Source organism: Plecotus auritus, assembly GCF_963455305.1.
Source record: "Plecotus auritus genome assembly, chromosome: 11".
In the NCBI taxonomy this organism is placed as follows: Eukaryota; Metazoa; Chordata; class Mammalia; order Chiroptera; family Vespertilionidae; genus Plecotus; species Plecotus auritus.
Genome location: NC_137777.1, coordinates 46600886 through 46672974, shown reverse-complemented (window position 1 = coordinate 46672974; position 72089 = coordinate 46600886). Strand labels below are relative to the sequence as shown.

Here is a 72089-nt window from a genome sequence, read left to right as displayed (position 1 = left end):
AACTCCTGTTTTGACAAAATGCTGATAATTGTTGAAGCTCAGTGATAGGCACATGGGACTTAATTATTATACTTTCTATTTTGTGAATGTTTGAAAACGATGATGACTGCCTACTATCATTAGTTAATATCTCAAAGCACAATACACACTTAGGATGAGGTTTGTTACCAACAGTAGTAGATGTTGTTCCACATTCCTTATCATAACTCCATGAGGTAGTTAACTATATTTGCCTCCATTTTACAGATGAAAAAAGACAGAGAGGTCCAATACTTGTGTAAGGTCACATAGCATGACTGATGGAGTGAAGACTATTCAAGATGGCAGGGAATAAAGCACACTACACCATAATCAAGAGACTTGAGTTTCTTGAAGCCCAGCTTTACCAGTCAATATCTACATGGCCTTGGGCAACCTCAGAGCCTCAGTTTCCTCCTCTGTAAGTGAGGAATGAGATGATCTCCAAGGCTCCTTCCAGCTCCAACATCCTATGAATCTACTGAGATATAATCTTCCATACACCTGTCCTCCACTCTAACCACACACTTTCCCTTCAACACAGTTTAACTAGCCAGTCTGTGCTCTAGCTCAAAGAACAGGCACTATTTTCAAAGGACAACCAGGTATTACAATGGTTGTGTTTCTTTAATTCTTAAACTGAAAAGGCTGCTCTGGGTATTCAAAGACTTGGGTGGGAAAGAAATAGCAACCTGCTGAGTGGACAGGGCAATTGGAAGTCACGCTGGTGTGCTTAGCACTGTGTTGCCGTAACCAAGGCTTGAGAGGCTTAGTGCTTCAGCTGTTCTATCAGCTGGGAACTATTCGTGTTTCTCAATTCTCACAGTTACTCTGCTTTAGGCAGAATTATTTTACACACAGACACAGGACAGGTGGCCTGGGGTCCCACATAGCACCCAAGACAGTGGTAATGACCTTTCCAGAAGAGGACATGCCTTCTTCTATAACCTGAAGGATTCTTCCTCTGAAGCCTGCCTCTTCTTGATTCATCTAAAGTCTGCTTTGGTCATCCCATTAATAAACTACACCCAACTCTGGCCATGGGGGTCATAAATCTCTGTTTTGCCACTTATTAAGAACAGCACCTTGGTTAAGCCAACTAACACCTCTAAGCCTCAACCTCCTCACCTGGAAAATTGATATTATAGTGCCTTCCAGGGTCATTGAAAATATTAAACAAGAGATTATTATATGGGAACATGTCTAGCATAGGGTTTGCATTCTTTATGCATTCAATAAACATTTCTTCAATCTGTAAGCTGGGAGGGGAAAGTCAAAGATTTTATGTCACTCAGAGAAAATGATTTTGGAATTTCTGCAACCCTCAAAAGTAACTAGAAATGTAATTCCATTTATTCATGCAAGTCTTTATTGAGTGCCTACTATATAACAGGCATTGTTCTAGGCACTGAGGAGAAAGACATGAATAATACACATAGGAACTTGCTCCCATGGAACTGATTTAGTGTAAGCCATTTGAACTTTTCAAAAGTTTAAAGTCACTAAGTCTGGCCTCAGTGGAGGGCAACCACACACTCTTGCAATACTTTCATTGGTGGCCCTATCAGAGAGCCCTTTCCAGTGCTACAAGGACTATAGCTTTGATTAGTGTGACATTTCTAATGTCCTCAGGTGTCCTTTCTTGCCTGAGTGGACAGGCAGCATAGTATAACACAGCTTCTCTCTCCTCAAGTATTTCCTAAAGACATAATTCAATGATCAATGAGAAAAGAGTTCCTTGTCCACACAAGTTCAAGAAACAATGGATTGATTCAAGTTCAACAGAGTTATTTGCTGCAGGCCTTTTTAGTCTTTAGTAAACTAAGGTACTTGTGAATCTCAGGAAGGATTACAGTGTGAAGCCTTTGATCAAAGTCCTGCTTTGTCCATTTATTAGGGGTATATGGTAAATCTGGCCTTTTGCAGCACACATTTTCAGAAATGCTGGATCCTTGGAAAGAAGTCAGGAGCCCCCAGTTCCGTACCCAGTATGCCATTGCCTCCCTCTATGATCTCAAGCACATCAAGTTACCTCCTTAGGTATTGGTTTCCTCATCTAGAAACTGTATTCATGGTGTTAATGTGGGGTGGGAGAGTGATGAAGAGGAGACAGAAAGCTGGACCACATCACCTCAAAGCTCTCTTTCAGGAGAACCAGTTTCTTATTTGGAAGGTCACCAAACTCCCTGGTGTGCAATCAGGCTTATGTGTTCCAGCGGCCCCTCAACACTCCATACCCCCAGCTTTGAATAGGATGAGTTCTTCGTCTATCCCAAGGATCACTCCCACTTATTCCCTTCAATCCCATTAACAGCCTCTATATTCTATGGTCCACCAGTTCTTGAAAGAATTGCTCCATAGCTAGTCAGTTGGGGCCTTAAAGATGCTACAGTACAAGCAAGAGTCAGCCCAATACCTTCCAAGTCTTGGATGGATATATATCATCCATCAAGAAACAGAGAGAGGGGAGCCTGAAGAAAATACATTACAACATTAGCAGTGGTTTCCTCTATGCCATGGACAATGGGTGACTACCATTTTCTTATTTAAACTTTTCTATATTTTCCAATCATCCGTCAATGAGCATGTATTATTTTTATGATAGAATAACAAAACTCCTCCCCCTTTTTTAAAGGGTCATCTAGTGCAGGTCTGGGCGTGAAAGAAGCCTTCCAGCAGGAGTGTTCACATTGCCCCAGAGAAAGTCCTCTGCGTTCCTGTCTCCCATTACCTTGGCTTGTCTCCCTGATTCCTAATCTTCAACACCAACTCCTAAGCAAAGTTTTTAATAGCTCCCCAACTGAGTTCCTGGCATTTCCATGTGACCTCCCGCTATCAGCTTGGCAGGTCCCAAGGCCTCCGAGTGGCCACATGTATTTGTGCAGATTGTCCACTGCACAGCTCCAGGGGTTACAACGAACATAGATGACACTATGAAGGATACCTCCTGAGCTGTGCAGTGCGCAATCCGCACAGCCATGTGTGGCAGCCCCGCCTGATGCCCGGAGCCATCAGCATGGCCTTCTGAACATTCTGTGTGGTGAAGTGCTGCTCAGAAGATGGCAGAGCTGGGCTTGGGAAGCAGTACACCTAATGCATTGCAGTGTGGGCTCTGAAATTAAATGGCCCAGTTTATACACTGCTTCTTCCACTTAGCAGTTGAGTGACCTCAGACAAATTATTTCACTTCTCTGTTAATACAGCTTCAGTTCCTGTAAAATAAGATAACACTAGTACCTACTCCCCAGTGTTGTTCTGAGGATTAAATGAAGTTAAAATATAGAACATTTAATCAATTTCCTGTCCCAGGGTAAGTGCTCAATAAATGCTAATTATTATAACTGTGATTTCCTCTGAAGTCAACACAGAAATCTAGTGACAGGGTCTTCAATGCTAATTAAATTTTACATTCTTATTTAGCTTTATCTGGGTGGGGTAAGGGGGAGGCCAGGGTGGGGATGAGTTCCATGGGGCCAGACTGGATCATGGGTGTTCACCAAGGTGGCATAGGGTTCAGAGAGTCAGAGCGTCCAGTAATCTTGGTTAGGATTACTGCCTAAGAATAGATACCGACAGCTAAGGCAAGAGACAGGAAGGAGATGAGGGCTGTGAAGCCCAGAGTTAGGATCAGGTAGGAGCTCTGAATCATTGCTGGAACACCCTTGGGACACTCTCATCTTGTGGATACCGGGTCTGGATCTGGGTTAATGCCTTTTCTTTCTACAGTAATTAGGGCCGGCTCCAGCTGTGAGTTTTGAAAACATGTGACAGTGGCTTGAAAAAGGTGTATATTTTGTCAAAGAGCAGAAGTAGAAATCCCAAGGCTGACTTGTGGCTCTGCTCCTTCCAGCTCATGCCTGCACCTCTGTAGGGTCTGGCTTCGTCCCCCTGGTCCAGTTGGCATCCACAGCTAGGTAGCAGGATGGAAGAGAGGTGGAGAAAGGAAGTGGGGGTGGGGCACTAATGCTGTAACAAATTACCACAAACTTAATGATTTAACACAGCACTAATTTATTATCTCTAATTCTGGTTGTCAGAAGTGTAAAATGTGTCTCACTGCGCAAAACCAAGGTGTCAGCAGGACTGGGTTCCCTTCTGCAGGCTCTAGAAGAGAATCCATGTCTTGCCTTTTCCAGCTTCTACAGGCCACCTGTGTTCCTTAGATCACAACTTCCTCCCATCTTCAAAGCCAGCACTGGCCAGGTGAGTCTTTCTCCCAGTGCCATCTCTCTGGTTCTGATTCTTCTGCCACCTTCTTCCCCATCTAATGACTCATGTGATTACATTAGACCTACTTGGATCATTCAGACTAATCTCCTTATTTTAAGGCCATCTGATTAGTATCTTTAATTTAATCTGTAACCTCAATTCCCCCTTGCCATGTAACATAACATATTCATAGGTTCTGGGGATTGGGACATGGGCATCTTTGGGGGGCATTATTCTGTCTACCACAGGCAACCATGGCAAAAGTTCTATCACTATAGAAGAAAGGTACATGCCACACTCCCCAACAAGGCTATGATCTCAGAAAGCGGGTGTCCCGGCCCACCCCCGCCCCCTCAGTGCCACCATAATGATGTGCTCATGGTGGAGGAGGTAAGCCTTCTTGTCTGCCCAGCATCTCTGAAGGATGCTCCTCTCCTACGTGTAGTCCAGCTGGTTCAGGTGGGGCAGGCCCATCCTCTCGGCTGCTGGTGGTGCCAATCTGAATTCTCCTATACACTGCAATTGCTTCAGGAAATGGGCATGTCACCCAAGCCATGTCTATCATGTCATTCCGGGGATGGGATTTTGGAAATGGTCTCCTTTCAAATTTCCTGCCAGTAGCATGCCCAGGTACTGAAAACAGTGGTGTGCATCTGTTCCCAGACTTAAACACCCACCAGCACTCTTTCCATTTTTCCAGGTGGATGGAACCTTCTCTGCTGTGCAGGGCTGGAGAGCCTCTAAGACCTATGTGGATTCTAGGGTCTTTGAAGAAAGCAACACCCTCTTTGGTCATTCATTAAATGAGAAATTCATCCTTGTAATCTTGGAATTTTGAATAAAATCAAATGTGAAATCATAGTAACTATGGCAAGTTACAGAGTGCCTCCCATGTATCAGACACTTTACATCATTATCTCCTCTAAACCTAACTACAACTTATCATCCCCAATTTACAAACCCACAGAGGGTAAGTTAATTGCCAGGGACTTTCTTACAATAAGAAAGTATGTGCTCAGAAAGAACTCAATCCCACTGAACTAATTAATACATAAGTTCTACCTAACAGTTAACTCAAAATGAGTGACTTGTCAACATATGACAAGAGTACCCGTCTGTGCTCCCGATGGGACAGTTCAACCTCTATTTATCTTCCATATGACTCTGTTATGAGAAAAGTCCCATAGTGACACATAGTTGGAAGACCACTGGGATTGTAGAAAGAGTCCAGATCTTGGAGACAAAGGGTCTGGGATTAATTCTGGCTCTGCCGCTAACTAGCTATGTACCTTTGGATAAGTCAAGTAACCAAGCTGAGCTTCAGTTTAATGAAAATTGGAGCTACAAATACCCTATGGAGTGTTGTAGGAATTTTAGAGAATCTTGTTAAAGCACCTAGCAATGAGTTTTTAGTCAATGCTCAATGGATGGTATTGATAGTATTTAGGTACTATAATTGGTTTATCTGAGACAGAAAAAAAGTCTCAATGAGTGGGAGGATGGTAAGAGCAGAAAACCTCTTGAAAGAGACCTGGGAGAGGGAGTTAGGGGACTGTATGAGCAGAGGTCACCAGACAGCAAGGTGGGAGGTACAGGGAGGTTATAGCATGGACCAGGGGCTGAGGAAAGAGTACTGAGAGCCACAAAAGACAAGTGGTTCCATTACCAATGGTGCCAAGGACCCCATGGCCTAGAACCCAAGGGCTGGCTGGAGTAAGAACTGCCTCTAAGACCTTTCTCCCAGAGGGAACATTTGCCCGGATGCTGACCTAAGACCAAGACCCTTGGGTTGACTTCCTATGCAAAAGGGCTGAGGCTCTTAAGCAAGTTCACCTGCTCTGCTCTTCCATCACTAGATAAGCAACCCCTCTGCCTCCCACCCACCGCCTCCCTCATCTCTCTACAGGAGGCCGAGTAGAAACATTCTCTAGAGCTGCCTCTTCTTGTAAAACCATGGAAAGGAGGCTCTTAAAAAGCAAAAATTTGGTCTCATAAACATGTCATAAATCCATAATCAGTTTCTCCACAATCTTTATGTTTTTATTGATGCATCTAATATTGTTCCACCCTTGACTTTGAACCCACATCTTCTGGGTCCAAATTACTAAGAAGTGGCTGTTCACAGGAGATTTTATTACTATTTATTACTCTTTTGTCAACGGGGCGGTTGCTTCTTTTTTATTTACCTCCAATAAAAATATATTCCCTGGTGCACCCAGACAAAATGTGATATTAGATATATTTTTATTTTTCTGCAGAAGTGTGATATTGTCTAAACTAAACCTCCCAAAGGTCAGCTTGCCTTAAGCGATTCAGAATGGTGTCTATTGCGTGGGAACCTATATCAATTTCCTTCCCTTAGAATGAATGTACTCAGGACAAGTGCCATCTGATGTCCAGCACACCCCCCTTGCAAATCTATAATAATAAAAGCATAATATGCTGATTAGACTAGATAGCCGAACGACCTTCCAGATGTTCTTCTTTTTTTTTTTTTTTTCTGCCAGAACAATTTCTAGATTTAAATTGTGCTTTAAGTTCTTTGGTTTACAGTATTTAGTATAAAACTACTTCTACTATTCGATTTAGTTCTAAATAAGAACGTACCCAATCTTGGTGTCCGGTGGTTGCTTCGCCTGTAGTGGAACATCTCCTTCAGTATTTTGTTAGAGTAACCTTCATAGCACATTCAGCATGCCTTCTGCAGCCATGACAAGCAGGACAAGGTCCATGGTGTTTTCTCTCTCACTATTGTGACTTAGACCCATGAACAGAAGTGCTGTTGGTACTGCAGTCTCTCTTGAGCTGTTGAGTAGACCCTGGCACTCTGCCAGCTCACTTAGCCCATCCTGAGTGATGAAGCCACACTTCAATTGCTTGACAAAATCAGGCTAGATATTCTTCTTTTCTGTATGTGTGTACTAATTTTATAAACATTGCAAAAAAATTCATGCCATTTAATGTCACAGTATTAGATGAACAGATGTTCTTCCGGACAACCTTCTGGACGACCTTCTGGACGAAGCTGCAGCTGCGAGGGCCGAGCCCCTTTCACGAATTTCGTGCATTGGGCCTCTAGTTCTATCATAAATATGCATGAACCACAAAAAGAGATGGGAGCCAAGTCTTGATTAACCAGCCTTCAATCAACCAGAACTCTCAGTTAACCAAAACTTGTGTACTTGGCTTCAAAGAAAAAGACTAAGAACATGGAAGAAAGAAGCTAATACTAGGAGGTTAGCTGCAGAAATAAATGTTCCAGTGGCTGTTATTTCAAGCCAATACATCAGTAGGAGCTTACAGGGTGCCAGTCACTGCACTGAGTAGCTTATATATATATATATTATCTAATTTAATCCTTACAACAACTCTTGAAGGAAGTACTGTTATTATCCCCATTCTACAGATCAAAAACTGAGGCTTAAAGTGGTTAAATAACTTGCCCAGTCACAGAAGACTGACCTTGAACCCAACACTCTAACTCTAGAATCCACAGGCTTGACTTATACCACCTTATTATAGGAATCAGTAAATTCAGGTCCAATGACTACATATTTTACAGAGGCATCTAGAACTACAGTTGAGGAAATAAATTCCCAAGGAAAGGAAGGGGTTGGCCTGTGGGCACCCAACCAGCAACTGACAGAGCCAGAATTTGAAACAAGTTCACCTGCAGGACAGTACCCAGAGGTTGCACATTTAGAAAGATGACAGCCAAGTTCCTCAGTTTCCAAGACAGGCCTCTCTACTCTTCCTGGGCTCATTAAAGTAGGACAGTGAGACCTTGGCTTTGGGGCAAATTTCCAAGAAGAAAATTTGGAGGGGAGTAAGTTAGTCACTTAATTAACTTTTTAATTTATCAGCCAAGTAGCAGGACCTAATTGAAGTTTCCCTTGGAAGTTAGATTCCATAACCAACATAATAGCTAGCATTCAATAAGCACACACAATGTGCCAAGTTCTATCCCAAGTAATTTACGTTTTAACTTAGTTAATCCTCATACAACTTGATGACATGGGACTGACAATATTATTTCCATTTCACAGGTGATATATTGAGGCGCAGAGAGATTAAGCACTCTGCTGAATTTACCGAATATTTGTACAACAGTGCTTCCACATATATTTTCTCATTTGATGTCAGAACAAGCTTATAACTCACAGGCAAATTTTATTATTTTTATCACCTCTATTTTAGATATGGAGAACCAAGGGGGTTGTGTGTGTGTGTGCGTGTGTGTGTGTGTGTGTATGTTTAATCGACTTCAGAGAGGAAGGAAGAGGGAGAGAGAGATAGAAACATCAATGATGAGAGTGAATCATTAACTGGCTGTCTCCTGCATGCCCCACACTGGGGACTGAGCCCGAAAACCCGGCCTGTGCCCTGACCCGGAGTTGAACCATGACCTCCTGATTCATAGGTCGACATTCAACCACTGAGCCACACTGGCCAGGCTGGAGAATCAAAGTTTTGCCTGGACCCTGCCACTATTAAGCTTGAACCGTGAGCAGGTTCCTGACCACTCGTGGCCCCAATTTGAGGGCCTATAAAATGGTTTGGGGTGAAACTGGATTCTCTCTAAGAAACCCCCAGCTGGAACACCCAAGATAAAGAGAGATGGCCTTGTTCTCTGGAATGTCCTTCCTCTACAGCTAACAACCCTGAGATCTCTTGGCTTAAGTACAGGGAGCTTGGCATCTCCTTAGCGGTTCTGAATAATTATGCAGCTTAATTATCCATGTGCCCAAGGGCAGAGGAGGGAGGGCGCATTTTTACACAGATCTAATCAATGACTGCTTAATTCGGGATGAAGCCTCTCTGGTGGTGCAATAGCTCTCTTTCCATGAGCACCAGATGGATGGTCTGTGTGGGGCCAACTTCCCTTGAGATTCATGTTGAGGGAGTTCACTCATGAAAAGTGCTGGGAACATCAAGGAAAAAGCCATGCGTTTCTCAATATATTCCCCTTTAGTACAAAAGGGGGAGATAGGTACGGCTACCAGGCCACTCCTCTCAAGGTCTACAGCAACAAGGAGACTCTCCAATCACACATGCACGGCAAGATCAGAGGCTGAAGCCCTCAAGTTTTTCTGAATATCTTTGTGATGTTTAAAATTATTTTGTAAAGCATTCAACTCTGCTTACATTTAAAAAGGCACTGTGTTCTGGCAGTATTTGCTTTTAAAATAAAAGGTGGAAGATAAGTAAGAATTAATAGGCCTCCTGAGTACTTGGTGACCTGTCATGGCTTTGACACCTGACATTTGGAGAGTGGGAAGCAAATGAAAAATAACACAGCAAGGCTTTCACTGGCTCAAAAGGTTCATGGAACTGGGCATTTTTTCAGAAGCTATCCAACAATTAAAAGGTATTCAATTTGGAAACCTGACTTTCTACCTATTATGAGAGTGAAAATTTTTTCCTACCCAATACTAAATCTCCCTGTCTAGAGAACTCCCCACTAAGAGTGCTGGGTAAGGCAGAGCCCACCTCCACTACAGAAGTCTAAAAGGCCAGATACTCACTTTCCCACCTTCCTTTGTAACCAACTCACAGCCAATTAGAGGATCCCCTAGGCTTTCAATCAGAAGCTGGTAATACAAAGAAGGAGGGCCAATGGAAAGGCATTCTGGTGAGGCCACAGCAGTAGCGGTAATGTCTGATGTCCAGGGACATGATGGCAGCAGTGGCAATGTCCTCTGGTCAGGAGAGACGTCAGCAGTGTCCTCACTAGTCTGCTTTTAGACACGATTCTGGCCTCCATCCTGCCAGCCACCTTGCCTCCTTGTTCCAGCTCATTTTCTAAGCCTGGGTCTCCCTGGTGATTCTGTGAATTCCCCAAAAAGCCTTTCCTTAAATTACTTTTCTTCTTAAATCAGCCAAAGTTGGTTTCCATTGTTTATAATTAGGAAGTCTGGTAGATAAACTAGTTATATGATTTGGGCAAGTTGCTTAATCTCCCTGGCCCTTAGCTTCCTTGTGTGTAAAATGGGGGTCATACTCCCAGATCTTTCATTTATTTACTCAGTAAACGTGTAATCGTTGAACATCTACTAGCTGTTAGGCAATGTCTAAACCAGCCGTGGGCAAACTACGGCCCGCGGGCCGGATCCGGCCCGTTCGGCTATTCTATCGGACCCGCGGAGCCGAAAGAGCGGAGGGTTCTCCTGCTCTCCCCTCCGCTCCTTTACTTTGAATTTATATTAGTTCACACAAACACTCCATCCATGCTTTTGTTCCGGCCCTCCGGTCTAGTTTAAGAACCCATTGTGGCCCTCGAGTCAAAAAGTTTGCCCACCCCTGGTCTAAACTCTCCTGGGAAAGACAGACACTAAGAAATTATTATAGAAATAACTTATTATAATTGTGTAAGATTCTATGAAAAATTCATAGCAGCATTCTATCTAATAAAAGAGTAATATGCAAATTGACCATCACTCCAACACACAAGATGGCTGCCCCCATGTGGACACATGATGGCTGCCACAAGAAGACCAGCAGGAGAGAGCAGTTGGGAGGGACCAGGCCTGCAAGGGAGGGCAGCTGGGGGCAATCAAGCCTGCAGGGGAGGGCAGTTAGGGGTGACCAGGCTGGCAGAGGAGGGAAGTTGGGGGCGACTGGGCCTGCAGGGAAGGGCAGTTGGGGGGGACCCAGGCCTGCAGGGGAGAGCAGTTGGGGGGGACCAGGCCTGCAGGGGAGAGAAGTTGGGGGGTACCAGGCCTGCAGGGGAGGGCAGTTAGGGGTGACCAGGCCTGTAGGGGAGGGCAGTTAGGGGCAAACAGGCTGGCAGGGAAGCAGTTAGGCATCAATCAGGCTGGCAGGGGAGTGGTTAGGGGGTGATCAGGCTGGCAGGCAGAAGTGGTTAGGAGCAATCAGGAAGGCAGGCAGGCGAGCAGTTAGGAGCCAGCAGTTCTGGATTGTGAGAGGGATGTCCGACTGCCCGTTTAGGCCCAATCCCGGATTGGGCCTAAACGGGCAGTCGGACATCCCTTGAGGTGTCCCAGATTGGAGAGGGTGCAGGTTGGGCTGAGGGACACACCCCGCCATGCACGAATTTCATGCACCAGGCCTCTAGTTATTTATAATAGCAAAAAATAAAAAAATAAAAAAATAAACAAGGCAAATGTCTATCAACTGATGATGGAGAAAATGTGGTATATCCATACAATAGAATATTATTGAACCACAAAAAGGACTGAAATACTGTTACATGCTTCAATAATGATGAACCTTGAAAAAATTATACTAGGTGAAAGAAGGCAGGCACAAAAGGCCTTCTATTATGATTCCATTTATATGTAATGTCCAGAATAGACAAATGTGTAGAGACAGAAAGTAAGTTTGTGGTTCCCAAGGGCTGGGAGGAAGGGAGAATTGGGAGTGACTCGTTAAAGGTTACAGCGTTTCTTAACTCTGTGATGAAAATGTTCTGGGATTAGGTAATAGTGATGGTTGTATAAATCTGTTCTGTGAATAAAGTAAGAACCATTGAATTGTACACTTGAAAAGGGTCCATTTATGGTATATGGAGTATATTTCTAAAAAGGGCTCTCATTCTTATTCCATTGGTCATCACTGCTTCCCTTGGTGCTGGGCCTTCTTTCTCTCTTAATGCTGATAGTTCTCCTCAATGCTGCTAAGAAAAATAGCCTCTGGTATCCCGAGATGCACATGCTCCGGCTCAGCGGCCCCCTCAGAAAGACCTTCCCTCTCTCAAGGTCTCTCCAGATGAATTTCAGAGAAGACCGCATGTCTATCTACGGATTAATCACTGGGCCGGGTAGGGACTATGATTGGCTCAGCCCAGTTACCTGGCAACCCCTGTGGGGAAGGAGGCTGGCACTGCGACTAACAACCCACCAGAACCACACAGAAAGGGGGCAATTTCCCCGCAAAGGAGAGGCTGTTATAAAAAGGGGTGAAGGGGGTGAGACGGTATGTTTGACAACCAACATCTGCCCTGCTTCACTGTGATCACTACAGGAACCAAGCTGTCCCGGGTGCCAGAAACCCTCCCTAAAGAACATCCAAGATAAGACCTGCAGGCGTCCTCAAACTACGGCCCCGGGCCACATGCAGCCCGCCGAGGACATTTATCCGGCCCGCCGATGCCGCTGCCTGTCCTGCTTAGCAGCCGACTCATACCGGTCCCGCAGTGCGCATAGGAATTTGTTCATAGTTTTTTTTTTTAAACTATAGTCCGGCCCTCCAACAGTCTGAGGGACAGTGAACTGGCCCCCTGTTTAAAAAGTCTGAGGACCCCTGAAGAGTAAGTGGAGCCCGGCCAGTGCTGCTCAGTGGTCGAGCTTCAACCCATGAACCAGGTCACATGCCCCATTACAGGCTCCGTCCCCAGTGTGGGGCGTGCTGGAGGCAGCCCTGCGATGATTTCTTCTCATCATTTATGTTTCTCTATATATATATCCCTCTCCCTTCCTCTCTCTGAAATCAACAAAAACATGTATTTTTAAAAAATGTAAGTGTAAACTAGTGAAATAAAACCCAGTCCCTGAGGAAGAATACTACAGGCAGAGGGAATAGCTCACAGGGGATAATATATGTTAAAACGCATCAACTCTAAACCACTAAGTAATTGAGTTATTCTTCTAGGGCCCAGGAATCCTGACCCCCAGACTAGGTCCCCTGTGCTTCGGAGAGCTGGGACCGAGAACCCCGACCTCAGCTCGCCTGCGGGAGCGCCCCCCTGCGGGCCATCACTGCGCGAGCACCTCACCCGATTCCTGAAGACTCTCCCGCTGTTTCTATCACGAGCAAAATAGATAGTCTTGCACCAAAAAAAATGATCTTCAGGCCAACGAGGGAGCGCATACATGGGCAAGTTGCTCCCCTAAGATTACAATGCAGCTGAAAAATGCCTACTTCCGGGTCAGGACGTCCAGCCGAGGTGACGTCACAGCCATCCTGACGTCCCACCTGACGTCCCAGAGCAACGCGTTACTCACGTGTTCGTGGTGACGCTGGTGTGAACAAACCTACTGGGCTGCCAGCAGCGTAAACGTACAGCACACACAAGCATATGCAGCACATGATGATAATAAACAATTCTTTCTACTTATAAAAAAAAATTGATGCAAAACGGTATGCCTTCCGCTGGCAGCAGCCTCATCCTTCTTGTGCCTACTGCGTCTCTTAATTGCATTGTCTTGTGCTCGATTGAAGCTCGTGCTGTTCTAGAAGTTTCGTGTAGCCTAAGCATACAGTGTGCATCAAGTTCAGTAGTGCCCAGAGAGGTCCTAGGCCTTCACGTTCACTCATCACTCGCTCACTGACTCACCCACTGCAACTTCTGGTCCTGCAAGCTCCATTCACGGTAAGTGCACTACACAAGCATACCACGTTTTATCTTTTATACTATACTTTTCCTGTGCCTTTTCTATGTTTAGATATGTTTAGGTTCCCAAATACTTACCCTTGTATTACAGTTGCCTACAGTATCCAGTACAGTCCCATGCTGTACAGGTTGTAGCCTAGGAGCAATAGCCAGTGGTCGGCAAACTCTTTAGTCAACAGAGCGGCAAACCGCGGCCCGCTATACCATATGGCCTGGGTGTGTGGTAGGCGCTAGATCTAGACCATCTAGGTTTGTGTAGGTTCACTATGAAGTTCATACAATAAAATCACCTAACGATGAGTTTCTCAGAAGGTATCCCCATCGTTAAGCAGTGCATGATTATACTATTTTAGGCCTAGTGTTCCACCCCTCTTCCCGAGGAAGAAACTTCCCATAAAAGTTGCAAGCAGATATGTTAACAGTCCTCATTTTCATCGAGGTATGGCTGTGCTCAAGGACGATAACATCAGCTCAAGCACATCGCTTGCATTTGGGAGCACCTTGCAAAGCAGGTTTGTTTTATTTTCATTTGAAAAGCGGAGAGGAGGAGTTTGCAAGACTGGACTGATACAGATGCATAGTTTTTACAGGACTGAAAGAGAGCATAAAAGTCATCTACCCACTCATCTCAAATATGGGGAAATCAAGGAATACTGGAAGACGTTAGTGCCTCGGTCAAAGCCACACAGATCTCCTGTTCCCTAAGCTGCCCATGTCTGGCTTAGTCAGGACCCATTTGGCTGCAAAGGAGAGAAGCCAGTGAAAAATCCACAGGCGGGGCTGGATCAACTAAAAACTTGGAGAGGAATAAATAAATGTTCGGTGAGTGCATATCCTAAAGGATTATAACTTGATGACAGCCAATTGGAAAAGTAGAGTAACAGCAAAATTCTACTACATACCTGTAGAAATCAACTTTCTCATATATGACACAGAAATGATGTATCTTGCCATAATAATGCTAGAAGGAAAGTATATTTGCCTAAGTTTCTTAGGTAAAAAAAGACTTTTAAAATAGCCCCCTCCTCTTAGTTTGTATTATTCCTGGCATGACTTCTCCCTGGAAGGCTGCATGTGAATCAAACATTTGTACATGAAATTGATTTAAATATTACAGGAACCCTTGCTTTTTCAAGAAACACCACTGCCTATCCTTTGGGAAAATTAAGGCTGCTTCAGTAGAGTAAGTAAAATGGTCATTTATGCGTCAATAAAATGAAATCAGCTCCTAATTTGTTTCCCACAGGGGCCCAATAGGTTATAAAATTCTGCTCAAATAGTTTAACTTAAGAAGTTTAAAGAAGGGATCAGTTACAGAGGTGTGGACAGAGTTAAGGGAGCCTGCAAGAGGTGAGGGCAGCAGGAAGCGGCTGCCACCTCTGTGTCTTAGGGGCAAGAGGAGGAAAGGGGTTTTGCAGAGTCCAATGAGAGCTGAAATCAGGGCTGAGGAGCTGCTGGCAGGAACCAGAGTCGTGGGAGGGCTAAGCCTCGTGCTGACACAAGGAGAAAGAGAGGAAGCGATACTCTGACTTGTCTCCTCCCACCGTTTAATCTGCTGCAGGTAACTTTCACTGACCAAACCCCACAGGAAACCAGAGGACAAGGAGCCTGGGGGAGGTGGTGTGAGGGGCTCTGCCTACCTGGAGGACGCTGAGGGGAACCTGCAGGATCCACCACTTCCGCATCCACTCAACATCTATTGTGTCCCTCATTCAGATGAAGAGACTCTCATCCCCAACGTTACTGAGACACGAAGTCCCGTAAACTGCCATGTCATGGTAAGGAGATGTCAATACAGTCGCACTCTCACTCACAACCTAAACTGTAACATACCCTTCACACCAGGTAGCAGAGAGGCAAGCAGAAAAAGAAAAGTATAATCAATTAGAGAAGACATGCTACAGTCCACACCTCAGCCGCTGGTCATGCAGCAACAATCAAAAGTCTTTCTTCACCACCATTCCACCTTCTCCCTACCCTCGGCACCTCAAATGCCTAGAATTTTGTTATCTGATAGGATAAACTCAACCTTTCATTTCCATAGGATCAGAGCTCTTAGTGACCCTGTAAAGGCTGAGTTGTCACACTTTTCCACTAACCATTATTATTGTATACTAGAGGCCCAGTGCATGAAATTCGTGCACGGAGGGGGGGGTGTCCCTCAGGCCAGCCTGCACCCTCTCCAATCTGGGACCCCTTGAGGGATGTCCGACTGCCCGTTTAGGCCCGATCCTACCGGGATCAGGCCTAAATGGGCAGTCGGATATCCCTCTCACAATCCAAGACTGCTGGCTCCCAACTGCTCGTCTGCCTGCCTTCCTGATTGCCCTTAACCTCTTCTGCCTGCCAGCCTGATCACCCCCTAACCACTTCCCTGCCAGCCTGATTGATGCCAAACTGCTCCCCTGCCAGCCTGTTTGCCCATAACTGCCCTCCCCTGCAGGCCTGAGTCCCCCCCAACTACCCTTCCCTGCAGGCCCGGTTGCCCCCAACTTCCCTCCTCTGCCAGCCTGGTCACCCCAACTGCCCTCCCTTGCAGGCCTGATCCCTCCCAACTGCCCTCCCCTGCTGGCCATCTTGTGTCCACATGGGGGCAGCCATCTTTGACCACTTGGGGGCAGCCATCTTGTGTGTTGGAGTGATGGTCAATTTGCACATTACTCTTTTATTCCATAGGATAGAGGCCTGCTGCATAGGTGGGGGCCGGCTGGTTTACCCTGAAGGGTGTCCCAGATCAGGGTGGGGGTTCCCTTGGGGCATGGGGTGGCCTGAGTGAGGGGCTTGTGGTGGTTTGCAGGCTGGCCACGCCCCCCAGCGACCCAAGTAGAGGCCCTGGTATCTGGGATTTATTTATCTTCTATAATTGAAACTTTGTAACCTTGAGTGGAGGCCTGGGCCTTCCAGGGTGTGTGGAAAGCTTGGCTTCTTCCATTGCCAGGGAAACCCAAGCCTCCTGCTTGCTCCATGGCTGCAGCCATCTTGGTTGGGTTAATTGGTATACTAGCTCCTGATTGGCTGGTGGGCGTGGCTTGTAAGTGGAGTGCAGTGATGGTTAATTTGCATATTACTCTTTTATTAGATAGGATGAGAGTAGTAAGAAGTGACCCAGTGAGTCTTCTGGGCTCTGGATATGGTTCTTCTTGCCTTCATTGGGTAGCAGTAACCTAATTTCCCCTATTAATGAGGATCAGTTGCTCTACTTAATACAGTAACCTTCTGTCTGCCTGTTGTTTCAGTGACATGAATAGTCTAAATAATCAAGGACAATTTCAACTTTAATGAAACCATGCCATGATTTCAGGGATGGGAAGCCAAAATGCTCTAAGTGAATTTTTAGGTGTAATAGTCTAATGTGAGGTGGGGCTACTCCCATCTCCTTCCTTGCTTCTAAGACAGCCTTGGGCAAACTACGGCCCACGGGCCGGATCTGGCTGTTCTATCTGGTTCTCTTGCTCTCCCCTCCGCTCCTTTACTTTGAATTTATATTAGTTCACACAAACACTCCATCCATGCTTTTGTTCTGGCCCTCCGGTCCAGTTTAAGAACCCATTGTGGCCCTCGAGTCAAAAAGTTTGCCCACCCCTGTTCTAAGACCATGCATTCTGGAAATGGGAGAGACACTCTGTTTACTGAATTCTAGGACAGGAGCCCCAAACTTGGACGATGTTACTTCCCAGCAGTCTTTATTTAGATGGTCATTCCAGGTTCTGTCAAGCTTCTGAGTGATGGGTTACACAGTAAAATCAGCTAGCCCTTGCTGGTTTGGGCTCAGTGGATAGAGCGTCAGCCTGCCGACTAAAGGGTCCCGGGTTCGATTCTGGTCAAGGGGGGCACATGCTCGGGTTGCAGGCTCCATCCCCAGTCGGGGGGATGCAGGAGGCAGCCAATCAATGATTCTCTCTTATCATTGATGTTTCTATCTCTCTCTCCTTCTCCCTTCCTCTCTGAAATCAATAAATATATATTTTTTTAATCAACTAATGTCAGCACGAACCCAGCACTAAACTTCTTTTGCCATCAATGAGTTCCTTGGTTACTTAGAGGTTATATTATGTAAGACAGCAAGACAATCAAGGTCCCTTCACACTGCACAATGGCAGCTATGTTAATAACTATCAGCTATATCTCTGGTCCTGAGTCACCTATATGGAAGATAATTTTCTTCCTAACAGCTCGCTTCTCTGCCCTTACTCTCCTTGTTGCCCTCATGTAACTTTCAGGAGGCAGAATGGTGTCATAGGAAGAGCCTGCCCAGGTTTTGAGTCAAAAGTCCTGGATTCAGATTCCAGCTCTGCCTCTTGGGAGCTGTGTGATTCTAACTTTGCAGTTGCCTTGTGAATAAAATGGAGATATATACCATGTAGGGTTTGGGAGTGAATTAAATAAACCAATAGGCACTCAATAAATATGACTGCCTTCCAGTTAAGTTCCACATCTGAAACATCAATTTCAGAAACAGTTTATAAGAAAAGGGGTACCGTAGGGAAATTTATAAGATATCACCAGTTGAACTTTCTCTGGGCTTAGCCTCGCTGCCCTGATGATGCTCATTCCATGGTTTTATAAGCAAAATCTACAGCTCGAAGCTTTTCAATTCCTCATCTTTTGCTTTCGCATATGGACAGCTCAACATTCTTTTCTGTCTCAATATTTCTAAATCTGCCAATTTTGTGTAAGCTAAAATCCCCTGTCTGGGCTCGAGTCCAGCCTTCTCAGCAGATGATTTCTTTGGTAAGTCCTAATACTTACAAATCATCCTCTCTGTTCTAATTCAACTCTTGGCCCAAGTGCACACATAAGCACATGAGACTCAGGGGCTTAGAGGAGTGATGGGTGGAGGAGACATTATGTCTTTTGTGTGTAACCCAGTCTCTGACTACTTCTCCTACATCGAAGTTCCATACTGTCAGGATTAGTGTTTACAAGCAACAGAAATCGACCCTGACTCTCCTAAGCACAAATATTTTATTGGAAGACTATCAGGGTCCATAGCATCATCACGAGGTTAAAGAAATAGGCATGGAAAACCGAGGTCGGAGCTAAGAGAGCCTAAGAAGACCAGACAGCGAGGACCAGGGCAAATCTGCTGCAGCAGAGACCACCTGGCGTCAAACCCCTCCATCCCATGCTCGCCACAAATGCCCTCCAACAAGGAGCCACCAACCTCCTGTCACTCTCCTCGTCCCGCCCCGAGAGTGTGTGATCCCTTAAGCTTGTCACATGCCTGCCTCTGGCTAGACCACAGCAGGGAGCGAGAAGATCTGGTCCCTTTAGGTCCTATATTTGAAAGTAAGCACAACCTTCAACCACCACACAGGAATGCATCCCTCTGAACCAGGAGGCTAACAGGAGGTTCTAATTGAATGGCCTAAGCCAGGAGTCAGACATCCTTAATGTTGCCTCAGAGCTGGGAGAGACTCCCGCCACCACCACTGCACTCCAGCCGTGAGCCTGGCTTCTGGCTGAGCGACGCTCCCCATGTAGGAGCACACTGACCACCAGGGGGCGGCTCCTGCATTGAGTGTCTGTCCCCTGGTGGTCAGTGCACATCATAGTGACTGGCTGTTCTGCCATTCAGTCATTTTGCATATTAGCCTTTTATTATATAGGACTAGAGTCCTGGTGCACAAAATTCGTGCACGGGGGCGGGGGGTGTCCCTCAGCCTGGCCTGCGCCCTCTCGCAATCCAGGACCCCTCAGGTAGGATCTAGGCCTGGGTGGTGATCAGGGCCTATTAGGACTTTCCTTCCCCCTGCTGCCGGCAGCTGGCCATGCCCCACCGCTGCCACTGCTTGCCATCTGTGTGGCCCTCCCCCTTTCCCCCCCCCCCCACCAGTTGCCTCCCTCTGCGGGCAACAGGCGTGGGGTGCGATCACTGGACTGGCTTGGGCCTCCCTCTGCAGGGCAATCGCTGGCCAGCCCCACACACCTGCCGCAGCGTCACTGGCCGGTAGCCTGGGCCTCCCTCTTTGGGGCAGCTGATTGCGGGGCTCTGTGATCAATCGCCCAGCAGAGGAAGACCCCGCACACCTGACTGGGGCTCTGCATTTGTGGAGGGTCCCCACCCCCATAGATCACCCCGTTGGCTGGTGGCCTGGGCCTCCTTCTTTGGGGCAATCGATTGTGGAGCCCCCCCATCGATCGCCCCACAGAGGGTGGCCTGGGCAAGGCCCCCCCACCACCAATCGCATCAAACTGGCCTTGGCTGGCCTGGCACCAGTGCATGTCATAGCGTGGTCGTCCAGAAGGTCATCCGGACGATCGTTCTGCTCTTCGGTCATTCAGTAGATTTGCATATTATTCTTTTATTATTATAGATACACACACATATTTTTAGCACTCACCCATTCATTTGTTACTTTTAGGCAATTTCATCTTTTGCTTATTTGTTTAAAAGTGTTTCATAACTGATTTGTAGTGAGAAATAGCACTATATATATTTATAACATGTTTTCAGGATGTGAAAATGGAACATTTCATTTCCTGGTACAGGACCGTGTGCTGTGACCACTGGCAGAGGAAAACCATCTCTTTCAAGATGGGTCAGATCAGTGAGCGCAAAAGAGAAGATCCTTCTAAACATTGTTCAAATGGAGTTCCTGCCTCCTCATCCTTTAAGAACCAGTTGAAGACCAACTCCAGGAAGCCTGGCCTAACGACTCCAGCCAGGTGTGGGCGAGGTGCCTTATCCTCATGGGTGTCCCAACAACCCATGTGCAAATCTCTATCGCTGCACTTGTCACAAATTTGGAAATCCACACTTATGTCCCTCAGTCTCCCTGTGGCCTATATGCTCTGAGAGTAAATGTTCGTGTTTGTGTTTCCTGAGATGCTTTAGAAGAGTACCAGAAACATAGCAAAGGTCTGATGTATCCCTGTTGAGACAATGAATAAATGATATTCTATAATAAATTTTACAGCCTGGCCCTGGCCAGTGTGGCTTAGTTGGTTGGACATTGTCCTGTGCACTAAAAGGTTGCTGGTTCAATGCCTGGTCAGGGTACATGCCCAGGCTGTGGGCTGGATCCCCGATGTGGGGTGTGCAGGAGGCAGCTGATCAGTATTTCTCTCTCTCCTCTCTCTCTCTCCCTCTCCATTCCTCTCTCTCTCTAAAAAAAAAAAAAAAAAAAAACAATAAAAGATCTTTGAAGAAAAATAAATTTTACAGCCTTTAAGATGCTTTTTTTAAAAAAAACAAACAGACCTAAAGACCACCACTCCTTTTGTTTAGTTGACAGAGGGGAAAAATCTAATTTATGTACCAGCTCTTCAACACATACATAATTTGAAGACCTTGAGCAAAGACTTTTATGGAATACCATTTTTAGCCAAGCAGATATTTTAAAGACTAAATTATTTCTTAAACTACTATCAACAGTAAACCCTGATTGAAAATATTACGTCCCTTAGGGACTGAATTTCTCAGGCAGTAGTCAGGATGGGAAAGAAGATGAACATTCTGTACTTCTTGTTAAATTACTTTCTTCTTCCTGAAATGAATAAACTGTTGTCTAAAAGAAATCATGGGCTCTTTTTTATTTTTATTGCTATGGAATCAGCTGAGACAAACAGTAAAATGGTTTTCAGCCCATGGTCCACAACTTAGACATTCACTTCCACACGCACTGACACCTCATATGTGCCAGGCATCAGGCATACATACAGCAGTGAACACAGCGCATCTGCAGACTTTTGCTTTCTGGGGGGAAATGATGGGTTTAAGGCAGGCAGAGATATACAAAGCACCCAAGAAAAAAAAAGGACAGAAGATTGTATTTTTCTATTTCCCAGTGAAAATTTGTAATTATTGTTAATGATTGCCCTTCAACCAATGATGTCACAGAAGCATACAACCATCTCTATAACACATGTGTGTAAATACATGTAAAAACTGAACAGGTTAAGTGACTTCTCCAGAATTTGACAAATCAGTAGCTGACTCATATGAGGAAACACATTTAACATGACTCAGAAACCTCTTCTCCAATCACTAGGCTTGACAAGTCCAAACATGCAGTGACTACAGTTTGTCGAAATATAACAAGCTGCGGATCTGCATCGTGTCTGATGGCCAGGTAAGGACATACAAAGCACCTGATTGTTCGATTCTGCTCTTTCTCTGGGATCCTGGTTGACACTGAATAGTAGCCTCTTTAAGAGCACAAAAATCTTTATTGCTTTTCTTGTACCCTTTGGACCAAACTCACTGATGAGAAGTCCTGATAATATCCAATCACTGGAATGTGTAAATCATAGGATTTGAATTTTACTTTGAAATTTACTTTTCTCAGGGGCATTGGCCAGTCCAGCAAGATTCACAGAATATTCTAACCTTTGGGTTTGATCTCATGGTGCCCACTAACCAGGACTGCTACTAACTAGCTCTGTATTTGAGTGAGTTTCTCTTCTTTGGGCCTTAGCCTCCACATGGGAAAAAGGAGGGAATTGAACTAGGTAACCTTTAAAAGTTTGGTTTGATTTCAAGCAGACTTTTGAGTAAGTGGTTGAACACAGCTGAGCTTCAGTCTCCTCATCTGTAAAATGGGGATAAAAATGCCTACGTTGCAAAGTTCTGTGAACATTAGTGATGAAAGTAAATAAACTACCAGATACAATGCCTGGATGAATTTTAGTCCGAGCTTTTGTTGCATGTGAGAAATCTCAGCACTAAAATTTGCTACTAAACCACCATTCAAGATACCATTTGAAGGGTTGTAGATACCATTTGAAGGCTTGTTTTAATAAATTTCAGGCACTAACACAGTATTTAAAGCTTTACACCCATAATAAATTTAACAAACTTATCATGACAAATTTAACATCCTCATTTTTAAAATTGTGCTTTTTAAAATGGCACTGAAAGTCTGGGTTACTGGTGTAAATGCTGTGGTTGCAATCCTTTCCCTATAGTATACAAAAGTTAGCAGTCTTGGCTCTAAATGAAAAAAGAACTTTCATTCAAATTGAACAATTGGGCTATGAAAGAAGGAGGATTATAGCAAAATGTCCTTAACCTCTCGAAAACAGAACCAGGACATTTGAGGAATACCAAATGATTCTCATTAAAGGAATAAGAATTGTTTAGGTGACATGTGTCTGACAGATTCGTGGCAGCCAGAGACCCAAAAATAACACACAGCTGGCAGTTCCTGCTCAAACACACCTAACAGACGCATTTCACACTGTTTCAAGGATGCTCCACCCTAGACAGACTGGGTGGGAGGTCACATGCAAATTGTTGTGGCATTAAACATGCATTCCTTGTGACAATACTGACAAGTTGGGTTTAATATACTGAGTTCCTCCAGCTCTTCCTTCAAAAAAGTCGCTCTAACTTGGATAGGGGGAGCCAACAAATTTGGTTGTTTCCTGCCCCTACCCCACCCAACAGCTAAAGTTATTTTTAACTTACAGCTACTGTTGGTAAGTATTTTTCATACACACACACACCCTTTCAGAAAGAGAAACTCCGAAAAAACAAACATCATTACATTTCAGTGGCAAGTGGTCAGTCCCTGGGTCAAAGCTATAAACGAATGTCATTTTGGTTAGGAACAACAGAGCATTTCGTATGTATCCAAGTTTTTCAGTCCTTTTTACAATTTCTCTAAACTGCTTTAATGAGGCAGTGAGTGAGCTAAAATTGTACCAGGTCTACCTTTGAATAATCTAGAATTCTGAACCAAATAAGACCCGTTTCCATAGTTCAAGTGCAATAAATGAAAACTATCATTTCATTGTACAATTTGCTCCAATCAACACATTTTCCTATATCTGGAAATTAGCTGAGTGAGCTACACTCCATGACCTCAAAAGTTAAAATATGGTGGGGAAGATAGGGCCTTAAGGAAGTCAAGGATGGAGGTGCCAACTTTGCATAAAAATAATAATAATGACTACCATTGGTGTCAACACCATCATGGGTACTTTATACATATTATCTCAATAAATCTTCACAACACCCTTTAGGTAGCTACTATCACTATTCCCATTTTACGAATGAGAGAAATGTGGCACAGAGAGGTTAAGTAACTTGCCCAGGGTCACACAGCTATTTAAGTGGGGAACTATGATTTGAACCCAGTCATCTGGCTTTAGTTGGAATTGGCAATAGACATGGGTACCAGCTTGGATTCCACCCCAGGCTAGCTGGGGGTTCTTAAACAGGCTATTTAACTTTTCTGAGTCTCAGTTTTCTCATCTGTACAGTGGAGACGACAATACCCAGCTCACAGGATTCTATGAGGAGTGTTAAACAAAATGATCTTTGCAAAGTGCACGGAGTTGGTGGAATGGAAGGTATGGATGGCTGCAGAGGAAGGGATCTGGATGAATCAAGTGGGAAGCTAGCAGAGGGACTTTTCACTCTGCTGTGACTGCTCTGTGCAATTTAATGACCAAACGGCTCAGACTGTGAAGCATCATAACTACAAGTCACAAAGGGCAGGAAGCTACAGCAGCCTCTCACATCCATTCACCTGTTCATACTCTGGGCCTGGCAAGGTGCTGGGATGCATCTTGAACAGGATGGACTAGCTCTCATGGAGTTTACATTCTGCAGAGAGGAATAGATTGCTACCCACCCACCCCAAAAAGTGAAAGCAAACAGTTTAATTTCAGATCCTACTAAGGGCGGTGAAGAAATAGCCTTGTGACCTGGGTAAGTCATTGGCTTAACCTTCTCTGGGGACCTCATCCGGCATTCACAGCGCAGTTCCTTTAGTCCAGATCAGCCCGGGCGCAAAGGCATTCTGGGCCCCTCTCCCTTAACCCTCACCAAGATGAACACACTTGCCTTGTTATTTCCCTGAGAGAACTTAATAGCCCAAAGGATGCGGAACAGTGGGAAGGGGAGGAGGGTACAGCGGTTCTTCAAGACAAAAGCCCAGCCCCAGGGCCCTGAAGGAGGCTGGAACCAAGAGCGGGGCTAGGACATCCCTAACCTGCTCCCTGGCGGCTGTGCGGGGTCAGGCGCTGCGGACGCCCGCGCTGCTCGCTTGGGGTGCTCAGGGTGGGCTCAGGGACTGTCGCTGCTCTTCACGCCCAGCCGACAGGGAGCGGATGCCACTCGGCCTCCTTCCCTCTCCTCGTTCGTTTGACACCCGGGGAACAAGCCTGAAAACCGACCTGGGACCCGTTAACCAGTTCTTGGGGCAGGGTGGGGTGCGGGGCTGTCCCTCTTCGGTCCAAGAGCGGGATCTAGGCTGAAAGGGGTCAGGAGGCTGCGCCCCCCGCCCACCCTGCTCCTAGCGGCGCTGCGCCCGGCCTTGCTCTGACTGCCGGCCTCGACTCTGACAGCTCGGGGTGGGGTGGACGGGGAGCTGTCCCTCCTCCTCATCCCGCCCCACAGTGACCCAGACGCCTCTCTGGCCTCCTTCAAGTTGCACCCCGCCAGCCGGGAGCAGTGGGAGGATGGGATGCTGCCTCCCGAGCGCCCGGCCTTGCTCTCGGGGCGGCGGTAGCTGCGCCCGGGGGGCGGGGAGGGAGCGCAGGGGACAGGAGCGGAGGGGCAGCGGGAGCCCGGGCCTGGCAGCTCGGCTTCAAGTTTCCACCCGCGCGCGGTTGTGCAACAGCTAGAAGAGCTGGAGCCGCGGGCGCCTCGGAAAACAAGCCGAGCTCATAAACAAAGCCACGTGGCCTCCGGGCCGGGGGCCGGGCTAAGAGCAGGCGGCTCTTCCGGCAACAAAGAGCGGCAGCCAGCGGCCCGGGATAAATACCACGGCCGGGACGGCGGCGCCGCATTCCGCGAGCCCCGCGACCCTTCCCAGCGCAGCGCCCAGCGCCCTCTGCCAGCGCCTGCACTCCGCTCCGCACCCCGAAACCCGCAGCCCTCGACACCGGTTCCCTGCAGCCCGTCCCCTCGGCGGCCTCCGCACCCCGAGCGTCCGCCCAGGGCGGCGCGTCCCCGAGGCCGCCCGGCCGGTCCCGTCCACCGGGTTGACGCGCACAGCGGTGCGTCCGCGCGCGGTGCCATGCCGTTCCTCGGGCAGGACTGGAGGTCCCCCGGGCAGAGCTGGGTGAAGACGGCCGATGGCTGGAAGCGCTTCCTGGATGAGAAGAGCGGCAGCTTCGTGAGCGACCTCAGCAGGTGAGCGGATGTGCCGCCAACTCCCAGCCCCGCGAAACAGACCCAGGCTGGTTTCGGGGACGCGGGGGCGGGTGAATGGGGGTCAGGCAAGGTTGGAATAGGGTGAGGAGACCCCGACCCGGGAGATGGGAGGGAGTTGTCTGGTTTCTGCAGAGGTCATGAGAGCACGGGACCCGGGAATTTAATGTTTCTTGTTGTTCAAGGTCAGCGTCTACAAGTGGGCACTACTTACAGAACCCTGGGAATTTGAGGACAAACGCAGATATTGTCCACAAACATTCAAACTTAAGCACACAACTTGAGGGGTCCCCTGCCTTAAGGACAACGGAGTGGCGCAGTTTGCAAGTGTGGGGGCGAGGGCGAGTGGGCCACGCGCTTCCCCCGCTGGGGTGGCGGGGCTCCCCAGAGCCCAAGCGCTGTGGGTACAGTCAGGTGACGACATTGGATGAGGGTTCCGGCCGGAGCGCCGCCAGGCTCTTCCCACGCATAGGCGACCACAGAGTGGGCTGGGAGGATGAGTAACCAGGAAGGGGCGGCCAGAGGGCCCTGGGGCACCGGCTTGCAGGGCGGACTTTCGAAGCGGTGGTCAGGAGTGGGGGCTGCAGAGCTGAGCAGGAGGGGAAGGAGGAGGAAGGTGAAATCCACAAGTCTTCTGCTTCTGAGACGACCAACCATTTGCACCTGTTTCAATGCTTTGGGTTAATTTTCTTTGTACAATGTGTGCACCCCTGTTTCAATGGTGCTTACCAAATGCAGAAAGCCCACCTGGCTCAGCTGAGCTCCTCGAGGTCCCACCAGAGCCCTGTCTGGTGGAAAATCCGAGGCCCGCTGAACCGGGAGTTCTGTGTGGTTAACAACACAGAAGCACTGACTAAGGTCTGGAATCTGTCGGTCTGCTTCTTAGCCGTTGATTCTCAGATCCCTGGCATTTGGCCCAGGTGAGGAGAGCAATGAAAGTGGGTCCAGAGGGGGTCTGTGCAGCCTGGTCACCCTTGGATGCCTTATCTCACCCACTTTGGTTAAAACCCCTGCCCTCCCTCCTTGAATTGACCTCAATGGACAGTTTTGTAAGGGTCAGGTTCCCACTTACAGAAACTGGTGGTTGTTTGGCTGGCCTCTTGACACTTCATTTTTTAAAAACTACCAAGAAAATATGGTGATTTTGACAGCTTGACCCCCAGAGCCCCCCATCTGTTTGTGATTTGTGAAGCATCAAACTCTTCGTCTCCCAATGGGGGAAAACAAAAAACAAACAGAATTTAATATTGAAGGCCTGTCTGGAAGAGACAAGAGCATATTGACCTCTATGTTGAAGATGCCTATGGGCAGATCCTAGGCAGGTTGGGGAGCACTGCAAAGAAATTTTATTTATAGAAAATCAGATATTTACTTACAGAAAAACACTGAGGCCCTAGCTGGTTTGGCTCAGTGGATAGAGCCTGGGCCTGTGGGCTGAAGGGTCCCAGGTTCAATTCCGGTCAAGGGCACATGCCCTGGTTGCCGGCTCCATCCCCAGTAGGGGGCGTGCAGGAGGCAGCTGATCAATGATTCTCTCTCATCATTGATGTTTCTATCTCTTTTTCTCCCTCTCCCTTCCTCTCTGAAGTCAATAAAAATATATTTTTTAAAAAAAGAAAGAAAAACACAAAGATCACCTGCTGTCACCAGACTATGTCTTTTGGGAACTCAAGTTACCAGTTATGCCTAAATTATTCTGTCCTGGAGAGAAGATTCCTTCCTTCTTCCTCATTCCTCAGAATGATGATCTAATTTTTGGTACTTTATTTCTGCAAAACAGTCCAGATTCTTTCTAGAGAGCCATGTCTCAGTGACTCACCCAAATATAATTGCAGGATGCTCCTCAGTGGGAAGCAGACCACTGGGTTCAGCAGGAGAGGGTTCAAAATAGAGCCTCTGGTTCATATAAATACTCCCACTGTACCTGCTCCAAGAGATGAGGTGGCATCACTCTCCTTTCCCAGTAAACAGTGGTGCCTCTCTCTCCATCGTATGGGAGACCTGAAGATGGTTTTAGCTTAGCACAAACGTTAAACCCAGACTGAGAGCCCTTCCGGAGTCTCCTTCCCTTCCTCCCATTTCACACCCTCTGAGCTACAGCTGTGGCACTCGCTGTCATTGCTGTCATTATCACAACCGGTGATCAATATAGCGACTGCCTATGGTTCTTGGATGAGTCAGAGTGTAGGAATCATTTGGTAGCTCCTAGCAAAGCAGCTGGCTGTTTGTTTGTGGAGTCCTGTATTTTTCCCCCCAGCAATTGTAAACAATCCCTTCCTTACTTAGCATGAGAAGTCTGCCAACTTCTTAAAAGAGGTTGGCCTTCTGAGACCTGAGTTTAAAGTCTCAAATATCCTCACTGTTTTCGGTCTTAGTGATGTGTCTCTGTGATGTCAGGTTTGGGCTGAGTGCCTGCCTACACAGGTGAAGCTGAATGCCTCTCCTGTTAGGAGAAAACAAAAGGCAGTCCCTTTCAAAAAGGAAAGGGGAGGTGGGGGAAGCATTGTAAAACAGAGGACTACAGACCTGGTAACTTCTCTAATTCAAGGTCCCACTCAGTGGCCTGCCCCAACAAGATCAGGGATGAAGTGTGCCCTGGGAGTGTTTCTGCCTGGGGCTAGTGTTCAGTGTGGACCACAGCTCCTCTGCCCAGTGCACCTTCTCTGGACTCTGCTGGCCATGCTCTCTGTGATCCGAGGCCCTGGCCTCCTCCAGCCGCTGAATGTTACAAAGCCCACTGCTGCCAAGTGCTCCGAAATGAGATCATGGAGGATTTCAGATAAATCTAAAGCAGGGCCCCTTCTCAAAAAGTTGAAACTATGCAAGACAGAGAAGGAATGACAAGTGTTAAATTTGGTGAGACAGCCCTAGCCGGTTTGATTCAGTGGATAGAGCGTCGGGCCACAGACTGAAGGGTCCCGGGTTCTATTCCAGTCAAGAGCATGTACTTTGGTCGCAGGCTCATCCCTGGCCCTGGTCAGGGCGAGTGCGGAAGGCAACCAATGTGCCTCTGTCACATCGATGTTTCTCTCTGTCTCTCCCCCTCCCTTCCACTCTCTCTAAAAATCAATATAAAAATATCCTCGGGTGAGGATTAACTATAAATAAATAAATAAATAAATAAATAAATAAATCTCAAAACAAAACAAAATTTGGTGGGACACACTTAAAATTCAAGAAAAGAGCTCAGAATGAGTTGGGTGACCCAAGAATGTTTCAAGGAAGTGCTGGTGGAGGCTCCTGAGACAGCCGTTCTCACCAACAACCCCCCTCCCTACCCTCACTCCCCCCAGGTGAGTAATCTCAGCTGAGCCGTAGCCAGGCCTCCAGGCCTGCAGTTGAAAAGTTTAATGTTGCTTTCCAGTGTAGCCAAGGCTGAACCAGGAAGCAGGAAGTTTACCATGAGTAGGGCATAAGAAAAGAAAAATAATATTTAAGATTTTTATGAGTGCTTACTGTGAGCAAGGCTCTGTTCTGAGAGCTTTATACACTAAGCAGGTTTTTTTTACCATGCAGTCCCTGTACTAACCATATACATTTGACAATTTGGGTATGTAATGAGGCAAATGAGCATAGACATCTCATTGGCCTTTATCTACAACTGAGCCCTTCAGAGCAGCCACCACTTAAATGTCCTGTTGTTGCAAATGAGAAATAAGACTTTTACTTTTCTGCCCCTCCCTTTATCTCTGCTGCCAAAACAATCTTACTTTGAAATCTTTCCACCTTTTCTAAAGTTGTCTTCAAGTATCTTGGAATGTGTGATATTATAGGGCTGGGAGAGGCTTCTTTCTTATTCTAGGCCTGTGCCTATACAAATCAGCAATAGTAAGAAGTGACTACAAAATAGCAACTTACTGGCTGTGATTGAAGCAAGCAACCTCCTTCAAGAGTTTTGCTTTTTTTAAAAAAAAAAAATAAATGTAATGGGTTCCAGAATGGTGGTGGCTATTCTTGTTAAAAAAAAATTTTTTTTCTGTTGTAATTTCCCATTGGCTTTGCATATCCTTGAAATGGACATAATTGAACTCTCAAAATAGTCTCTGAGTATATTATTGCTTAAAGAAAACATATAAGCAGGCATCATAAATAAACCCCATAACCATACTTTCTAGACCTTCCCTCGGGAGATCCCAGGACCTAATAACCAAGAGAAAAGTACACAGTTTCCGCTTTGGTTCAAGCTTCTCTACGTTCTACAGTGAGAGAGCATCATCAGTTATGTCAGATTCTTCTGAAATGAGCCTTGGGAATGACTCACTCAGGCTTAGAGCAGGTTATTGTCATTTCCTTGAGGAAAGCAGGGGCTTGAATTTTTTTTTTTTCCAGGAATGTTTTCAACTAGAAAAGAATAAGGTGAAATATAAATATTTAAAATTTCCAAGGAAAGGTCACAGTCTATAGCCCGGGCTCTGAAATTTTTCTCCTCTACCTTCCATGTATGATTCAGAATAAACAGCTTTGTTTTATATGTGGGATTTAAGCTCTAGGATCTTGTTTGTGGTACATGTGTGCTTCCAGCTGTTCTCGGCCTTAGTACATCATGGATCAGTCAAATGACTTTCCATTTTCCCTTCTCCTCAACCTTGATTGGAATTTCTTGAGTTAGCTTTAAGGACTCAGAGTTCTGCCCTCCCTTTGTTCTGCCCCTCTTCTGCTGCAAGTGGACAAACACACACTCATGTGTGACACAAAGCTGGCCCAAAACATTCACCCTCGGCTTGCGGGAGAAAGTACCTCCAAGCGAGGACATTTCTACAGCAATCTCTCTGAAACCTAAAAACACCCTGACTCTCTGAATGAAAAGGAGAAGGCTAAAGATATTAGGAAGCTCAGTAAATGGTATTAAGCAGGGCCTTGCGAGGGAAGATTAACAAACGATTGGCTATCCATCAAGCTTATCCCAATGAGTTAGACACACTGAGTATATTGTTGGTATTGTCACGTGCAAGCATTTTAGCAAGTTACTCATTGTACTCATTGAAGTGCTATTTGAGAGACCATTGTAGCAACAGGGTACTGGAACTTGCTTCAAACCCTCTTTTCTACCATTTACACAATGTCCACAGATTGGAGAAAATACAGATGTGTCTGATTTGACTCAATCGGTGTTTGTCCAAAAAAAGATATAAATCGAATCACATTTTAAATTTAGCAGAGGAACTCAGGGAATTGTAAAGGACTCTAATATACTGGTGGTGTAGTTTTTTTTAAACCTAATTTATGTTTTACTCCTTGGCATTCCAAAACCCACCTTGCATATACCTACATACCCCATGGGAGTTGGAGAGTTGGGAACCTACCTTCCCATTCTACCTCAGTATTTCTCCTGCTTCCCTTCCGTGGAAACTCTGCAGAGATTGACCTTGAAGGGACATTGTATAGTAGGTCAGAACTCGGTCCAGTCCTCCCAAATGATGGCTCAGCCTACGAGGGAACAGTCCACGTGACCCAGGTTGACCCTGTGATTCCTCCAGTGACCTGGGAATTGGCAGTTCTGTCTTTTCAGCCCTTATGAATGTATGAATTGTGAACTCAGCTTGTTTCCTTTAGGATCCAAGATCCTCACCTCGCAACATGACGCCAGGTGTTAGTCCATTACATGAAAACTAAACAACTAGCTCAGTTCACAAATCATCTCCCGGAAATGGAGTTTGCAAGTCGGGTTTTTGTAAATGTGATCACGTTTTAAAGGCTTATAGAGGCATGCTAGTTTAAAGCAGCTTGGGCGCACTTCCAACAGGAGAATTGTGTGGTAGGTGAATGCTGTCTTTTTGAAAAACAGCTTGGGGTGGGTGCTTTTGCAAAATAAGGGCATTGTGCATTACAGGGATTGCCCCTCTCCTATTCCCTCCATTCATCCTTTTTGCTTAAAGTAATATTGTACTCCCTGTGTGGAGAGTGCAGGGCTGTGTGTCAAATACAATGGCAGGCACTGTTGGGAATTCAAAAGCAGCAGAATCCCCCATCCCTGCCTTCCACTGAGATGTGACAATATCTGATCCTAAAAGAGGGATGTCTGGGCCTGGGTAGACCTCTTTGGAGGGATTTTTATTGTTGTGTTTGAGAAGCGTGTTTTATAACCAGTAAGCTACGTAGGGAAACAGCTCGTGTTAAAGTATATCTGTTACAGCACTTCCTCTCATCTTGTTTTTCCTAGCTACTGCAACAAGGAAGTATACAACAAGGAGAATCTTTTCAACAGCCTCAACTATGATGTTGCGGCCAAGAAGAGAAAGAAGGACATGCTGAACTGCAAAACCAAAACTCAGTGTAAGCCCTTTGTTTGAAGTAAGGACACTGTTGGAAGATGTTATGGTTGGTTTGGGGAGGGGGAAGGGAACCATCACAACTCTTGTTAGACATCTGCCTCGGTGCTTACTGTCATTGACGGAGGACGCTGGGATCTTTGCACTCAGAAACCCGGCTGTGCATTTTACGAGCGAGATTAATGTGTTCTTTCTAGTCTTGTTTATAAAGTCAGTTGCTAGCTGGGGTGTTTTTTTCCTGCTTGTCACTTAATATTTGACATAGATTAATTTAGTTATGATACAGCGATATAGTCAGCTGAATCAATTCCAGCGCATACTTTTATTTTGAACTGTTTTGAGGCTTTGAAAATGATTTGTTTCTCCCTCTTTCCTTGTATAAATATTAGTAACACTTCTAGATGCTGTACGTGAGTATCAAAGGAGAGTATAAAGTTCTATTAATAAGCAGGAATTACAGATCTTTAGTTTAATCCACCTGCACTGCATGGTTCCCTTATGTTATCTGTTTTATTTCTACTTTTTATGACCTTGGATAAGTTGTAGCTTGGCATATAAAACGAACTTGTACTTGGATATTAGATTTTTTTTTTAATTTGGAGCTATGAGACATTAGAGTATCAAAGATTTGGAGTGCTTCAGACAAAGTAAATTACAACTCCAGTATCTACACACTGCAGAAATTGGGCATTTGCAGCCTCTTAGATTATCAGTAGAGTTTTTGTATTTTCTTTTTCTTTTTTTTTTTTTTGTCAAAACTTTTTACACTTTGGGATAAATGAAAAAGAAACAAGTTTAAAATCTTGGGCATGTTCAAACTGGGTATGTTTTCTTATTGTCTCTATAGATTTTCACCAAGAAAAATGGATCTATGTTCACAAAGGAAGTACTAAAGAGGTGAGCATCATCTGTTATTGAAGAGTACGCTTAGCTTTACGCCTTTCCCGACAGAGTGGGGGGAAACTGAGCAACAATGTTATTTCAGATCATGACTGTCCTCTGGGGTGTGGGTGATGGTGACCAGCAGCCCACTAACTAGCCAACCATGACAGTCCAGGGCTCCAGAGAGAGAGAAGCAAAAGTCACTAGTTGCCGCCCCCCAATCATTCAGTAAGATAATATATGTAAAAATATGTATAAAGATGCCCACCTCAAATATATTATGAAGCCGAAGACAGTGCCTCCTTTTTGTTCTAAGATCTCTTTAGATTTCAGCTCAGTTAAGTTTTAGCCCTGGGAGAGCTAATCACTAAATAGAGCAGAATGTTTTTGCCTGATCCGTGTGAGGCACCGAGCTAGATGTAGAAGGGAACAAGACTGTAATTACCACACTTGCATGACACTTTATATAACCCTTTGTGCATACTTTCTCTCTGCACAGGCATTATGTGCTCAGACAACTAGGATACAAGGCAGTAGGAGAGGATGATGGACTTTCTGTCATTGGTTCCCTCTGCGATATGAGACCCCGAAGGGTCAGTGATGTACCTAGATACCCAGAGCTGAGCTGGGACTATGAGTCAGGGCTCTCTACTCCCAGTTCCTTATGGGTTTGTAGGTCAAAGATCAAAACTTGTTTTTTTTAAAAAAAAAATAATATGTTTTCATTTATTTTAGAGAGAGGGTAAGGAAGAGGGATAGAGAGATTAAAAACATTGATGAAAGAGAGACATGGACCGGCTGCCTCCTGCACACCCCCTACTGGGGATTGAGCCCGTAGCCTGGCATGCACCCTGACGGGGAATGGAACCATGACCTCCTGGTTCACGGGTCAGTGCTCAACCACTGAGCCACACCTGCTGGGCCAAAACTTTTTGCTTCTTCATGAACCCTTAAAAACCCTTCTGATGATCAGACTGAGAAAAGTACTGGCGATGCGAGGCAAGGTAGCAGGCAGAGTTGGCAGGTAGGTCTGCTGCTCCTCCCAGGAGTATGTTTCCCTGAAGCAACTGCCACCATCTCACACATCACACATCCAGCTCCTAGCCTTTCCTTGATGAGCAGCTACTTATGAATTTCCCTGGATACTCCATGCAGGGAACAAGGGCCCAGATGGTTCAAGTCACGAAGAGGGGTATTAACCTGTGAGTCACTGACCGGAGCAGCTGTCAGCTCCACTACCCCCATATTTGTGGCTCTCGGGGGGTTCCCAGAAAAGGCATGTCATGGCACAAGAAAGGAGGAAATGGTCATGGTTACCTAGGACAAGCACCAAGTGTATTCTGTCCAGTCTGGGTGTATTGTTCCGGAATAACCTCCGCATCCCTCTTCTCACGTTCAGCGCCATGGTTATTGCACGTTGGGGGAAGCTTTCAACAGGCTGGACTTCTCCACCGCCATTCTGGACTCCAGAAGATTTAACTACGTCGTCCGGGTAAGTCCCAGGAACCCGAAGGCTGACCCAGCCTCTCTCTCAAGTTGAATTGTCTCTCCGGGTTGTCTACAAGTAGTTTCCCCAAAGAAGTAACTTGTTAAGACCCTGAGAACATGGAGGAAAGCAGAAATGGACTCCTCAACTTCCCCCTTCCCAACGTACTTCAAGTTCCTATGTGGATTGTTAGGGTGTCCCTGAGATGGGCCCCGATAGAGGACAGGGGACAGATGGAATGCCAGGATACCTAGTGAGCCACTCCCAGCCCCCATGGGTAAAAGGGAGCACATTGCAGCCAGCAACATTAGCGAGAGAGAATTGAGCAGTCAGCAAGCATTGGCTGGTTTTAAAAACCTTCTGCACCTCTGCCTGCTCCCACTGTCCAAGTCCTTGTCCCAGTGCAGCTGCCCCAAGGCTTTCTGGGTTCCAAACACAACACTGGATGAGTTCAAAGCACCTCAGTGCTTCTTTCCCACGACTCCCTCTCACCTCCACCCTCATATGATAACAGTAGTCAGTCCTGTGTTTACCCGAAACTACCTGTCGGGGTCAGTTGCTTTCCCTTTGTTTTTAATGAGATGTCGCGAAATACCAATGATGGTGATAGAAAAGCAAGTACTAGTAAGTCTAACCACGACCTCCAAGTCAGGGCTTCTTCTTAACTGGTTTATTATTGTGCGTTTTTGTCAGTGGTGCCGCCTCGGAGGTAGCAGCCGTTTGGATTTTAGGCTCAGGAGTAGGAGGGAACATGGGCGTCGGTAGGTTTGGTTTTTATTTTCTTCTTCCCGGGTTGTTGTGCTCCTCCGTGCCATGTCATTGAGTCAGATGATTGCAAAGGCTCAGCCAGAGCGATGACATTCAGGCCCCCTTGAGGCCCGGATCGTTCACCTGTCATCTGGGCAGATGCAGGGCTGCCGTCCCAGCTGACCTGATGAAAACCCAGGCCTCCTTAGAGGGAGGAGCTCTGAGCTGAGCCGGGGCCACATGAGCAGATCTGTCCACTCTTCAGCTGAGCCCTTATTCCAATCCAGAGGTGTTGAAAATAGGAGCCCGTCTCGATGAAACGTTCGTGTCATTCGGTGTGACTCTGTCACTTCAGGGAGGTCACTGAGGCCTGCAGCCCAGTGCAGGCTGGCTGGAGACAGGCCAGGAAGATCTGGACACTGTTGCTAAGAATATGAATAGTTTCCATCCCCTCAGTGTTGGAGCCAGACACCCAGATCTGGTGTCTTCATTACAGACTGGTCAGCAACATGACCAGTTTTCAGATGGTTCTCCTTCCCACCTGTTATTCCTTTCACAAGAAACAGAATTACAGAAAGGATCACAACAGAGAAAATCTGTTTCATGCAGTCGTGCATTATCCTCCTTTATCCTTTCAATAACCCTACAAAGTGTAGGTACTTTTATTATCTCTGTTTAAACAAATGGAGGTATAGCCCAGCAGGCGTGGCTCGGTGGTTGAGCATCGACCTATGAACCAGGAGGGCATGGTTCAATTTGTGGTCAGGGCACGTGCCCAGGTTGCGGGCTCGATCCCCAGTGTGGGGCGTGCAGGAGGCAGCCAGTCAATGATTCTCTCTCATCATTGATGTTTTCATCTCTTTCTCTCCTCCTTTCCTCTCTGAAATTAATAAAAATATATTTTAAAAAATAAACAAATGGAGGTGTAGCAAGATAAAGTGAATTTTCCAAGGTCATGAAGTTACATAAGTACAAAATGAGGATCTGAAACCAGCGCAGTCCACAGTAAGTTTTATGTAAGCAGAGGACTGTCAGTAAAATGGCCCGGGGTCAGAGGATTGAAAGCTCCTACCACCTTCACTGTTTCAGCCTCTCCAAGACTCAGTTTCCCCCTTCGTAAGAGGGACTCAGAATAACCTCCGCTGCACAGGGTGGCTGTGAAACCCAGTAATGCATTATATATGGAAATATTCTGCGGACCAGAAACTATTATGCAAAGTCAGCTACTGATATTCATTGTTAAGTTGATAAAAATGTTTTTTCTACCTTAAAAATAATAGTTAACTAGGAGATCTTGCAGTTGATTAGGACTCAGCACGAAGAACTTGTGTCTGATAGTGTGTAATTGCAAACTGTCTCATGAGCACTTTCTCTTAAATAATTTTGACGTTAGAGAAACTGCCCAATGCGTTCAGAGTTGTTAGGTTCCGAAGTAGTGGAAAAATATTACTGTTTTGGAAAGAACAATCTTTTTTTCCCCTTCACTGTCAGAGCCCTCTGTAATTTGAGAAATAGTATGTTATTTTTATGAAGAGCTTAAAACAGTTTAATGACAGGCACTGCATTTTGAGGCTTTCTTCTGAGGAACTCAATACACTTCTCATATATTCTTCTTATCCTTAAACCAACTTTGCGAAGTGGCTTGCCAGTATCTGCTCCCCATTTACTACTTTGACCTAATGGTTTCTTGATGCTGCAGCGATTTCTTAGTTCCAGTAAGAAGCTGAACCAACTTTGAGGGCCTTAAAAAATTGTTTTATTCTCTTTAAAGGCAAAGTCCATTTTTTAAATATGTTGTGTTCATGCTGGCTGCCATCTCCAGAAAAAGAGAGGCAGAGGGAAGCAAAGAGATGGCCAGCGCTGCTATCTCAGAATGATATGATTTTTATGAGTCAGCACAGGAATTTGTGGAAATTTTGGAACCAAACATTTTAAATATAAATTGCAGAGGTTTTATATTTTTTAATATAAATGGCATTTGTACCCGAACTGAATTCAAGCTACACCTGTTGACATTATCCCCTTCCCCACACACACCCAATGGCTTGAATGCTATTTTGACTGTGAGTTTTAAAGATGATTTAAAGTCTTTAGAAGCAGCAACTTACTCGTTTATGAATGGTCACTTTTTAAAAAATTGTTTACACCATGCCTCAAGACAGACACATTTTGGAAATTCCCCTTGTGGGGGCGTGACTAGAGAGGATCCCAGGAGTTGGGCTGGTGGTGGGGCTCACACTGGGGTAACCACAGGAGGGAAGTGCTGACTGACTCACCCAGGGTCCGGAGAAAGTGAGGATCCAGTAAACTGGGAGGGGTTCAGAGACTGCACTCCCGTGGCTCCATGAAGTGAGCCTGCTGTGACTGTGGCCCCAACCCTGGCTGCGTGTTAGAGTCACCTGCGAAGTGGTCTACAGAAGGCCACCTCAGCTGTGGCTGATGGCATTAGCTGATGTGGTGCCCGGCATGGCTATGAAAATGCATCCACCACGTGATCCCAGTGTGTTTTCAAGTTTGCAAACCAGCTCAGGAACTCCTTGGGGGCCCAAATGGTATATTTTGCACACTAGGTTTTTAAATAGACAGTGAGGCAGGCACACGGGATGCTTTAATGTCAGGATGGCCTTTGACCTGGTCCTCCCAGCTCTCTCTATAGAATGAGACTGTGACCACGTCGATGGTCACCACAGATGCCATGTGCAGACCAGGAAGGTCCTGGAGAAACCTGCCTACCAGTTTCCTGACTGGGATGAACTAACCCCCATAGCTAGCGGATCAGGAAGGACAAGCGAAAGCTGTCCCCTCTCTGTCCCTCTGCAGCAGAGAATCACAGCCTAAACCCATGCTTGTTCTTATTCTGTCCCTGTATTACTACCCCAAGTCCATTTGGATATTTCCAGCAACTTATGCATTCCTACCCCCTCCTGAAAGTCTCTTCCAAAAACATGTTTCAGTTTAAGTTGACTGGCGGTTTGGCAAACAAAGGCTGAAATAGGGCACCATGACTCAAATGCAAACCCAATGCCTTTAATTAAGGGCTTGCTGTTGCCAAGCCCCTGGTGGGGCGTGATGTGCATGGGCAGCCAGCCCCTCTGCCACTGTGACCTTGGATTTAGTGCTGCACACACTCGGTGGCTGGCCTCCCTTGGATGGAGAGTGGCCTCTGCCTCTTGGATCTTAAAACTGATGGTATCTTTTTCCATTGCGACTGAGAAGCTGGGATGAAGGGAAGGTGTCCAGCCCTCGATGGCAACAGAGTCAAAATCGAAAAGCCATGAGCCCATTTAAAAATGGCTCACAGAAATGGTAGGGAATCGTGAGAACCCACTGCAGGGCCCCATCAGCGAGGGCACAGGGCTGTCCAGCAGTGAGTGCCCATCAGACTGCTAGTGATTTCCCAGGACCAAGTCTGCGTCTCTTGGAATTCCTGGCCACCTCAGTCGGAATAAGCATTGAGGTAAGCAGAACCTGCTGTGTCTGGGAGCCCACAGAAGTGGGGACACTCACATACATGAGGTATGACCACAGAAGTGAGGAAGCACGTGTAGAAGTGGGGGGCTACCTGAAGAAGTGAGGGTGCCCACATAACCACAGGAGTCATTGCAGAAGTAGGAGGGTTCCCACAGAAGTGGGGGCACCCAAAGAAACAGGGGAAGGCTGACAGATGAGACAGTGGTATCTTTGACCACGGACTCCTAACAGTAAATAAGTACTGAAAACATGTGCTGTCAATGTACGTATACTCATGAATTCAGCTTGCAAATCACATACCTTTAGAAGGTGCTGATAGTGGTGTCTGCCATTGTGTTGCTGTGAGAACTAAACTGAATACAAACAAGTAAAAGGCATTCAAACAGTGCCTGGTACATGGTATCCGTTGTTGCTGTTACTATTATCTTCAGGGTCCTAATTACAGGCATCAGAAAACTCTCAAAAATGGAAATTAAAGATGAAATAAAATATACAGATTGATTTTTAAAAATTCTTTCCCATCCTACTTTGGAGACTGCTGGATCAAAGGTGTGCCCATTTTTTGTATGACGTTTTTCTTGAGGACTCAGAATCTAAACATATCCCACCACAGGTCCAGAAATACATGTTAGACTAAAAGTCTACCTAGGTTTCTAGGCTAATCCAGGTGCGCAATACAGGGGTTATGCTACACCGGACAGGTGAGCGGAGTTTTAAGTGCCTGTTCAGCAGACTTTTCTCCCATTCATGGAGGGAGGCCCCTGAGAGCATTCGTTCTGAGTTGCTGTGATTGAGGGTAGGACAGAGGGTTATTTTACGTATCTGTGACCCAGGACCCGAAGGCCCCTGGAGTCCACTAAAGAAAGAGCTCTGCACTGGCCAGAAGTTAGCATCCTCCTGCTAGGTCCCCCTACCTAGCTAATTGTTTGGGGCGAATGCTTTCGACTCCCTAAACTGTATTAAACCCATAACCATATCCCTAGCGTTGCCATAGCCATTTGAGAATCATGTAAGACCTGGCCCCTGCTTGTCAGGAGCTTCTGGGCTACTCTGGGGAACAGGGTACAGCTACTGAAGTGGCAAGTTGAGTCTGGTCCTGTTTGCAGCATGGAGAGGGGAGCACTGGAGACAGCATCTTGGAAGAGGCAGAACCTGAGTGTCTCCTTCCTTGAAAGATGGCCAGGTGCAGAGGAAGGTGGAAGGCTTTGCAAGGACAAATGTCCTGAGGAGAAGCCTGAGATGGGAAAGAACGGGAGTGGAAGGGAGTGATGGTGGGCGAGGGGCTGAGGGCCATGTGACATCCAACCTCATAGAATCAGAGGGTAGAGGTGAGGGGCGCTGGAGTAGACGGGGAGTCCAACTTAAGCAGGGTCATTGAGTCAAACAGAGCTGCTCAGACTGATGCAACAGAGAGCAGGATGCCATTGCAAGTTCAAAAATATCTGGATGGATGGAAGGCAGAGGCAAGTTTCTCTCGGCTGAGAATACAATTAATCCGTGTAAACTTGGCCCTCCTTCTTAGGATCTTAACGCCCTCAGTTAGAGAGATGTTTCACTTGCAAATAATATTTACCCAGTCTTGACATGCCTGCAGATTATTAATGTAGCTGAAAAGTTTCCCTCTTCCAGCTTGTCAGTGTTCAAGCTCAAAGTCAGGACAAAACTTTCCAGGTTTTTAACTTGTTTTCAATTTTATTTATCCATTAAATAAAGTACAGAGCACTTGGTGCAGGCAGAGGCATTGCCTGACGTAACCAGGAGTTTATTGCAAGAAACATTATCTTCCTGTGGGCAGCCGGCAGGGGTACTGGGCATGTGAGAAATGGCAGGGGCTTTCTTGAAGCTACTTTTCTACCTTTGATAATCCTGTGGCATGTTTTCCAATCAGACTTAGAATTCAAAGCGCGGAGCACACCGTCATGGGAGATGAAGGGATTTGGGGATAAATTATGTTCTTAATTGTCTGTGCAAAATGGACTGTACTTGGGCAATAGCCTGATGGTTAAGCTTGGTGTGGTTTTGTTTCAAACTAATAGGCAGCTGCTATTTTTTGTTGATGCTTCTGAAGCCCCAGTTATTTAGTGTCCCTCTAGATCGCAGCTCCTTCCCCTACTGGAAAGTATCTGTGATATGTTTGCATTGTAAGTAGAGGGGAGAGGTGGGGCATCAGTCTGGGACCAGACCCCATATGGATACCAGCCTGACAATTCAGACCATCTACCGTTGACCTTGATTGTGTCACTTGACCATCGTGAGGAGCCACCTCCTGTAGAGCAGGAGGAATTTGGGTATACTGTTTCCCAGGTCCCTCCCAACTATAACACTCCTTGATTCTAATCTAATGTATTAACAAACAAATATTGGGTGAGCACCTACCATGTGCCAGGTTGGGGTAGAGGGATAAACAGAACAATCCCTGCTGTCTTGAGATTCAGATCCTAACTAAACAATTAGTAAGTAAGTAAACAAGATCATGTCAGAAATGTATAAGATGGAACAATGAAGAACAATGAAACCATAGTAAGACAAAGATGGCTACTGGGAGGTTTCCATTATAGAATGGTGGGGGAAGGCGGCTCTGGGCAGGTGACATTTGAACTGAGACCTGAGAGGTAGGATGAAGCCAGCACGTGAAGACAGGCAAGGGCGAAGGCTGGGAGGTGGGAATGAGCCTGTTTGGGGAACCTATGGCAGGCTGTGTGGCCAGAGCGGAACGAACTGGGGAAGCACTGTGCAAAATGAGGCTGGAGAAGGAGCAAGAACCAGTTCAGGGAGGACCTTGCCATTCATGGGAAGGAGATTGGATTTTTTTTAATGCAAAGGGAAGCCATTTGAGGGTTTCAAGCAGAGAAGTGACATGAGCTGATTTATTGGTTAAAGATAAACTGAAGGGAAGAGAAGAGAGGAAACCTGCTTTTTCTGTGGGTAACGTGAGGTAGGAGGGAAATCTCTTTTCTGCCCATTTATCTTCAAAGTGTGGGTGATACCCACTCCGAGATTCGCTAGATGCTGTTGCTTGCAACTAGAATTTTCTCCTACATGTCCAAACGAGCATGAGCCAAAGCACAGGGGCAGGATGTGGTTTTGTTATGCGGTGACCACCCTCCCTTCCTCCGGTGGCCAGAACCATCCCTGTTACTGCACAGCTAGTCGCTGCAAATCATGCTACATACCCCACAACCCACACGGTGATGACACCATGGAATTCAGGAGGAGCCGAGAACTGTCCTCCTCCTCCCCCTCCGCCCTCCTGCCTCTCCTTAAACACAGCCACAAATACCCGGCACCTGGGCTAAAATCTGCCCAGCAGAAACCAACAGCCACTTCCAAACAAGACATTTTCCTCCACTCTCCTGTTCTCTTGTGGCAAAGAATCCAGTTGGCTAAGCCATCTTGGTAAATCAATGGCTAAATACAATTCTACTCTCCTAGGCACATAGCTCCCTTGACAGAGAAATTAATAAATCCTGTCCTCTTGACCATGAATTTCACACAGTACTACCTACTTGTTGGTTCTGGGCCTATTTTTCATGCTGATATGAAAAATGGGTCTAAAAGGTTTACCCAAGGCTAATAAAGGTGTTATTAACACTTTCTGGGTATTATTTCTCCCTTAATGTTAAAAGCTGATTACCTGTCACAAGGTCATATTGATATAAAATTTCCAGACTCTGTTTCCCAGAACATAACCATACATGGCATTACTACTGATTTTAGAGTAAAGTTTAGATGCAAATTTGATTGGCCTTGAGAAACTGAAGTTTTGAAGCTATCAAAATACATGTCTTCTGTTAGACATATCTGGGCTCAAGTGCTGGCTCCATCACTTACTACTGCTGGTATGTCTTAGGTGAGCTACATAACTTCTCTGAGCTGCAGTAGCCTCTACTGTCAAATGGAGAACCCATCCCCATTGGGTTACCATTGAAGCTTAAAGGAGATCACACATGTAAAGTGCTCAGCACAGTTACTGTCATGTAATAAACATCCTTTATTATTATTAGCTAAATAAGACTTCATGGTAGATGCACCTATGTAAGTCATAAAATGTATCAACATTAACTTTTATTAACAGAGAGGGAGATATTAAATGTATCACAAACAAAATAAAAATGACATAAAGGAATATTAAAATTTTGAAAGCATTTAAGCAGTTGGTTGACAATACGTAAAATTGAAATAGAGTTCTAAAAGTCTTTAAACCAACAATAATTTTACCTAGTAATATTCTCTGTATTATAATAATAATAATTTATTGAGCCCTAACCGGTTTGGCTCAGTGGATAGAGTGTCGGCCTGCGGACTGAAAGGTCCCAGGTTCGATTCTGGTCAAGGGCATGTACCTTGGTTGCAGGCACATCCCCAGTAGGGGGTATGCAGGAGGCAGATGATCGATGTTTCTCTCTCATCGATGTTTCTAACTCTTTCCCTCTCCCTCTCTGTAAAAAAATCAATAAAATATTTTAAAAAATAATAATAATAATAATTTATTGAGTATATTCTTGGTACCAGGCCCTATTATGAGTGCTTTATGAACACATTTTATCTTCACAGCAACTCTGAGATAGGAAATATTATTATGCATGTTTTGTGGATGGGGAAACTGAGGCAGGCAGTTTGGCTCTGCAGCCCTCACTCTTGAACTCTATGATATATACGGCAGAAGTTGGCAAACTAGGATGCAAGGGCCAAATATGGTCCCCCCACCTGTTTTTGTAAATAAAGTTTTATTGGAACACAGCCACACCTGCTCATTTACATATTGTCCACAGCTGCTTTCATGCAACTGCTGAGCTGAGTCGTTGCAATAGAGACCATATGACCCAGAAAGACTATAATATTTACTATCCAGCCCTTTACAGAAAAAGTTTGCTAATCCTGACATCAACTTTAAACTTCACTAAAAGATTGGGGTTTGGAAGGGGAAGAAATAATAACTTATAATACTAATACTGTCTTATATTTCGTTTACAGTGGGTTTTTTACATATTCATCTCATTTAATTCTCATAACAACCCTATGATGTAAGTAGTCCTTCTATTTCCATTTTAGAAATGAAGAAACTGGGGTTCTGAGAGGTTAAATGACTTGAATCATAGACTCGACAGTAAACTCCATGAGTGTAAGGATCATGCGTCTGTATTTCCATGTCCACGTCACCTACCATACCACCAGGATAGAGTTGCCACTCAAAAAGCACTTGCTAAATGAATGACAGATGGAAAGGTCACCCAGCTAGAGAATCTAGGTCTCCTCCTGACCCCAAAGCTGCCCTGGAGGTGAAAAGAAGGACTTTCCATTAAGATAGGATTAAACACAGCGTAGTGAACATGTCATTCTGCTGTCGATGGACAAATTTTGGCTGCTCTATTCCTTCTCTTCCTTAGAGATCATTTCAGTTAGACCAAAGGGTTTTTTCTTTTCCCTCAAATGCACAGTCATAGCTCTGAGATCACTCTTGTCCTTGTGATTGGCACATTTTTAGACAAAACTAAAAGTGATACCCTCATGAGATGGTAGTCACATGGACTCAGTTTGGGATGGATTCCAGACCAAGCTCTGCCCGCCCTCCTCCCACCCCCTTGACCCACCTCCCATCCCCTCACCCCTATGAGTCACACAGCCGACTGCCCTTCCAAGAACGACTCAAGGCTTTGTTTTCTTTCATCATGCTTTGTGTTGGTCATGTGAGCCTCAGGGTATTAATAGACCATCGCTTGGCCTTCTGAATCTTGTTGTTGGTCCGGGAGATAAATGAAGGTTTGGCCAGTCTCTCTGTGCCATTTTTCACTCCTCTTTTGCCTGTCACGTGCTGGTTGGTGACAGAGCTGAGCCAGACAGGCAGAGGGCATCCAGGGTGGCCACTGCCCATGGACGTTTTGAATTCTTGCCTCTCAGTGACCACTTGGTCAGCTCCTGACTTCCGACCTTGGGTCACCAGTACTAATCTTAACAAACCAGCCGCTGCCTTTCCTAGGCGCCTTCTCCCAGTCAGGTGACGGCGTCTGTGCCTGCATGTGTGAGAGAGATAGATGCCAGGCAGGGAAGGAAAGCTTTGGGGGTGGTTCTTTTTGTTTTTTATTTTTGAACTTAAAGTTATGCTCAGGAAATTAAAAGCCTGTATGTGGTTTGACAGGCTCCCAAGGGGCTCCATGGGGACAGAATTTTTAAACAAATGCTTTGGAAGCAGAGGTTCTTTGAATTGCTTTGGGACTTGGATCCAAACGTTTCAGTTCTCCTCTGCGGCCCAATTTTTAGAATGTCACTTAGCTAGTTCCTCAGCCTTGATTCCAGCACCCAGCACAGTGTCATAGCCAGTGTTTACTGATCTGAAGGAAAGTTCGGTTGGGGCCTGGCCAGGAGATGAAACTCCCCTGGAAAGTTTCCGAGGAGCAGTGATTCAAGCTTTCAAATGAAGCCAAGATCTTGGTTCTCTATGTCTAGTTTACTTTTTAAGACTAAGGCTAGTTAGTTTTTCCTGAGGCCTGTTGGATTCTGGTAAATTATTTTCACGTTACATCAACCTCTTTTGTTGATGACTCTGTGAAAGCATGAAGGGTGATGAGGATTCTGCCAAGGCCTCTCACTGCGTGTAGAGTAATTGGTAAGGTTTAGTTTCTCAAGCCTCCCTTTGCCCATCTGTGAAATGGGTCACTCCAGTCTGCAGTTTCACTTTTCAACAATAGAATCTTTGAATTTTTAAAAAAATCTTTCCACATCTGTAAAGAATCTTGCTATGGAAGGGAAGGAAGATTGGGCTGAGGGTGGACCAACTTAAGTTATTATCTCTATTCTTAATTGGTGATCATGGCGGGGGTAGGAATGCGACATACTTCTTTAATGAACAAACTCACCTTTATTTCCCACCTAATTAATGCCAGCCACTCTGCTCAGGGCTCTATATGCATGCCCTTGTGAAAAGCTCTCAACAACCTTGGGGACTCTAAGTATTAGTAGTACAGATGAGGAAACTGAGGCACCAAGAAATTCAGTAATTTTCTCACAATCACAGAGACAATAAGGAGTCAAACCAAGACTTGAACCTAAACCTAGAGCTGCAAAGATCCTAGCCGCTTAGCAATAGATACTCTATATCCCTGAACTTCTCTCTCTTCCAGTGATTGGACTCTTTCTACAAAAAGTTAAGTGCAATGAAAGAGTCTAATTAATAGGCATTTTCATTGAATGCTGCATACGCAGGAGATATCCTGGTAAGAATGGCCACTTCCGTGGAAAGTGCCCGGGAAAGGTGAACATGAGCATTTAGGTGCCTTGCAAGCAGTCAATGCCAGGAGGGAAGAAGTTCACGTGCGGGTAAAGAATTCCTGCTTGGAGTGATTATACGGAACTCAGACATTCGCAGGTCATAGGCGGTTTTGTTCCCTTCAGAGTACATCAGCTCCACTTGCTGAAGTAGGACAAGCAGAATGAATTAGCCCCGGCTGCAGCCAAACTCTTTATATGTAAAAGAAAAAAAAGCAATTAAATATTCAGTCTGATTCTTGGGTTTTGAATTACCCCCATTTGTCTTTCTCTTTGAGCATCTGCTTTTTATTGCATCGTGGCCCTGCCTGCCGTTTATCTCTCCCCGTCAGTCTGTATCTACGTGTCATGTGACTCAAAAGCAAAGATTAGAGGAGAAAAATATCTCTGTATTCTAAGCCTGGCAACTTCTATTTTTACCCACAGCTGTTGGAACTGATAGCAAAGTCACAGCTCACATCCCTGAGTGGCATTGCCCAAAAGAACTTCATGAACATTTTGGAAAAAGTGGTACTGAAAGGTGAGCTCTCTCTCACTCTCTCACCCCTTTTTATAGGCATGGGGATGGACAGATGGATTTTCCAGCAGAGTGGACATGTCATTAGGTTTAGGGGAATGTGAGTGGATGGAAATGAATAACTCCAGATGCATCTCAGATCCCAAATGAGAAAGAGGCACCACTCCTGGCCATGGCAAAGAGTAAGAGCATCCCCCTCCTGTCCTTTCACTGAACTCATCTACCGGGCCATAAGCCTCTTGGTTTTCTCAGGGTCCACACATGTCCCCACCTTGGATACCAAGCCTCTGGAGCCCACATCCCTAGAAAATTGAGCTGTGTACAAGGCAGAAGAGATTCCTGGGCTCTTGGAGCTAAAAGGAATCTTAGGTTTTTTCCCCCCATTGTACATATGGGGAAACTGAGGCCCATGAAAAGAGTGATTTGTCCATATCACACCAAGAGTCATCCATACGGGATTAGAACCCATGCTCCCAACTCCCATATGCTCCTACCAACAACCATCTAAAAGGGATGGCACAGCTAGGCAAAAGCAACTGCTTTCAGGTCAGGTGAACCGCTGGGGTGGGTGGAACAATGAACAAGAAAGAGTCTTTGTAGAAAACTAGGGAGACTAGAACAAAGAGGGACCTAGATAATGGAAACTCTACCCAGTAACCTCGAGTGCAGAAGCTTGGCCAAGCAGAAAGAAAACCATATCCCCAGAGGCCGTACCCTGGTAACACGAGCAGAATACAGAAGAAGAAAGGCCCACTTATACAATGTAGGGTGTTCCAGTAGCCTCACTATTATTTCTTTTTTTTCCTCCCCACCCAAGTCCTTGAAGACCAGCAGAACATTAGACTAATAAGGGAACTACTGCAGACCCTCTACACGTCCTTGTGCACATTGGTGCAAAGAGTCGGCAAGTGCGTGCTGGTCGGGAACATTAACATGTGGGTGTACCGAATGGAGACGATTCTGCACTGGCAGCAACAGCTGAACAACATTCAGATTACCAGGGTAAGCAGGGCCGCCCAGCTCGACCTGGCAGGGAGAGCTGCAGTCAGCTCTTTATCTCCACTCTGGTGATGAAGAGCCTGGACCATTCTATTCTGATGCTTTCTACTGAGTGCTGGAGGGGGACTTCCTGATAAAGGGAGGCTGGGAAGAAGAACTTGGCGAAACAGGATCAGAGTGTGTGAAAGATGAAACACGGTGGGAAACCCGGCAAGTCGGCTTTGGGGAAGATGCTGGCTCTACCACTGAAATCTTTAGTGCAATTTGGAGGTCTCTCCTCTTTGGCCATTTCTTCTTAAAGCCTGTGTTGTTTGCAGCTTTTGGATGCTGCCTTGGATATAATAGAGCTGTGGTGGCTGTGGCTTGGAGAACTGGTCAACCTTTTAAAATTCTAGTTCTGAATCTCAAGGGTTATGACAAAGGAAGCCTTTGGTTAAAGACTATGAACATACATGTGAGAAAACACATGAGCAATTCTAGCTCAAAGCACCCCCCCCCAAAAAAAAAGAAAGGAAAGTCCTATATTACCAGCTTCACTACTATCAGTAGTTTCTTTTAGGTTTTAACTTGGCCTTCGGCTCTCCTCCTCTGACTGGTGAGCAGGAGGACCAAGGCCCACAAACGCTGTGAGAAAGATGCTGGGGTAATCTCCTAAGGCTCACTAATGGACAGGCGCACTCAGGCAGCTCACATGGCACTTGGCTTACTTATCTAACCATTGACCGCGGCTGCTTTAAGTGGTTCCGGGACCCAAGCTGATAAAGTTTGGGTCTGCCCCACCTCTCAAGAAAATAACATGAAAATCCTCTTTGACCTCTTTTAAATTATTCTTTTGCTACATGAAGTTTTCCCAATGCAGTGTCCTTGACATTACTGTTAAAAACCTCTCTGTACCTTAGTTTCTTAAACTCTGAAACACCCTCATAGTATGTGACTTCCTTAGAATCACACACATGCACACACATTCACACATGCACACACATTCACACACACACACACACAATGCAGAGCACAAGCCCAAGTAATCTATCTGAAATGATCTCAATTATTTGACTATTATAAGAGAATACAAGACTTTCTTATGAGTGTTTATCTGATTTATTTTAATAATTTATTCCATTCCCATCTCTCAAGGGTAGGCATAGTTTGACGATGTAAATTTGAGATTCAAGTTTCCAGCTTATCTCTGGAAAACCCACTTACACTTTCTATCTAATCTCTGGCATTCTCCGTAGCCTGGACTTCATACTCCGTGTTTTTTTCTAAGCCCAGAAGAGAATTACCGAGCCAGTGATATAAATGAGCAAGTCCCATTTGTCCCAAAGCCATCTTCCCTCCAGCAACTATGGGACACCCATTGGGTGTCACTCTTGCCCAGAGCTGGCCTCTGTGCCCTCTGTCCACCTCTCAGGAGCCCCTTGGCCACATCCACCCACGTACCTTGCACTTCCATGGGCTGACTTCCCCAGGGCCCCTTTCACTTGACCCACACACTCTCTTGGGAAGTAGCATTGTAGTTGCTACCGGTATTTCTTCATGGAGGGTCGGGGGGACCAGAGAAGTCCAGTGACTTTCCCCAAGTAACTCAGCAATTAGAGACAGAGCTGAGGCCAGAACCCTGGACTCCTTATTCCTAAAATGGCAAAGCTTTCTTAACATCAGTGCTTTCCAAACTTTCTTTCAATCCAGCTTTCTTCCAACTATTTATTCAGTGATTCAGCTTTTTGCAAATCTTTTAAGTCCAAAGAAATCCCACATAGAGCTGATTAAATACTGAAGTTCATCTCATTCTGCTCATGGTGCTCCACTAGGCCAAGCTGTTCTCTGCACACTCTCGGCTTGGTCCTGGCGTGGGCCTTTGAACTTGTCACCTCCCCTGACCACCCAATCTGTTGAAGCCACTATCATCTCACCTCCTTCAGAGCAGTTATTACCATCTGAAATGACCTCATCTGGGGATTCACTCTGTGGTCTCCATCCACTGTCTCATCACCTCCACAAAGAAAGGACATTACCATCTTGTTCCCTGCTCTGCCCCCTCTACCTGGCACAGAGCAGAAGGCAGTCAATAAATTTAGTTGAATGAATGAATGATTGAAGGGAAGTTTCCCCCACTGCCTGGCTGAAGGACTTGTTCAAAGGTCAGAGGATTACAATTGGAAAATAATGCCCTGAATTATGGATGATGATGATTTACCAACTGCAGGATTCGGGGCAAGTTATTCAGCCGCTTCATGTCTCAATTTCCTCATTTGGAAAATAGGGCAATAAAGTGTATCTAATACACTTTAAGAAGTGAGATTTAAGAAGTTAATACATGGAAAGCACTTGGAACTATGCCTGCCGTGCAGTAAGTGTTGTAAATGCATCAGCTGTTATTATTATTAAGGGCTCACTCTGTGGCAGACACTCTTCTAAGTCCTTTACATACAGCAGGATGGGGCAGAAGTATGTTTATAGTTGTATGTGAAAGAGTTTATTCTTGTATTATTCTTAATTGTATTACTTTCTATATGAACAACTGTAAACCCACTTTTGCCCCACCCTGTGTATTAACCCATCTAGTGAATAACTAACTGTAAGGAGGAGTCATCATAATAGCTAATAGTTCCTGGGACTTCTGTGCATCTTCTCATCCATTCCTCCCAGCAACACTCTGAGATGCGCGTTTCCTCGTTTTGTATATGACTGAGTAGTTAGGAATAACCTGGCCAGGGTCTCACCACCTTTAAGACAGAGCATGGGGACTGAACCCAGACCTGTCTGCAGAGGCTGAGCTTTAAGTTCAATGCGCTCTCCGCCCTCAGGCCCTCCTTCATGACCCTCGTGGGAGCAGGAAACCCTCAGAGTCCTGAGGAGCTTTTCATGCAAATGGACAGAGAAAGAGAGGGCGGGAGAGAGAGAGGAGAAAGAGAGAAGGAGTTTAATTACTTCAGTCTGGACTGTATTTATTTATTTTTTTAAGTATTTTATTGATTTTTTACAGAGAGGAAGGGAGAGGGATAGAGAGTTAGAAACATCGATGAGAGAGAAACATCGATCAGCTGCCTCCTGCACACCTCCCACTGGGGATGTGCCTGCAACCAAGGTACATGCCCTTGACCGGAATCGAACCTGGGACCCTTCAGTTCGCAGGCCGACGCTCCATCCACTGAGCCAAACTGGTTAGGGCTGGACTGTATTTAAAAAGCTTACTTTTTAACTGGACAAAAGAAAAGTACTTTATTACACAAAAATATTAACAGGTGACATTTATATGAATTGCTTTCTAGTTGTCAAAGTTCTATCAGTATCTTCTTTTCCATAAAAATTTTATATCTAACTCTATGGAGTCAGTTTTTTAATGACAAACTAATTAGTATAATAAAGGATGGAAAATGAAAAGAACTGGGTTGGGGAAGGGAGGTTCAATAGAATCACAGTGCACTGTGAGCGAGGCATCGTTTTGAAGCCTGTGGGCAGGGTGGACATAAAGGATTTTAGCCAAATGCTTGATCAAAGGAGCAAGAGTAACTTACTTTTCTCTTAAATGTTTATATTCAAAAAGAAAAAGGCACACAAGCAGTTAACCGTGTATCAGGAGTAAGGGCTCAGCATGGGGTCTGGGAAAGAATTTTGGAAAAGTTCAGGTTTGAAAATTTGAGGGTGAACTCTGCCAAGCAGACTTTAATAGGAGTTCATGTAATAATTGGCCTGGGAGTTTTAACCAAAAAAGTAGATGCTTTGAAGTGCTGGGAACAAAAGGAAAACCTCCTGGCAGTTTTATTAGCTCACATGATCAGCAGCAGATGATAAACGACAAATAGGTCTCAGGCCTTCTGCATCCCGGCAAAGCCCTGAATTTTACAAACAATTGAAAGTTCAACCCCACAGCCTGAGCAATAAAAATTGCCAAGTCATAGACACTTCTGATGAGTCAGGAGGCTGAAACAGCTCCAGATCTGAGCTTGTTGGAGCTGGAAGGGATCTTCAGAATCTTCTAAACCAATTCATTGTGGACATGGGCAGACTGAGACCCAGACTTCCCAAGGGTACCTGGGACCCAGATCTGTTGCATGTCCATCCCGTGTCCCTCCCATGTCAGTTCCCATTCTTCTTCATAGGCCAGCCTTGCAGGTCTCTCGCCACTGCCATCTTCCCTCTGCATGCCTGTCCTGCTTTGCAGGGGACACAGGATGGACTTGCTAATCGCATGTCCCCCGGAATCCTGTGTGGTCAGGCTCTGATGTGCTTCCTATGGAGTCTAGTTCCCTAGAAATTTGAGAAGGAAACTCGATACCCATTCCCAGGGTATTTTTCCCTGAGCTAAGGAAGGGTGTCTTCATTTTTCCTGTGACCCACAGAGGTGACAGAATACTGAGCTAAAAATGTCAGTAGTGCACTCTCAAAACGCCCACCCAGAAATCAAGAACCACAGTCTCAGGTGATTTGTGCTGACTTCTTATCCAGATGGCAGCATCCAATTGATGCTCAAGACCTGCCAGCAAATACTGAGGACTGTCTACGTAGAGATTGCTCGCAGAGCACTTTCTGCATGCCTCCTAGGTCGCATTTCACAGATTGTTCTGGAAGTATTTGCTTGTTTCTGGGTCTCTCGCCTGCCTAATGAGCCACTGCAGCACCTCCAGGGCCAGCCCATAGTAAGCCCTCAAACGGTGTTGCTTGGCTGGGCTAGTCTGCAAAGAATACTAAGTTAGACCCTGGCTTCAGGGATGGTGGTCTGGGTGGAATAACACGAGCTCATCCAATTTAAGCAACAAAGGGCTTAAATAAATGTTCAGGAATATAGTTGAGAAGCTCGTGACCAATTACCAAGGCATTATCCACAGACAAACAGTTTTCAAAATGTTCCATGGGGCCCTAGGTTTGAATAGAGATGCCTCCACGGCTGGTGGCATTTAGGCTACCAGGATTCTGGATGCCATTTTCACAGAGCGAGTACATGTGTGCATACATGCAAGCGCGCACGCACACACACACACCAACCAGTGCAGGGTCGTTTTGCTGCTGTTGACCTATTTAATGATTCGGGTGTCATTCATTCCACAAATATTTTCTGAGTGCCTACTATATGCTTGGCGCTCTTCTAGACATTGGGGACACAGCAAAGAAAAAAAGATCAAACTTCCTGCCTCCTTGGAGCTTACATTCTAACAGCAATGTCGTATCCCAGCTTCCTTTTGTAAAAGGTTGCATTATAAAACCAAAGGGGGCTTGCAGCCAAAAGCACCTGAAAGAGATCGTAGGGATTCTGGAGAGATGCAAAGAATAAGGCCTGAGGGAGTCGCAAGAGCCAGAAAGGCCTTTCGGAGGAAGCGTACCATTTGGGTGGGCAGAGAGGGAGGGCAGGGGGAGTGGAGGCCTCGTGGGCAGCGTGTTTGGGTGCTGGTGAGCAAACCTGCTTGGGGGGATCGGTGGTCACCTGGGGCCAGTGAGATAGGAGGCTGAGGCGGCGGGCACGGGGTACTCTGTCCAGGACAGTGAGCTCTTACAGAAGGTAGCGAATCTCATAATTGAGTGTACTGACTAAAGCAGGAGAATCCAACATGTGCTGCTGGGGAAATCTTGAGTCAATGCTTTGTGAAGCAGGAAAATCTCCTGGCACCTTTCAGCTCTAGCCGGTCCAGAGTCTTCTTTGTGGTCTCAGCCATGGGCCCTGTGTCTGTGCTTAGGGCTGGGAGAATTGCTGCTTTGATGTCTGATCAATAAACCAGCTTGAAGATGGAGGGTGAGGGGACAGCTGCATCCTTGGGAGGTGTTGCCTGGTGACCTGCTGCTCTCCGCCCCAAGACTTAACATCACCCTTCTCCCCGCAGCCTGCCTTCAAAGGCCTCACCTTCACCGACCTGCCTTTGTGCCTGCAACTGAACATCATGCAGAGGCTGAGTGATGGGCGTGACCTGGTCAGCCTGGGCCAGGTGGGCCCCAACCTGCATGTGCTCAGCGAGGACCGGCTGCTGTGGAAGAGGCTCTGCCTGTACCACTTCTCCGAGCGGCAGGTCGGTGCAGCCCCGCAGACACTCCTTCCTTCTCCCTCCTCCTTTTTCCCCACCCTCAAGCTTCCTTAGCATCTTCTCAAGCTTAAAGTGTGGGTGCCCACCCTCCAGGGCTTCCTGGTTTGACTGGAAAACAACAGTCTGAGGACTTTCTAAATAGTGTGTGTGAGATTTTGGTATTTTTAGGTGGTTTTGATGGGGGGAAAAAACACACCTTCATAACCATCCACATTTTACAACTTTCTAAAAAAAAAAAAAAAAATTCACAAATTGACCCCAGTCCTTCTTTTCTATAACAAAGTAACTTATACTTTTATGATATACTGTATTGTAGCTTAAGTACTTTTACAGATATCATTTCATTTCATATTAATGACCCCAGGAAGGGTGGACATCATGATGCCCACTTTAAACAGATGAGGAGACTCGGGCCACAAATGGCTAACATCGAAATTAGTGAAGGGGCCCTAACCGGTTTGGCTCAGTGGATAGAGCGTCAGCCTGCGGACTGAAGGGTCCCAGGTTCGATTCCAGTCAAGGGCATGTACCTTGGTTGCGGGCACATCCCCAGGAGGGGGTGTGCAGGAGGCAGCTGATCGATGTTTCTCTCTCATCGATGTTTCTAACTCTCTATCCCTCTCCCTTCCTCTCTGTAAAAAAAAAATCAATAAAATATATTAAAAAAAAAAAAAAAAAAGAAATTAGTGAAGGGGTTCTCTAGTTGAAGAAACTGGCCTTGCATTTTAATTTGGGCCTCCTGACGCCAACTCTAGGCTCCTCCCCTGCCTCATGCTGCCTCGGTCTTGTTTTCCAACTTCCTTATATAGAAGTGTGAGGTCACCTAGTTCTGCTCATGAAGCCTGTAATATTTCTATATAAAAATAGAGCCACTGTGCCAGGCAGTCACTGCATCTCCCTGGAAATGATCACTCAAGCTAGAGCAAAAAAAAGATGGACGTTGTTCATTGAGATCACCTAAACTTTAATTTTTTTAATTTATTGATTTTGAGAGAGAGAAACATTGATTTGTTTCACCTGCTTGTGCACTCATTGGTTGTTCCATTTATGTGCTCTGACCAGAGATCGAACCCACAACATGGGCATACTGGGACGATGCTCTAACCAACTGAGCTACCTGGCCAGTACTGGCCAAATGCAGTTTGGTGGAGGTCACTAGAAAGATGTCACCAACCACCTGTTTCCTTTAAAGACTGATTAAAAGCTCCTGTTTATCAGAAGCTACTTCTTTCTATCTTGGCTATTTCCCCTTAGCTTTTATAGGATAGAGATGAAAAAGGAGGGAAGTGGGTGGGAGCAGGACTTTCAGAACCAGAAAACCACAAGCCCTCTCCTTGCTGAACTCTCCTGCAATGACTTTTATTTGATATTTAGATCCGCAAGCGATTGATTCTGTCGGACAAAGGACAGCTGGATTGGAAGAAGATGTATTTTAAACTTGTGCGATGCTACCCACGGAAAGAGCAGTATGGAGACACCCTACAGCTTTGCAAACACTGTCACATTCTTTCCTGGAAGGTATGTTCCTCGAAGGTGGCAGCCACAGACCCCTTGCCCAGCCCCTAAGAGTCAATAGTACCAGCTATTACGACGCCAGCTCCTTTCCTAATTGCAACCTCCAGCTGTAGGTGAAGACAAAACCAGTTCTGTCCCTGGAGAAAAAAACTTCTGAAGACCATAATTTCCTTAACCTCCCCTTTAGGTTTATTTTTTTCTGCAACCCACCCACCCCCAAATTCTCCCATCTCTGCACACAAGTGCACATGCGCACGCTGGTATGCGTGCACACACACACACACTCACACCTCTTTAGTGTTTGCAGAATTTATGGCATTCTTGGCAGAGGGATGTTGTTTTGAGTTGGGCAATGCCTTGTGTTGCTCCAAGCCAACGAGATGCTTCTGAGAACTCAAATCTGACCTTGATGTTCCTTTGCAGGGCACCGACCACCCGTGCACAGCCAATAACCCCGAGAGCTGCTCCGTTTCCCTCTCTCCCCAGGACTTTATCAACTTGTTCAAGTTCTGAATCACAGCCCATGACAACACTTCCAAAGGGCTCCCTACTGATTGGATGTTGGGAATACAGAGTTTGGACACTTCATTTGTAAATAGTGTACATTCTAAACATTGGCTCGAAGCTTCTGAGATAAGTCACGGAGGACATTGGAGGGGAGAGACACAGTCACTGGCTGGGAACTTAAGAATATGGACTTCTCATTAGAATTGGTATGGAAAGCAGAAATACTGTAAATAAACTTTATTTTCCCTAACAATTTGCCAGCAAGACTATAAGGGCAGGAGTTCCGTGTCATCGGTGAAAATGGAATTCTCTAGATGGTCACGGGAACTCCTGTATATAGAGTTCCTCAGAGATGCGGAAGAAGAGGGCAAAACTTGAATACAAGATAGAACACGCTTTGTTTACAATGTGAAAATGTGTTAAAAAAAAAAAAAAAAGAAAGAAAGAAAGAAGAAAAACTGCAGATGAGAAATCCCTGGGCTTTTGGGTTAGATTTTGGGTTAGCTTTGAAGAGGCAACGGAAGTACCACCCATCTTAACCCCCCACGGGCACACATAGGGCCTTATCTTATGAAGATATCACACAATAGTCTACCTCGGAAAGCATACAGCGATCTCTCTGACACAGTGCGTCGTCCAGTAGGCAGTGTCTGTTCGTCTCGTTTTCTCATCAGATAAAAAGTGATTGAAAATGGGAAGGGGTCTTGGAGGCAGTCCTCACGATGCTCCTTGGGTCTTGGAGGCAGTCCTCACGATGCTCCTTGGGAGGTGAAGGGGGCAGTCTTCAGAGTGGCCTCTCCACTAGAACAACCTCAAACCATGCAGGCCTTTTATCCTTTTGTGTCATAGCTCATTCAGGGCAACAGAAGGCCGGTTAGAAACCAGCCCAGAGGATGTCCGATCACAGAAAAGATAGAATTAGTCCCCCCCTGCTGTGAAGACTTTCTTATTCCTGTTTAATTTCTTGGCATGTCTGCTTCCTGGGGCATCTACTCGGATAAGCGTAAGCGTATCTCTGTGGACTGGTCGGAGCCAGAGTGCTGATAAAGGCCTGTAAAGCAGGTTTGGCATGTCAGTGAAACCCTTCCTCTTGACGGGTGATGAGCTGAGGGGCTTTCTTTTCGTTACGCCCCACGTCTAAGTGTGGTCGACCTGAGCGAGGGCTTCCTGCAGGTGATAAAATAGAGCCTGGAGTTCCAGCCAAACAGGGAACAGAGGTGCTTAGAGTTCATCCTAAACATGCTTGTACCCCAGGGGATCTTGCTAGGCCAATACCAGTGGGTAACTACGTGGGAGGAAAACCTCAGGATGTCATGAGTGCATTATCAAATATTCCTGGGATAGGGTGGGGAGTGTTTTTGTTTTTTACTTTTTATAGAACTTTGCTTTTCTACAATAATGTACATATTTTTGCCATTGTATTTGCCTTGCCTTTTTATTTTTTTTTCTTGTAAATAAAGTTGCCACCCTGCATGTGCTTGGAAAGTAAGTGAAGCAAAGTAGGAACTTGGTTCACATTCACTCAGAATCAGTGAATCCTTAGGGGTTGACCTTGGGGTGACCTGAGAGGGGAAAGATGGTTAGGCAAGTACAGAAACAAGCGCAGGGACCAGCTAGTGATGCAGGGCCATCGCATGCCCTTCCCTCAACACGCAACTCAAGTACCAGGATTTGGAAGAGAAGCCGGTTGTTGGTCGATGCTCCTCACTTTGCAATGTTTGTGCCCACACCAGGGTTTCTCAATAATTTTTTCATGATCACCCTCCAAGAAGAAAAAATTAAATTGAATTTAAATTCTCCCTAATGAGAAAAATTAAATATTAAACAAAATCTTATTGGGTAATAGTGAGCTCTGAGTGGCACCAACCATTGTAATACCGAGAGGTATTGCTTGCTCTCCTCTCTCCGCCGAGTCAAGGTCACATTGAGAATGCAGGGTCTACACTAAGGAATTTAAGAGCTTTCATAATTCGGACAGCTTTTCTCAAATGTCTCGGCTTTCTTAAAGATGTGGGATCAGAGCTTTGGAACCTTTGTCTATAATTTTAGGGTTAGGTGTTCATGGCCTTCCACATCTTCCCACCAATTCGTGACCTCTGACCCTTAATGTTGATCAAGGAGGTGGCAGCTCTTGGGCACCTTCAGGTTTACAGTCCCAGAAATGTCACCTGCTCTGGACTATCAGCACAAAGCTGGTGAACCAGCCTTGGTGGGACTGTCCGCAATGCTCATGCTTGCTCAAGGCAAGGTGCATGGGTGCAGGGCAACCCCTACCACAAGTGACAGGGTTATGGTTTTCTGAGATGTTTGCCTAGTTGGTGTCTCTGGGCTCTCCCATCTCCTCTGGCGTCACTGGAGGTGGTGTGTGACAGTCAAGAAGAATTTTTAAGGAAAAAAGGAGAAAGCGACATTTGTGGTTCTCTTTCAGTGGAAGAGGAGAATAAAAAGGAAATGGCAGGTGCAGAGGGAGAGGGAAAGGAATAGAAATGGCATCTCTTAGAAGCTGTGATTTGTGTGAGGGCAATGGGGATGAGCATAGCTGTCACAGAGCATGTGTTGGTAGCATGAAGCATGGTCAGCGCCTCACATGTAAGTAAAATGAGGTAAAAAGAACATTCGTATTCCCTGGGCACTAATCATCTACAGAATGTCTAGACAAATCCTCCTAGGACAGTGGTCGGCAAACTCATTAGTCAACAGAGCCAAATATCGACAGTACAACGATTGAATTCTTTTTGAGAGACGGAAACTGACTTCTGCGCATGGGCCACAAAGTTTCAATCGCACTGTACGTGCGCACCCGCACGTGGTATTTTGTGGAAGAGCCACACTCAAGGGGCCCAAGAGCTGCATGTGGCTTGCGAGCCGCAGTTTGCCAACCACTGTCCTAGGACAACCCCACCTAAAAAACAAAAACAAGGAATCCCTGTCTCAGAACTTCTGGTCTAAAAGCCAGAAGGGACATGACAATGGAAATTGCTGGAAGAGATAGACCACTCTACTCTGCTGTACACCCCAATCCCGTGGAGTAACATTTGAAATTGATGGCAAATATGAAGTAATTTGGACTTCCAGAAAAGGAAAGAGTTTTGTACAGAGTAATGTGAGCAAATCCACAGGGCTGGTATCATTTGGTCCAACTCAAAGGTCTGTGAGCAAGAGCCTAGACTTTCTTGATACTAAAGAACAGCATTTGAGGAGAGGAGAATATGCAAAGCTTAGGAGTGTTCACTTCATAGCAAGATCCAGAAAAAAGTGTAATAATATCTTAAACTAGACTGGGTTCTTACTCAACGCTGTTCCTTTGAGCAGATGGATCCGTCTCGTGGGAGGGCCAGTGGCAGAAATTTCAAGGTGTCAGTTGTGCAGTGACATTTGTTTCATGATGGTCAATTTTATATTGAAGTGGCTCAGGGCAGATATTTTAGATGAGCTGGGTTTATACTGCAAAACTCAACACAAGCACGGGCTTTGCTTGGTGGTGGTGAAGTAAGGCAACGAGTGTGTACTGCATTATTGCCACAGCTGTCATCTTTTGTGGATTCAAAAACTTTTTCACGACGAGCTTGCTATTAACACAGACTCCTTGTTCCTGTTGTTTTTGTGGGCAAAGAGAGTTTGGAATTTCATTTGTCTGAGCAAGAGGTATGATATACAAGAAGGTCAATCATTTCAAGACGTGTTCAACAGTATATCATCCTTAGCGTTCAATACAGAGTTTATCATAAAATATGCACCTGAGTTTATATTTTTCTGCCAGGCTCTAGGGCAAAATGTCTTGCTATGCAAATACTCTATTTTATGTGTGAATTTTTTTAACTGTAATTTTATGTGTGAATTTTTTTCTAACTAAACTATATCATCAGTTTCTATGTCGACATCTGTTGTTTTGTGTGTGTTTTTAATCTGTTTCCAACTCTCTGAGTCTGTGAACCATCCCTCTGACTGGATGCTGGCCTAAAATCCTATTAGTGTTTAAACAGACCTCAGAGATACCCTGAACCTCTGGGCAAATGCAGACCCATGACTCTTTGATATATCTTGGGCCCTTGATGTCTTCAACAAACAAGATTGTAATCCCTCTAAATTCGTTTTCCCTAGATGCTTTCTTCTTTGTTTTGTTAAGGAAAGTAAACCCTCCATGGTTTTCCACGGGAAGGAAAGTCTTACCCCAGACTTGTGCTGGAAGGGAGGTTAGAGATGTTGAAGTCCGGTGCTCCCTTTGCCTCAGCCCCCCTGGTACTCCGTGGTAGACCTGACCATAAACCTGGGACGTTCTGAGGCCTTGACTTTGTGCCCCCTGCCCCCACACCTTTCTGTGTGGCTGAAGACATGTGAAACCAACATGGTTCTTCCCAAGACCTTCACTGAGGAAGGCAAGCATGAGGGTCCAGTGTTGGGCATCTGGCCATTACTTTGCCAAACATTTTAAGCCCCTGGTTCTTCCTGGAGAAATTCAGGAGCCACTTAAAATTTTTACAGACCTCTAACTCTGTTGTGAGTACAGCATTCTAATGAGTGCAACTTGCTGGCCACAAAGTAAGCAGCATGTTTTGGCAAATTCATTTTCCCTGGGTACTTACATTTTAATTATAAAAGTGGCCCTAAGACAGATAATGGCTGAGCAGTCAGCTTGCCTTCTAGAAACTGAAGTTCTGATGATTGCCAAGCAGGCGTTTCCTCTCTCCTTAACTAAGAGGTACATTTAGTCCACCCCCTCCATCTCCCTGTCCTCTGGTCCTGTGGAACCCATCCCGTGAGCCTCTACCCCATGGAAGTTTGCTCTCTGCTCAACCTCATCTCTACTAAGCAAGGGGGGTCGGGGGTTGTTCCATGAGGCAGCAAGGAGCACGGATCCACGATATTTAAGCCTTTGTCTGCTGGACATTTTTCAAAGTGTCCTTGAACTTAACTCAGCAAACAAAACTTCCTGAGAAACCTCTCAAAACTTAGGCCCTGCTCCATTTGGCCAAAAATGGATGGCTGCTCCAAAACTCTGAACTTCTTGAAACTCCATCTGCTACCATTACTTCTGGAGTTTGAACGTGACTTTTTCTGTCTTCGAGTATAGAAATGTTTGTTTAATTAACGATACACAAGTCTGTTAAGCAGAAGGCTCCAAGTGGTGTTCTACACTTGAGAACTCTTGGCGCCATCTTTATTCTACCAAGTGCCAATCACCCTGGCTCAAGGGGTATATTCAAGTCCATGTCCTGAGCTTAGATACTTTTCTTTTTTAATGACAAATAGTACAGGGGGGTGAACATTGTAACTAAAAGGATAAGTTTAGATTAATTACATGCAAAGATGTTCATTTAATATCGTGTGAGCTGAGTCCATCTGTATAAATTATTTGCACACTTTTCTTGCATGATGAACTGACTTTTTTATAGTTTGTACCAGATGGTGGCATATTTTTGTAAAACTTTTTGACACTGAATTGCAATAAATGTTTTTCCAACAACACACACTGGTGTATTTTTGGTGTGTATCGATTCAAGTTGGCTTTTTATCATACTGAGTGTGTTTACCTTTTGCCTTGCTAGGCTTATATGCCTTCTCCCAGAAACTTCTCATTGTTGTAAAATTTCTAGGAATACACAGAAAAAGAAGCTTGCTGCTGGGTACCAACCTGAGTCAATAATACAGCATTATGCTTACATGGGATATTTCTACTTGCTGTTTGTATAGTACAAAGATTAGGAAATAATGAACTTTTCAAGTCAATATCAATTTACTCACCAACATTTAATGAACAACTACTATATGCTAGACTCTGCAAGGCACTAGGAGTAGGAAGATGAACAAGACTCATATGGTCCCTGCCTTAATGGAATTTAGGTTCTAGTGAGAAAGACTAAAAATGGGAAAAAATTAAAATTTGTAATAAGTTCTATGAAGGGAATAAAGAAGGGGCTGAGACCTAAAAGGTGAGAAGGACTTGGCCCTAGAAGAACAAGAGCATGGCCCTAACAAGTTTGGCTCAGTGGATAGAGTGTCGACCTGCGGACTCAAGGGTCCCGGGTTCGATTCCAGTCAAGGGCATGTACCTTGGTTGCAGGCACATCCCCAGTGGTGGGTGTGCAGGAGGCAGCTGATCAATGTTTCTCTCTCATTGATGTTTCTAACTCTCTATCCCTCTCCCTTCCTCTCTGTAAAAAATCAATAAAATATATTTTTTTAAAAAAAGGAACAAGGGCATGAGCATTCCAGAAAGAGAAAATGGCTTGTGCAAGGTGCAGATCATGGTCCTGCCAGACAGAGACCACACTTACCCCTGTCTCAATCTCCTCAACTCCAAGATGATGATAATCACTCATTTCTTCTGGTTGTGGGGGTCAAGTGAACTAGTACATGTGAAGTACTTGGAGCCAGGCACACAATATGAGTTCAATTTACATCAACAATTATTATTCCCTGAGTCTGAAAAGGGGGCAAAAATTACACTGTGTTCTAAGTTGGGTGTGACTTTTCTCAGGTGACTTACTTGTGGGTAACTGTCTCAGTACATTCACTCTGGAACGTACCTTGATTCTGCCACTAACTCTCCACCACAAAATGGCATAAAATGTTCATGAGAGGTAATTTTTTTAAATTTCCACCAGGATCACAAAATTTCACCATTTCAGAAATAGCCCATGCATTCTTTGCTCAGGCTGTTCCAACGTGCCTAGAATGCTGTTCCCCTGCCCCTCTGTCTGGTAAGCTTCTATTGTTTGTAGGGCCACCTTCTTGCTGAACCTCCTCCAAGTAAATCTAATCTCCCATAACATTCTAATCCTTTTTGTGGCTGTGTCTAGTACCTAGCACAGTGCCAGGGCAAAGTGAATGAATAAACCACACATAATATATTTATTAAATGCTTTTAAAGTCTCAGTTATAACCACACATTTACCTTTGGCTAGAATGAGAATCAGCATGAGTTTATGCATATAGCTCCTCAGTTAAAAATTAATAGTAGTTGGGGGAAAAACCAAGATGGCGGCATAGGTAAACACCTAAACTGCTGCCTCGCACAACAATTTCAAAACTACAACTAAAAGACAGAACGGACACCATCCAGAACCACAGGAAAGCTGGCTGAGTGAAAATTCTACAACTAGAAGGAAAGAGAAAAGCTCACAGAGAATTGGAGGTACGGCAAAGGGGCTTTGTACGCGCAGAGAGGAAGGGCGGCTGAGAGCCTGGCTGACTTTCTCTGGCGGAAGGGGGAAGGAAGCCTCCGACCGCACTGAACCCCAGTTCTGACTGCACTGAACCCCAGTTCCGGGAGAACCCCTGGGGACCCACGCTCTTACGGGGGGAGTCTGGACTCTCGGGCGGAGACTCGAGCTGGGAAAGGCAGAAGTCTGAAGGCGCACGCGGGCCAGTGCGCACAAAGGCTGCGGAAGTTGCCACAGGCTTTCCCTAGTGGAAGGGAGTCAGAGGCTCCTGACGGCACTGAGCCCCAGTTCTGACTGCAGTGAGCCCCAGTTCCAGGCGGGCCCCTGGGGACCCACGCTCTTACGGGGGGAGTCTGGACTCTCAGGCGGAGACTCGGGAGCCGGGGAAGGCGGAGGACTGAAAGTGCGCACGCGCGCGCGTGCCAGTGCACACAAAGGCTGCGGAGGTTGCCACAGGCTTTCCCTAGTGGAAGGGAGTCAGAGGCTCCTGACGGCACTGAGCCCCAGTTCTGACTGCAGTGAACCCCAGTTCCAGGCGAGCCCCTGGGGACCCACGCTCTTGTGGGGGGAGTCTGGACTCTCAGGCGGAGACTCGAGCTGGGGAAGGCGGAGGACTGAAAGCGCACATGCGCGCAAGGGCAAGGCTGACAGGAAGCCAAGACTGAGACTCCACCCCATCCAAGCTGAGCACAGAGCCTATTGCAATTTGGCAAGTCTAATCCTATAAGGCTGTCTCCAGCACCGAACTTCTCCCAGCATAGACACAGCTGATCCTTACAGCCAACTGGCCCGGAGGTCAATTCTTCCCAGTGATACCAACAACAATAAAGACTTAATTACAACAAGGCTGTACACACAGTCCACAAAGGGGTGCACCAAGAGTGTCCACCTCAGGTTAACTGGGGAAGCAGACCCACTGGGCCATATTGGAAACCTAGCACAAATATCTACCTTACCAACTCAGGGAATCAATGAAAATGCGGGATCAAAGAATCAGATCACAAACGAAAGAAATGGAGGAAAACAAACGACTGGATATAGAATTCAAAACCACGGTGATAAGACTTTTTAAGAATATCCTAGAAAAGGCCGATAAATATAACGAGACCCTCAAAGATATGAAAAAGGACCAACTAGAAATTAAACATACACTGACTGAAATAAAAAATATTATACAGAGACCCAGAAACAGAATAGAGGAACACAAGAATCAAGTCAAAGAATTGAAATACAAAGAAGCAAAAAACACTCAACCGAAAAAGCAAAAAGCAAAAAAAAAAATCCAAAAAGTTGAAGATAATGTAAGAAGACTCTGGGACAACTTCAAGCGTACCAACATCAGAATTATGGGGGTGCCAGAAGAAGACAGAGAGCAAGATACTGAAAAGCTATTTGAAGAAATAATGACTGAAAACTTCCCCCACCTGGTGAAAGAAATAGACTTACAAGTCCAGGAAGCCCACAGAACCCCAAACAAAAGGAATCCAAAGAGGACCACACCAAGACACATCATAATTAAAATGCCAAGAGCAAAAGACAAAGAGAGAATATTAAAAGCAGCAAGAGAAAAACAGTTAATTACCTACAAGGGAGCACCCATACGACTGTCAGCTGACTTCTCAACAGAAACTATGCAGGCCAGACGGGAGTGGCAAGAAATTTTCAATGTGATGAATAGCAAGAACCTACAACCAAGATTACTCTACCCAGCAAAGCTAGCATTCAGAATTGAAGGGCAGATAAAGAGCTTCACAGATAAGAAAAAGCTGAAGGAGTTCATCACCACCAAACCAGTATTATATGAAATGCTGAAAGGTATTCTTAAAGAAGAGGAAGAAGAAAAAAGTAAAGATTAAAATTATGAACAACAAATACATATCTATCAACAAGCGAACCTAAAAATCAAGTAAATTAAAAACCTGAGGAACAGAATAATCTGGTGAATATAATAGAATCAGGGGCATAGAAAGGGAGTTTACTGATAATTCTCAGGGGTAAAGGGGTATGGGGGGTTCACGAAGAGAATGGACAAAAATCATACACCTATGGATGAGGACAGTGGGGGGGAGGTAAGGGCAGAAGGTGGGGTGGGAAATGGGTGGAGGGGAGCTATGGGGGGAAAAAGGAGAAATAATTGTAATAATCTGAATAAAGATTTATTTTAAAATAAATAAATAAATAAATAAAAACGAAAAAAAATTAATAGTAGTTGATAAAGTAACAAGTGTAGAGACTCAGTATTCATTAAAGTTTCTTTTAAGTGCAACTAAGTCTTTATAAGTCTAGTAAATTTTCATAGAAAATAAGAGGGCCTTCTTTTACTGGTTGAAAAACTCAAATTGAACAGACCAAAGTTTCTTTAAAAAAAACAAAGTCCCTTAACAAACTTAGTAAAAATTTAAAGCTTCAATTATAAATCTAATGAATTTGCTTTTTTTATAGGCACTTCAAATACCTGCTCAGAGAAGCTTTAACCCTAATAAGCAAAACATTCCCAAATAAAATTCATAATTTATAAATTTAATAACTTAAGCATAAATATATCTCCAATTTTCTTTTAAAAAAACTCTAACAAAGTAAAATTAGTAAAAGTATTATACCTTTCCACTTAAAATCACATCTTACACTAATTATTATTTTAAATGGACATAAATCATGCAGCTATGGTAGGCAGAGCAATGGCTACTGAGGATGGCCACATCCTACTCCTCAGAGCCTGTGAATGTTAGGTTACATGGGAAAGGAGAAATGCAGGTGTGATTAAATTGGGCGCTTTGAAATGTGGAGATCATCCCGGCCTATCTGGGAGGGCCCAATGCAATCACAGGCTCCTTAAAAGTGGAAGAGGGGGACAGAAACCAAGATGGCAGCATAGGTAAACACCTAAACTGCTGCCTCGCACAACAATATCAAAACTACAACTAAAAGACAAAACGGACACCATCCAGAACCACAGGAAAGCTGGCTGAGTGGAAATACTACAACTAGAAGGAAAGAGGAAAGCACATTGAGACTCAGAGGAGCTACAAAAGGCTGAGGTACGGAGACATGCACGCGGAGAGGATGGCCAGCTGAGTGCATGGGCAGCTGAGTGCGCGGCTGGCTTTCTAAAGCAGGAGGGAGACGGAAGTTCCCGACTGCGCTAAACTCCAGTCCCAGGTGAGACTCTGGGAAACCAGACTCATTCGGGGGGAATCTGGACTGTCAGGAAAAGAGAAAGCACACTGAGACTCAGGGGAGCTGCAGAAGGCAGAGGTCTGGAGGCGCGCGCGCAGAGAGGACTGACTGCTGAGTGCACGGGTGGCTGAGTGCACGGCTGGCTTTCTAAAGCGGGAGGGAGACAGAAGCTCCCGACTGCGCTGAACTCCAGTTCCAGGCAAGTTTCTGGGAACCCAGACTCATTCGGGGAGAAACTGGACTGTCTGGCAGTGGGTGAAACTCGAGGGTGGCTTTCTTTCTGAGGTGCTTGCAGCGATTACCGAGGGACACTGAGACCCAGGGGCCTCATAAGGCAGGGGTGACGGGAAGCCAAGGCTGTCTGCTCCACCCTGAGACTCCACTCCATCCAAACTGAGCACAGAGGCTTTTGCAATTTTGCAAGTCTTGTCCCATAAGGGTATCTCCAGCACAGAAGTTCGCCCAGCGTAGACACAGTTGATCCTCACAGCCAATTGGCCTGGAGGTCAATTCCTCCCAGTGATACCAACAACAATCAAGACTTAACTACAACAAGGCTGTGCACACAGTCCACAAAGGGGTGCACCAAGAGTGTCCACCTCAGGTAACTGGGGAGGCTGAGCCACTGGGCCCGATAGGACACCTACCACACAAAGCCACTCTATCAACTCAGGGAAGTAGCGAAAATGCGGAGACAAAGAAACAGATCACAAATGAAAAAAATGGAGGAAAGCAAACGACTGGATATAGAGTTCAAAACCATGGTTATAAGGTTTATCAAAAATTTCCTAGAAAAGGCCGATAAATTTAGTGAGACCCTTGAGGATATGAAAAAGGACCAACTAGAAATTAAACATACACTGACTGAAATAAAAAATATTATACAGAGACCTAACAGCAGACTAGAGGAACGCAAGAATCAAGTCAAAGATTTGAAATACAAAGAAGCAAAAAACACTCAACCAGAAAAGCAAAAAGAAAAAAGAATCCAAAAATTTGAAGATAGTGTAAGAAGCCTCTGGGACAACTTCAAACGTACCAACATCAGAATTATGGGGGTGCCAGAAGAAGACAGAGAGCAAGATACTGAAAACCTATTTGAAGAAATAATGACCGAAAACTTCCCCTACCTGGTGAAAGAAATAGACTTACAAGTCCAGGAAGCGCACAGAACCCCAAACAAGAGGAATCCAAAGAGGACCACACCAAGACACATCATAATTAAAATGCCAAGGGCAAAAGACAAAGAGAGAATATTAAAGGCAGCAAGAGAAAAACAGTTAATTACCTACAAGGGAGCACCCATATGATTGTCAGCTGATTTCTCAAGAGAAACTATGCAGGCCAGATGGGAGTGGCAAGAAATATTCAAAGTGATGAGTAGCAAGAACCTACAACCAAGATTACTCTACCCAGCAAAGTTATCATTCAGAATGGAAGGTCAGATAAAGAGCTTTACAGATATGAAAAAGCTAAAGGAGTTCATCACCACCAAACCAGTATTATATGAAATGATGAAAGGTATTCTTTAAGAGGAAGAAGAAAAAAGTAAAGATAAAAATTATGAACAACAAATACATATCTATCAACAAGTGAACCTAAAAATCAAGTGAATAAAAAAGCTGATGAACAGAATAAACTGGTGAATATAATAGAATCAGGGGCATAGAAAGGGAGTGGACTGACAATTCTCGGGGGGAAAGAGGTGTGGGGGTGCAGGAAGAGACTGGACAAAAATCGTACACCTATAGATGAGAACAGTGGGGGGTGGGGGGGTAAGGGCAGAGGGAGGGGTGGGAACCGGGTGGAGGGGAGCTATGGAAGGGAAAAAGAGGAACAACTGTAATAATCTGAACAATAAAGATTTATTAAATTTAAAAAAATTAAAAAATATATTACTCTACCCAGCAAAGCTATCATTCAGAAGTGAAGGGCAGATAAAGAGCTTCACAGGTAAGAAAAAGCTAAAGGAGTTCACCACCACCAAACCAGTATTATATGAAATGCTGAAGGGTATTCTTTAAGAAGAGGAAGAAGAAGAAAAAGGTAAAGATAAAAAATATGAACAACAAATACATGTCTATCAACAAGTGAATCTAAAAATCAAGTGAATAAAAAATCTGATGAACAGAATAAACTGATAAATATAATAGAATCAGGGGCATAGAAAGGGAGTGAACTGACAATTCTCGGGGGGAAAGGGGTGTGGGGGGTGCAGGAAGAGACTGGACAAAAATCGTACACCTATGGATGAGGATAGTGGCAGTGAGGTAAGGGCAGAGGGTGGGGTGGGAACTGGGTGGAGGGGAGCTATGGGGGAAAAAAGAGGAACAATTGTAATAATCTGAACAATAAAGATTTATCAAATTTTAAAAAAAAGTGGAAGAGGGAGGCAGAACGGTTTAAGTGATGCAATGTGAAAAAGACTCATCCCGCCATTGCTCCCTTTGAAGATGGGAGAAAGGGGACCACGAACCAAGGAATGAGAGCAACATCTGGAATCTGGAAAGCGCCAAGGCAAGGAAACAGCTTTCCCCGAGGTCCACCGAAAGGAATACAGTCCTCCCAACACCTTGACCTAAGTCCAGTGAGATCCTTGTCAGAATTCTGAACCTCTTGTGCATTTGTGTTCTTTCAAGCTACTAAATTCCATGGTAATTTGTCACAGCAGTAACAGGCAACCAAGACAGTAAATATGACAGATTATCTAGGGTGCCCAGCAACCCATCTCTACAAAGCTTTTCTCTATCTATTCAAATTTCCTTTCAGACAAATTACCACTGGCCAGAGCTCTGTAGACACGATAGATAGATAGATGACTGATAGATAGATGGATGATAGATAGGGATAAACATGCTGTTGATTCTGTTTCTCTAGAGAACCCTGACTAATATGAGCTCCTAGAAAGAGAACAAGGGCAAGGACAAGCTAGAGGAAAGCTTCAGAGGGCAGAAGGGAACGCAAGAGAAACCAGAGGGAGAGCAGAATCTAGTGGCTGTAGGAGGCTGTCAGCCAACTACCACATCCTGAGAAATATTTGGCAGATGCCAAAGAGTAAGTACATCCAAACAGTCCTCTTAACCCACATGCAGGTGTTTGAGTGGCTCCCCTTCTTTGTACTTTTCAAACTTGCATTCAATTGTTTTGTTTACATCTAACTATTCAGTTTTTCTTAACTGCAAAACTATTCCCAGGAGCCCTGTTTCCTTCAAAGAGGCAGCACAGCACGGCGATCACGAGCACAGAATTGAAGGGGCCAGTGAAGACAGAGGCAGAGGCTGACGTTACATACCACAAGCCAGGAACACCACAGCCTGCCAACAACTACCAGGAGGTGGAAGAGGCCAGGAAAGACTGCCCTATGGGCTTCCGAGGGAGCATGGTCTGCTGACACCTTGATTTTGGACTTCTGATCTCTAGAACAGAGAATAAATTTCTGTTGTTTTAGGCCACCAGGATTGTGGTCATTTGTTACGGCAGCCCTAGGAAATAACACACTACCCCACAGTTTGGTGACTTAAAACAACAGTAATTTATTATTTCTCCTGATTCTGTGGCAATTTGGGTTGGGCTCAGTGAGCTAGTTCTGCTGGCCTTGCTTGCGTGTGGTCATTCCTGTAGCTGCAATGACCCAGTGGCTCAACTAAAGCTAGAGTGGCTAACATGGCCTCGCTCACATGTCCCAGCCGGGGTGCTGGCTGTCCCTTCTCATGTGGTCTCTTGTCCCTCAGTGGTGTAGCTTTGTATTCCTTATGTGGTGGAGGCAACATTCTAAGAGGATACGATGGAAGCTGCTAGGCTGCAGGAGGCTTCATTTGAACGCATGCAACCTAAGTGCTGCCTCATTCGTCAGTCAAAGCAGGTCACGAGGCAGCCCGGCTTTGCAGAGTAGGGAGATAACCCCGGTCTCTTGATGGGAGGAGCTGCAAACACTGGGCCATTTTAATCTGTTACAGCATCCCACAGAAAGAGTAATCCGATCCACCTCAAACTTTACATATTTAAGCAGAAGTCTTGTCATTCCTAGCTAAAAATACCCATTTCACTGGCAGAGAAACTGAGAACAGATTAAATTGACTCCTTAAAAAAAAAAAAAAAAAAAAAAAAGCAAAGAATCTGAAGCCAACCTGCCTGGGGTCAAACCCTACTCCGCCACTTCCTACTTGTATTGGACACTGTGCCAAACCGTGACACCCTCTAGTCCCCTTATCTGTAAAACGAGGATGATGACAGATCGCAGAATTGCTGTGAGGAATCACAGGGTTGATGCAGTTGATGTGATTAATACACTTTGTGTGGTGAGAGCAGTGGTTAACACATAGTAAAGTTGACAAAAACATTTCTTATATGGATCACAAGTCCACTTTCCATTTTATTTTTGGATCATGTGCTCTAGGCAGAAAAACCATGTAAAAATCACTTTCTATAAAAAGAAACATAGTGAGTAAATCCATGACCCCCTCAAATTGTTTAAACCAGTGAGTGGTCTCTGACCATCCCATCAGTAAATAATTTCTAAGCATAAACCCAATACATGTATATTTCTTTATCTATGCAGTATTAACTAATTATTAACTAAATATTAACTAATATTTCAAAGCATAATGAACACTTAAGAGTCATTAGTAGTAGTGATAGATATAAATCCACATTTCAAATAGTTGTGATCATTTTGAACTTGCTGGCCAATTTTTGGTCAGATCTCATTAGCTTATCGTTCACACCGCAGCCAATGAGGAGGTGAGCTACAGGTCGGATCTGAGCGAGACCTTATAAAATAAACCAGGCTGAGGCTTGGGTACTGGGATGAGACTGCTAATAACCAATAGGAGCTGAAAAGCTGCTGCAGAATTTGACCTGAATGTCATCAAGAAAGCCGTCCCCATGGAAGCCACAGGAAGAGCCATATAAGATTGGGAGCCAATACCGAAAAAAAATTTTTTTCATGTTTACACCCCAAACTGAGATTTCCCTCTAAGCTAGTTAGAGCCATCATATTTAAGAAACCCACATATATTCGGGAAAGAGGTAGGTATATAAACCAATTAATTTTCATATTCTATAATCAGGGACACGAGTTTCAGCTGAGATACAATAATACTTAACTTATATCGAATAGACTTCCCTGTGTTTCAATTTCCTCATCTGTAAAATGGGAATAGTACTAGCACTGACCTCATAGGATGGTTGGTTGGATTAAATGAGCTATTTTCTATAAAACTGTGCCTGGTGCAGAAGAAATAGGACACGTGTTAGTGTTCAATATTGTAGTTATTACTGTTACTTTTATATCGAATAGGTAGGCACTGGGCTTGATTAACCCAGCAATCCTAGGAAAGTGTACTATTCTTATTCCCAAGTTACAGAAGAGGGAAGTGGGCACAGTAGCCGAGGGATTCAAAATTAGCCTGTCTACACCCAGAGTCTATGGAGCGTGGGGGTTAAGAGTGGCCAATTTTGCTGGGCACTTCCGGGAATGTGAAGGCGAAAGTACTTTTTCCAAAACAACAACCGATAAAATGTAGTCCTAAAATAACTTGCAACCCAAAAGCCTGGCTCCAAGCTTTTTTAAAACATTTGCATGAATTCTTCACTCCTGTCACAATTAGAAAAGACAGAAATTCGTCATGAGGTGCTGGGCATGCAGATGTGAGCTCGCTGGCCGGTGCCACTGGCCCATCCTGACGTGTTGGTGCTTCAACCCCACAGCCCGCTCTTCTGCAGGAAGCTGCGTCCTGCTCCTCACCAGGCCTGGTTTGGTTTTGGATGCCATACCCACCCAAGAGGAATTTCAGGTCCTCAAAGTGTAGCCTGGGCAAGCTATGCCTGCTCTCCGTGTTTATATAACCATCCACCCCAGCTCCCAAACAAGGGGTGCTGGTACCGTGTAATTACAGGCTGGCCGGCCCGTCACAGGGAAAGAAAACACGGGGAATAGCTCCATCTGCCTGTGAAATCCAATCTCTCTCTACAATCCCAAGAAAGCTCCTGGAAAAGGAAGCACCCGGCCAGGTCCCCTAGCACCACCATTCAAAACATCCATTTTATTAAATTAACAGAATTTGGCTGCCCCCAAACTAAGCATGACCATGGCCTCATGAATGACATCATCGCATTGGGTAGTGTTTTGTTAAATGGAGTGCCTCCTATAAAGACCCCAGCCATATCAATAGCTCCTAAACGTGTTCTTTAATCAAGAACAGCTAGAGTTCAACTTGAGAAGCATAAAAAAAGGCATGTTCCCTAATCCTTATTTGTGCATCAATCAGGATTTCAGATACCAAAACCAAGCTTCTCTTTTACACGCTAATAAATTGTGCACTCCTGTCCACTGTTCTCATGGCGGGAGGAGAAGGTTCCAGTGAAAGGAGTTAAAGCAGAATTAGGTAGACAG

At 45.2% G+C, this 72089-nt stretch overlaps 1 protein-coding gene across 1 annotated transcript; it reads left to right on the top strand.

Annotated features, from left to right (window-relative positions):
• The first annotated feature begins 24927 nt into the window (after window positions 1-24927).
• FBXO32 (F-box protein 32) lies at window positions 24928-60821 on the top strand. The gene is made up of 9 exons (XM_080646356.1): window positions 24928-25667; window positions 31846-31958; window positions 32802-32851; window positions 34236-34328; window positions 46230-46323; window positions 47138-47322; window positions 53136-53318; window positions 54708-54851; window positions 55272-60821. The coding sequence occupies exons 1-9, from the start codon at window positions 25552-25554 to the stop codon at window positions 55359-55361; spliced, it is 1068 nt and encodes a 355-aa protein (XP_080502482.1). The 5' UTR covers window positions 24928-25551; the 3' UTR covers window positions 55362-60821.
• Window positions 60822-72089: the final 11268 nt, after the last annotated feature.

Bases quoted from the DNA above. Each gene is read 5' to 3' on its own strand.
- FBXO32 (XM_080646356.1), top strand. From the start codon at position 25,552: ATGCCGTTCCTCGGGCAGGACTGGAGGTCCCCCGGGCAGAGCTGGGTG. The intron at 47,323-53,135 runs GTAAGCAGGGCC...TTCTCCCCGCAG, and splicing joins ACAACATTCAGATTACCAGG to CCTGCCTTCAAAGGCCTCAC. The intron at 53,319-54,707 runs GTCGGTGCAGCC...TTTGATATTTAG, and splicing joins ACCACTTCTCCGAGCGGCAG to ATCCGCAAGCGATTGATTCT.